The 52,128-nt window shown below is 37.3% G+C and overlaps 1 protein-coding gene across 1 annotated transcript; it reads right to left on the bottom strand.

The window, feature by feature from the left end:
- Positions 1–16,971: 16,971 nt before the first annotated feature.
- GLIPR1L2 (GLIPR1 like 2) lies at positions 16,972–48,303 on the bottom strand. The gene is made up of 6 exons (XM_043561475.1): positions 48,034–48,303; positions 45,639–45,884; positions 43,189–43,292; positions 26,149–26,234; positions 18,231–18,257; positions 16,972–18,147 (listed from the first exon to the last, which is right to left on the bottom strand). Exons 1-6 carry the CDS (start codon positions 48,265–48,267, stop codon positions 17,759–17,761), a joined length of 1,086 nt encoding a protein of 361 aa, XP_043417410.1. The 5' UTR covers positions 48,268–48,303; the 3' UTR covers positions 16,972–17,758.
- Positions 48,304–52,128: the final 3,825 nt, after the last annotated feature.

Genomic DNA, 52,128 nt, shown 5'->3' with positions numbered 1-52,128 from the left:
CTTAGTTCAAGGTGACATAAATACCTCATTTTGCCTGACTGCCTTTGGAATTTCCATGTCTATGTGGATTCGCTTCACATACATTATTAAATTTGATTTTCTCCTGTTAGTCTGTCTCAGAGAATCTCTTAGATTCCTTTTTAAAATTTCAATTTGTTTTGAGAGAGAGAGATAGAGAGTGAACAGGGGAGGGGCAGAGAGAGAGGGAGAGAGAGAGAATCCCAAGACACAGGGCTTGAACCCATGAACCATGAGATCATGACCTGAGCTGAAACCAAGAGTCAGATGCTTAACCAACTGAACCACCCAGGTACCCCTGATTCTTAGTAAGCTAGAAAGACCTTGAAGGGGACAGAATTCTTGCTCCCCAACACTCTCAACTGACAGGACTGTTGATAAAACTGGGCTCTGCTGGTCTGGCAAGGATAGGGGGTAGGGGTAAGGTTGAGGTCTAAGTCAAGAGGACAGCTTAGAGGAGTCTAAGTCTCATCAAGAAGAATGTCTTGTTAATGTATGTAACTTAAGTACTTCCTGTTCTCTATCCTTTTGTACTTTAGATGTCAGTTTATCACTTCCTAACTTCAGCTTTAGCCACACAAACCTCAAGGAACAGTTTTTTTCCAAAGGAAGTCACAGTGGAACTTCTAAATTTTGCCTTTGGTGTAACGAGAGAGACAACATCCAAACCAAATTTACAAGCACTGGAATCAATTCTGCTCAAACTTAAACAGAGTAGTCATTTTAAAAATATGAACTCAAAGGTGTTACCATGAGAATTAGTAACATGCATTTCTAAACTCTTAAGCATTGCTAAACTTGTCTTTCTATACATATTTCTAAAAACTTTCCTTAGCACGGGCATATTTCCGAGAAAAACATTACTGAAGATTCATATTCTCTGCATTTCTTAGTTCAGTAAGAGTCCAAATATGACCTGAGTTTCAGCATAAAAATCTGCCTGGGTCTACCTTTTCTGCTTCTCTATGGAGTGATGCTGTTCTGATTTGAATAAAGCAAAAAGGAAGTTGTCACTGTGCATACCATCAAGTGGCCTCAGGGCCTCTCTCCAGGGACTCCATCAGAGAGTGCTTCACAGGCTACAGCAGTTATATTACCAGCCTCTCTGGAAACCAACAAAGATCTTTGCACAAACTGCAAATTGTGTGCAGGAAGACCAGCTCTCAGGAGGAGAGGCTGAGAGAGCTGGTATGAAGTTACCATAGCAACATGCCTGCACATTCTGCCCTTTGGCTTTTATCTTGTCCAAGCCTGAGAAGCCTGATAGTCATATCCTGGACCATTTCACTTACACAAAGAAGATGGCTATCTTCCGCTAGGTCACTATGGTCCCTTCACAAGACAGAGATCCATGGTCGTGTACTTTTCATGGCGTGGCATATCATGGTCTACCATGTTCTGAGTTAATGTTTACCTCATTGTGATCCTGGAAAGTATGTCTCGTACAGCTAAATTTTTGATGAGGAAATTGAGCCTCAGTGTTAAGTAACTTGCTCAAGCTCACAGTGAGTAAATGAAAGAAGTGAATTAAACTAAGGGTTATCTCTCTTCTTTGTACCAATGACTCATACACCTTGTGCATTAGGTGGCCCGCACCACGACAATTCTCCTATGCTTTTAATCATCTCTCCCTAGTGTTTCGAGGCTACAGGCAAAGTTTGAGAACCACTATTTTTCACCACATAGATTCTCTTTGTCCTAATGACATCTTATCTCTGGCAAAGTACTTAGGCTGAAGGCACTCATTCACTCTCATTTCCTGTATCTTAGGACGGTGGAGCCAAAATTCTCCTAGTTTTCTACTGCTGCTTCTGGACCATCGCTACATGAGCTTTCCTCAGTAAGATTTTCTAAGTACATGACATTCATTTGCATTGAATTCCATTCTTACCCTCATCATCCTCAGATGCCCCCTACAATCCTTGAAGATGTGGACTGTGTGTGGTCCATAGTGGTAGTCTCTGTTTGGATGTCTAACACCCTGCCCACAAACTTCTTTAGCCAACTCTACTTCATTGATTTTAACACATCACTCACATAGATGTATCAGCTAGAGCTACTCTGCTTCCAAACTCCAACTGAAATACCCTACCTCCAAATTCCTACAATCTTCTGCCTCCCACCTCTCAAGCGCTGGCACAGTCCCTGCTACTAAATCTGCTCTCTGTGCTTTTGGTGACTCTGAAGCTTCTCATCTTATTCTCTCACCCATCACCTCCCCCCCCCCCCCTAACCTGTTTGTTCCTTTTTTCTATCTAACCTAGATACCAATGATCAGGAATCATAAGCATGTTCACACCAGTATCTCCCATAGCCTCGCTTTAGGATCTCCCTGTGAGCTTGGTCAGCCAATCCTTGACCAAAAATGTGTGTTGGTTTGATTTCTACTAAGTAGAACTACAGAAAGTAGAAAACCCATGCTGCTGGGCATCATCAATGTTTTTTTTGTTCCTCAGCATTTTATTTTTAAAAAAAAATTTTTTTTTCAACGTTTATTTATTTTTGGGACAGAGAGAGACAGAGCATGAACAGGGGAGGGGCAGAGAGAGAGGGAGACAAGAATCGGAAACAGGCTCCAGGCTCTGAGCCATCAGCCCAGAGCCCGACGCGGGGCTCGAACTCACGGACCGCGAGATTGTGACCTGGCTGAAGTCAGACGCTTAACCGACTGCGCCACCCAGGCGCCCCTCCTCAGCATTTTAAATCAGTTACTTTTATTTTTTTTTTTTTCAGTGTTTTATCCAAAACTTTCACAATCCTCAAGCCACCTACCCACCCTGGAGAGCTGCTCTCCTGTACTTTGGCTTCATTAAGCTTCTCAGCAGGCACCACATGCCAAGTTCCTCTCTGACTCAGTGTTTCTGTTCCTTTTGACTCAACTGTCATTTTCTTACTCCTTTCTTTGTCAAACTGCTACTCATCCCTTAAAGCTCAACTCAAATGTTGCCTTTTCTCTGCTGCATTTTCTGACCTTCCTTTCCTCTGTGCTCTCTTATTCCCTTTACACACGTCTTCCTTTTCTGCTAAATTATGAGGCGAATTGGCTGCATTATATCACCTCTTACTGTCTCTCCCTCTGCCTTAGTCCTCTCAGGCTGTTATAACAAAATACAGACTGAGTGCTTTAAACAACAAAACTTTACTGGTGGGACAAGCCACCATCTGTGTGCAGGCTGATTCGGTTCCTGGTGAGGGCCTCTTTCCGGCTTGCCGCAGAGGAATGCCTTCTCACTCTGTCATCACATAGTGCAGAGAATGAGAGCAAGAGAGAGATTTCTGGTTTCTTCCTGTTCTTATAAAGACACTAGTCCTATCATGAGGCTCCACCTTCATGACCTCATCTAAACTTAATTACTTCCTCAAGGCCCCTCCTCTTAATACCATCACTTTGGGAGTTAGGACTTCAATGTGTGAATCTGGAGAGGGTGCAAACATTTCGTCAGAATGCCCTCTGATTCAGAATCCTCACTTCAAATCACATTAAGTAAACAGAAGCCTGGTGGGATATTGGACAGGATGTGCTCTAGAGCTGAGGCACTTGCAAGATCTCAGTCTTTAAATTTGTGCTGTCTAGTGTCATAGCCATTAGTCACGTGGGGCTTAGTGAGCCCTTGAGATGTAGCTAGGTTAAACTGAATTGTGTTCTAAGTATAAAATACATACTGTAGTTTAAAGACTTTATGTAAAACAGAGGATGTAAAATTTCTCTTTAACATTCTTTTTTTATTAAAAAATTTTTTTAATGTTTACTTATTTTTGAGAGAGACAGTGACAGAATGCAAGTGGGTTGGCAGCAGAGAGAGAGGGAGACACAGAATCCGAAGCAGGCTCCAGACTCTGAGCTGTCAGCATAGAGCCCGACGCGGGGCTCGAACTCACGAGCTGTGAGATCATGCCCTGATCTGAAGTCGGACGCTCAACCAACTGAGCCACCCAGGTGCCCCTCTCTTTAATATTCTTAATACTGATTGAATGTTGAAATAATATTTTGGATAATTTGGATTAATAAAGTCTGTTAGTAAAATTAATTTTGCCTGATTCTTTTTATTTTTTTTAATATACCTACAAAAATATTTAAAATAACATGTGTGGCTTGCATTATATTTCTATCAATAATGTTTTAAATACTCCATGATATACAGTATGAATATAGTGACTAACACACTAACACTCCATCCTAGTGGAGTCTAGGAATATTTTCAACCAGGAACTCTGTGTATAAACCTGTACTTACAGGAATCGTCCATTTTTTATAATTCTGAAACCTACATACTAAATTCAAGTTTCTTATCAATATGAGAATAAGATTAAAAGGATATTGGTGACAATGGTACCTTGCTCCATTATTAGAAGATACTATAGATTCTATCCTAAAATATTCTTGTAAAACAATTAAAATATACATCCTCATTGTGAAAATATTCACATTCAAATCAGCACAATTACAAGGTGGCAAAGGACAGCTAAAGCAGTCATGAAACATACACAAAAACTTGTTTATAAATTTACACACAATTATTTCCAATTCAAATATTCCTATTCCATTATCACTAACACCTAATCCTTGCAGGAAGAGTCAACACCTTTATAAGTGTCTTGTTAATTGTGCAATGCTGTCAACATGCTACAATACGATGCAATTGCAATATGAAATTGCAATTCTTGCAAAAGATTTAGGACTTCAGGAATTTATTCAAAAGATATTGACAAATAAAATGTTGTCTAGGATTAAATTAGTTAACATTTGAAGGAGAACAAATGAAAAAATAATGACTATTCGTCTGTAAAAAGAGAACAATTTAAATGTCAAAAGATTGTAAGAATTCTTGAGAAAATTGATGAAGAACTCTGAAGACCTCTGATATATCAGTATGTGTGTGATTAACTTGTTCTGTGAGTGTTCTGCAAGACAAGGAAACATTTCTAATAAATTTTAACTTGATAAACGAGCGAGGTCTTGCAATACGAGTAGTACGCGACGCTGAATGTCACATGATCACAACTGAGTCATTGGTTCTTGAAATTCACTTTGACATACGAGTGCTTTCGATTACAAGCATGTTTCCAGAATGAATTATGCTCACAAACCAAGGTTTTACTGTACTTTATTTTTTAAAATGATCCTCTCTACTTTGAAAGTCTAATGTGAAGTGAAATATGCTGTTCTTTTGTACCATATAACTTTCCTGAAAAATTATGCTGATCAATTAACACTCATTTTATTCTTTTTTTTCTAAGAATTAGAAGTTCTCAGTTAAATGCTGATCAATTAACACTCATTTTATTCTTTTTTTTCTAAGAATTAGCAGTTCTCAGTTAAATATTTGTTAAATATGAAAAAAACAAGCTCAATTTCCAAATTTTCACTACTTTCATTTTTCAAAATAAAACTCCATTTAAATAACTTTTGCCACATTTTATTTAGAATTTTTGGTTCTCATTTAAAGTATATTTACTTTAGGGATGCCTGGGTGACTCATTTAGTTAAGCAACTGAGACATGGCTCAAGTCATGATCTCATGGTTCAAGGGATCGAGCCCTGCATCGGGTTCTGTGCTGACAGCATGGAGCCTACATGGGATTCTCTCTCTCTTTCTCTCTCTCTCTCTCTGCCCACCCCCCTGCTCTCTATCTCTCTCAAAATAAATAAACATTAAAAAATAAGTATATTTCCTTTAAACAGTCCTTTTCTGAAACCAGTTTATCTTTTTAAAAAAATATTTATTAAAAAATTTTTTTTAACATTTATTTATTTTTCTGAGGCAGAGACAGACAAAGCATGAACAGGGGAGGGGCTGAGAGGGGGAGACACAGAATCCGAAGCAGGCTCCAGGCTCTGAGCTGTCAACACAGAGCCCGATGTGGGGCTTGAACTCACAGACTGTGAGATCATGACCTGAGCCGAAGTTGGGTGCTTAACAGACTGAGCCATGTAGGTGCCCCACGAAACCAATTTATCTTAATTGTGATGGCTAAACTTTAAAAATTATTATAAATACAAAAAGGATAAATATATTTTCTAAATCTATACACATACAAAAATAAATGTTAAAAGATTAATGCTGGTGTTTATGAAGTACTTACACTGTGTTGTATAATGCTGCTAGATTTAATCATGCATAAGTTAAACTTGTCACATACCTGAGCACTAGAAACTCTTAGGTATCTAAACATAACCCAAGTGTTTCAGGTAGGAATACAAGATATAAATGCTTGAAGAGATAATGTAACCAATATAATCATAGCATTGACTTAATTAATGTTTACACTATTCAAGTAGCTATAGACTTTTAGCCTAGGTCATTTCTCAATTCTGAGAAGAAAATGATTTTGAACTTGTTCAACCCAAAGGAAATGGTGGGCTCAACAGCGGTTTTGGTGTTTCCTTTGAATGTTCTAGTTCTTAACTTTTTTTGCTGTTGTTTTCTTTTTGCAGTTTCTTTGCTAAAGCATCTTTAGCATGTTCTGTCAGCTCTGGTTCCAGGGGCAACTATATTTTTATTTCAGGTTTTATCGGACTATTTGATTTCTTAAATATAAAAACAATTTAAGAAACAAAAATGTTTTTAAAAGCTTTAATTCATAACCATTGTTGAGTAAAATATTGACCTTTGTATCTGACCCATGAGTACTGTATTTTCTTTCAATATCCTTGAAACTGGTTGACAAGCTTGTCAGTTTGCAGGCAACACACAATTTCAGAACTTTCTTGTTTTTTTGTTTTGTTTTGTTTTTAATGGGAGGCTACTGAGATTTGTTCTTTATTCTCATGTTGGTTTTGAAGTGGACTCACTTAATAATTTGCTCGTTCCAACCAAATTGTTGAATCTATTGACAAAAAGTTATTCATTGTTTGCATTTATTGTCCTTCTGATTTCTCCCCTATTTATGTCTGATATTGGCAATTTTTGTTTCCTCTCTCTGCTGCATTTTGAATTTCACTGTTTTGAGGTTGTTTTTGAAGAGAAGGATAGTTGCACAACAACTCATCCACAGTAACTTAACTACAACGGGGTATACTTTAAGAGATTTTCTTTTAACTTTATTTATTTTGAGAGAGTGAGAGAGAGAGAAGCAGGGAGAGGCAGAGAGAAAGAGGGAAAAAGAGAGAATCCCAAGCAGGCCCCCACTGTTAGTCACATGGGGCTTGAACTCATGAGCTGCCAGACTATGACCTGAGCCCAAATCAAGAGTCAGCCACTTAACCGACTGAGCCACTCAGGTGGCTGGGATATAATTTTTCTAAAATAATAATAAGAAGTCTGCAGGTCGGAAGTGTAGGACTGGTGCAGTAGCAACATGATGTGACTATTTCCAGCTCTTTCTATTTTCCTGTTCCGTCATCCTTAGCATGTGGATTTTCCACTCGTGCTTCTTATTTCAAGGTCACAGGACTGCTGCTGCATCTATGGCTTCACTTCCACACTCCAAGTACAAAGAAGAAGGAGGAGGGGCAGGTGGTATCTGTTTCAGACTGCGGACACAATGGAGATAGCTAGTTTCTGCTTTGTGTAGGAGCCAGAAAAGTAAGTTACCTCTGGAGAAGTTATTCAGAGAGCTGCATCCTTCCTCTTTATCCCATCTTGCCAACTCCCTTTCTTAGAAACCATTCACCTGGTGATCTACCTTTATAACCCTGCAACATGAATTGAAACACATCTTTTAATCTGGGATATTACTCAATACTACATCACAATGCACCCTCTCCCCCCACCTGCTTTGTCTAGTAATTGTGTTGTGGAACCCAAGTTCTGCCTGTTGCTCAGTACCCAAGAGCCCGTTTTGGTTGGAAAGGACTATGAGCTTTATTCAGGAGGCCGGCCACCTGGGAAGAAGGCAGACTCTGGTCCAAAAGCCAGCTCCACGGTTTCTGCCTAGCCAAGAGGGCTTTAAAGGGACTGGGCGTAGTTAATTAGGGAGGGGGTGCAGTGGCCTGTAACATTTCCTGATTCCGTGTAGATTTAGTGGTGCCTCTTTACAGCTTTCAGTGTCTGGCGGTTGAGCAAGAGGTCTAATTCCTGTCCTGTGACGTGCAAGGGCTTTCTATTCTCCTTCTAGAAGATATAATAGGAGGGTTAGTAAATCAATCAGATAAAATTAAGAACACCTGTTTAAAGGTCACCATGCTAGTTATAAGATCAAGGCAGCTTCAATTACTTAAAGTGTCCATTTAAATTTCTGTTTATTCCTCTGCTTTGTGGTGGATATGAATTGTTGAGAGGCTCAGTTCATATTAAATTTCTTGCTCCTTTGTGTTTTGTACGGTCTGTACTATAAAATGCTATTCCCTGATGGGCTGATATCTAAGTTTGGGTTTACATTTGTGGGTAATCTTGTCTTTTAGCCTTTCTTGTTTTTGACAAGGCCTCAGTCACAAAGTCAAAACCCCTAAAATTGTCAATAGCAGAGAAAAACTCGTTGTAACTTATTATTCCCATGGGTGATGAGCCATGTAACTTGGGGGTCTGTTTAAGGACTAAAATGTAAACATGTCTTCAGTAAATTATAAGCTGGACAGGAAACAAGAGCAAGTCCTGGAAATGTGTCTATTGAAACTTGGTTTACAACTTCATGTACACTCATCCCAGGGACCTAAACCTGTCAAAGCTTGCACAAATAAATATATCTTGTTTTTTCAGTCACTAGCATTTTTCTCCTTTGAATGTGACTAATGGGTTTTTCAACCACATGTGAGGAATCTATATTTTAAGAAAAAAAGCTCATGGCTTTTCTTTAAGTCCAGCATCCAAATGATGGTATTTTAAAGTCTGAATCCATGTGTCTCACTTGGCCAAAACAAATGGTTAGACGACTGGTCATTGACTGAGTCATTATCTATCATATCTATCAATCAATCAATCTCAGTAAGGGTTTGTATTAGCCACACTGTATATAACTGTCCATTTAGCTGATTACTCACCTCTTTTTCTTTTACTAGAAATTTTCTGTTAGCTGGCATTCTTTCAGAAACATATCTCCTCCCTCAGTCAAGCATTGCCATCCACAAATCAAGTTCCATCTTTCTTTTTCTTTCTGAACATAAAAACTCATCTGGTGGGGAAAAAGTTTCAGTGTTAGAAGTAAATCATCTTTTGGGGACAGTCTTGGACCCAGGGAGGTGGCTTCCCCTACTTACAGACAGGTTTCCGAATGTGTCATTTCCATTTAATTGGGTCACTTTGATGAGCTGCCTGTTTTTTATTCAAATGCTTTTCTGACAATGCCCAGGTTCTTACTGGAATCTTTGATCTTAAAGTGATTGGAGATCGTTACGAGTAGGCAAAGTCTCAACCAAGGCATTCAACCCTGGAGAATGTCTATGGCTGTATTTCGAAGGGAAAGTGGTGAATAGGTGGATCCAAGATCATTAGGTCTAAAAGCGCAATGTTCTTCCCTGTAGCCCTCCCCAGCCTTCTTCCAGAAGTACAATTTCCTACGGTGTCCCTCAGGGTCTGAGTTGTTAAACTCTCCTATGCCTTTCAGCTTTGACTATTATAAGGTTCCCATGTAAAGAACCCTCCATCACTTGCTCCATGGTGGCAGCAGCAGGTTCTCCTACTGACTCATACCCTCCTCACCAACAATGAGCTCTGGGATTCCTAACAGACTTTGTTACTGATTTGTTCCATCATGAGATCAAGCTCCATGTTGGGTTCTGCTCTGAGCTTGGAGCCTGCTTGGAATTCTTTCTCCCTCTCTCTCTGCCCCTCCCCCTCCCCCCCTCAAATAAATAAACATACATTAAAAAAAAAAGCAAATTCCAATAATATGAGTTTTCTGTAAATCATTCATTTATGGGAAAGCAGTCTCTTACTCCTTAAATTTTGTGTTCCTGAGGGGACATGCATGGGATTTTCCATTTCATATCCTCTGATTTAATTTCAGATTAAAATTCTGACACACTGCCCAACACATACTTCTCCTAACACAAAAGATTTACATAGGGGATTTTCATACCATAGCTCCCTGCCTTTGTGGGCTCAGATTTTCTGAGTTACATTGCAGTCTGAGCCTCTTTCTGACTGAATTTCAGAGGTGTCAGATATGCATTATAGTCTGAAGTCTTTCCCTATCTACTCCTGCTCTCCTGGCCCTTTGTGTGTGTTTCTGTATTCTAATAAAACTTTATTTATAGACACTGCAATTTGAATTTTATGTAATTTTCATGTATCATATTTTTTATTTTCTTAAAAACCGTGTTTTAGAACAATTTTAGATTTACAGAAAAAAATATGAAGATCATACAAAGTTCCCAAAGACCTCACACCCGCTTTCCCCTATTATTAACATCTTAAGTATGTTTGACACAATTAATGAATGCATATCAATACATTTTCATTAACTAAGGTACATACTTTATTCAGATTTTCTTAGTTTTCACCTAATGCCCTATGTTCCAGGATCCTGTTCAGAATACCATATTACATTTAACAGTCATTCGTCTAAACTTAGACTCCTCTTGGTTCTGATGGTTTCTCAGGTTTTCCTTATTTTTGATGAAATAAAGAAAGTTTTGAAAGTTTTTTAGGCGAACTGGTCAGTATTTTATAGAATATCCCTTAATTTGATTTGTCTGATATTTTTCTCATGATTTGACTGGGATTCTATGTTTTTGAGACGATCACAAAGATAAAATGCCATTTTCATCATATCATATCAAAGATACATAATATTAACATGACTTACCCTGTTGATGTCGACCTTGTGTCTGAGGGAGGGTTTATCAGGTTTCTCCACTATAAAGTTACTCTTTTTTTCCCTCCTTCCCATACTATATTCTTTGATACTTCAAGTTTTACAGGAATCAACTAATAAACCTCTTATACTTCAGTTTTGTCTTTTTTTTAAGTTTTTTGTTTTTATTTTTTTTTTATTTTTGAGTTTAGAGAGAGAGAGAGAGAGCATGCGTAGGTGCCCATGTGAGCAGAGGAGGGGCAGAGAGAGAAGGAGAGAGAGAATCCCAAGCAGGCTCTGTGCTGTCAGCTCCATGTGGGACTTGATCCCACCAACCATGAGATCATAACCTGAGCTGAAATAAAGGGTTGGAAGCTTAAGCAACTGAGCCACCCGTGTGCCCATAATTCTGTCTTGACATTGGCTTCAGGAGGATCTGAAATGGCACAGTTGGTTTCAGTAGTGATCCAATGAAGCAAGTGGTAAGAAATCATGATCCCTTGCTTAGGTACTGGAACTGAGCCAGTTTTTACATGGGGAAACCACTGAAGAGGTGGCTGAGTTCCTAGGAGGCCACTAGTATGCACTTTAAAGATTTTCCTAGTACTTTCCAAAAGGGACCCAGGGACATTTACTTGAATGAGTATATATTTGCAAAGGGGGAATATCCACATATTTGGGAAACTGCTGGACACATGATCTGAGCTGACACTGAACCAAAGCATTATCATGTGATTGAATCCAAGTGGAACCACAGGGCAAGAGTAAGCTACATGAGCAGATAACCTAGACCTCAATTTCACCCATCAGTTATACCAACATCCCTGTCTCAGTTCACACCTGTGACTATATTGAGAGGGGTCTTGTACCTAAAAATAAAGGTAATTTTTAAAAGTAAAATCTTAATTTATCGATCAGCTGGTCCAAGATATGGGTGCAAGCTGAAAATGGACAATGGCTGCATTACAGCCATACACAGGGAGTGGCTTTGAAAGTCAGCAGTGAGAGAAAATCTTCAGGGTAGTACATCTGACCATCCACTTTGTATGGAAACACAAGTGGCTTGAGATGAGAATCAATATGGACACATGGACAGCAGCAAATATCTAGCCAGAGGTTAGGAGTTTAGAAGGAAAAGGATGGAAAGGGGAGAAATAAGAAGGTCTGGGGCAGAGGCATGTGAATGGAAACAAGGGAGTGGGAATGGCGTGCAGAAATTTTTAACAGATTATTGCCCACCAGAGGCATTGAATGACCAAGTAGATGAAATAATTTATCAGTTGAGATTATCTAGACTTTGTCCTCTCCCCATGCAGAGTTAGCATGATGGGCAGACAAATGGAACGCATGGATGCCACATGTTGGTCCATTTGCATGGACTTTCATTTATCGGTGTTGCTCCAAGTACCTCTGTATGTAGATTCTACCAACAACGGAGGTGAATTCTGAGTCCCTAACATGGCACTATTGTTTGAGGAGACCAACTGCCACTTGGTGGCAAGTTGACTACATTGGACTCCTTCCATCCTGGAAAAGCCAGTGGCTCATTCTCATTGAAATAGACACTTATTATGACATCTTTCCTGGGTATGAGTGTGACTTTACTGCCCTCGAGAGTCTTAGCTAACATCATCATGTGTGGGTTTCCTGAGTGCCACAGGAATAGAACACCATATAAGCATAGAGCATCCCATCAGAGGTCTCGCTCCAATGATGAAGTCTATCCAATCTGTTTACATTTTTTTAAATGTTTATTTTTGAGAGAGAGAGAGAGAGAGAGAGAGAGAGCTGGGGAGGGGAGGAGAGAGAGGGAGACACAGAATCTGAAGTAGGCTTCAGGCTCCGAGTTGTCAGCACAGAGCCCGACATGGGGCTCAAACTCATGAACCTGTGAGATCATGACCTGAGCTAAAGTTGGACGCTTAACTGACTTAGCCACCCAGGCACCCCTATCCAATCTGTTTAATAACAGGAATATCATTAGTGTTCCTCAGATTTTAAATATTTTTAGAGATGTTGTCTAATACTGCCCATAATCTATTTCCCTCAGTCAGGTGGTACTTTGAATTTCAGTGGGCATGTGCTTTTGGCAATTCCTTCTGCTAGGGAAGGGAAAGAAAAGGCACTGTCCAATGTCCTCCACTCTACCCCAACCTACCAATGCTGGCCAACCTGATTTCTCAGCAACATTATGTTGAATTATGTAGAAAAAGTTCATGGCTATCCTAAATAATTGCATGTCCTACCCCTTCTACAGTCGCCAAGCCCTTTGACTCCAGTTTCTTTCCCATTCCCATTCTGTATGTTGTTCCTTGTGAACATTCTTTACTCATTCTTGCTCTTCCCTAGGCTCCCTTTGTGTAGTGTCTATTACCACCCTCCCTGTAACTCATTGCTATGGGAAGTTGAGGAACCAACAATCTTTACCTTTATCTGGTTTTAAGGAATGACACACTTGATCCTGGACCAATTAAATGAAGGACTCAAGATAGCATTGGATCACTAATGTTATGTCAATGTTTATTGGTGGAGTGTAGTGAGTCTTTCACACTTTTTCAACCCTTAACTAAACCAACCCTTAACTAAACCAAGGGTAAGTATATACTACACATAATGTAGTATAGACATTTGCTGGCTATTGCCAAGGACATTTCAACAGTCTAAGTTTTACAATGTGTAATAGAATACATGATACTTTAAGGAATGAACTGAATGCTCATTCACCACTCAAGACTATTTGGGCCAGAACATCCTGGTCAAAGTACATTCCTGAAACTCAGTGCCATGGAAATTGAATAAGAGTAATTTTCCCTGACACCCCTGGGATTCACGCTAATGATCCCTTATGTAGGGAGTCAACCTGTAACTTGTGTAATAAAGATAAAAGTAAATGTTCTAAGAACATAGGGTGTGTGGTTTTTGGAGAGCTGGAGATGATATCGAGAACCAAGACTTAGGAAATAAAACTTAAAAAGACACTCTATTCCTTTGACCATATAATGCTATGAAGGACCTCTATGAAGGAGTTGAGTTTTAGTGCCATTATTGTTCATGCTGTTTCAGAATAATGAACATTTTAATGAAAATAACTTTTTTTTATATGAAATTTATTGACAAATTGGTTTCCATACAACACCCAGTGCTCATCCCAAAAGGTGCCCTCCTCAATACCCATCCCCCACCCTCTCCTCCCTCCCACCCCCCATCAACCCTCAGTTTGTTCTCAGTTTTTAACAGTCTCTTATGCTTTGGCTCTCTCGCACTCTAACCTCTTTTTTTTTTTTTTCCTTCCCCTCCCCCATGGGTTCCTGTTAAGTTTCTCAGGATCCACATAAGAGTGAAATCATATGGTACCTGTCTTTCTCTGTATGGCTTATTTCACTTAGCATCACACTCTCCAGTTCCATCCACGTTGCTACAAAAGGCCATATTTCATTTTTTCTCATTGCCTCGTAGTACTCCATTGTGTATATAAACCACAATTTCTTTATCCATTCATCAGTTGATGGACATTTAGGCTCTTTCCATAATTTGGCTATTGTTGAGAGTGCTGCTATGAACATTGGGGTACAAGTGGCCCTATGCATCAGTGCTCCTGTATCCCTTGGATAAATTCCTAGCAGTGCTATTGCTGGGTCATAGGGTAGGTCTATTTTTAATTTTCTGAGGAACCTCCACACTGCTTTCCAGAGCGGCTGCACCAATTTGCATTCCCACCAACAGTGCAAGAGGCTTCCTGTTTCTCCACATCCTCTCCAGCATCTATAGTCTCCTGATTTGTTCATTTTGGCCACTCTGACTGGCGTGAGGTGATACCTGAGTGTGGTTTTGATTTGTATTTCCCTGATAAGGAGCGACGCTGAACATCTTTTCATGTGCCTGTTGGCCATCCGGATGTCTTCTTTAGAGAAGTGTCTATTCATGTTTTCTGCCCATTTCTTCACTGGGTTATTTGTTTTTCGGGTGTGGAGTTTGGTGAGCTCTTTATAGATTTTGGATACTAGCCCTTTGTCTGATATGTCATTTGCGAATATCTTTTCCCATTCCGTTGGTTGCCTTTTAGTTTTGTTGGTTGTTTCCTTTGCTGTGCAGAAGCTTTTTATCTTCATAAGGTCCCAGTAATTCACTTTTGCTTTTAATTCCCTTGCCTTTGGGGATGTGTCGAGTAAGAGATTGCTACGGCTGAGGTCAGAGAGGTCTTTTCCTGCTTTCTCCTCTAAGGTTTTGATGGTTTCCTGTCTCACATTCAGGTCCTTTATCCATTTTGAGTTTATTTTTGTGAATGGTGTGAGAAAGTGGTCTAGTTTCAACCTTCTGCATGTTGCTGTCCAGTTCTCCCAGCACCATTTGTTAAAGAGGCTGTCTTTTTTTCCATTGGATGTTCTTTCCTGCTTTGTCAAAGATGAGTTGGCCATACGTTTGTGGGTCTAGTTCTGGAGTTTCTATTCTATTCCATTGGTCTATGTGTCTGTTTTTGTGCCAGAAAATAACTTTATAGTAAGAATATCCTACCCATGGAATCAGTTACAGAATCCAACTCAAAATAACCTAGGAAAACTTACTGGCTGAAAATAGGATATATTCTGGAAAAAAACCAATACATGTGAAAGGTGGGGATAAAACCAGGTATCAGGGACAACAGTCTTTCATTGCTTCTGTTTGTATCCATTCTTTCTTTCCATACAGTCTGCTAAACAGCCTCAGAGATTTACATATTAAAACTTGATGGCGCTCCTAAGCATCTGACTTTGGCTTAGGTCATGATCTCATGGCTTGTGGGTTTGAACCCTGCATCAGGTTCTATTTGACAGTTCAAATAGAACTGCTTCGGATTCTGTCTCCATCTCTCTCTGCCCCTCCCCTGCTCACACTCTGTCTCTCTCAAAAATAAATAAACATTTAAAAAAATAAAATAAATAAAAAAATTAAAACTTGAGCCACTAAGGACACTAAGAAGAACCTGTATTGAATGTCTGTCTGGATCCCCAAACCAAAAGCAATGATTGTGCCCACCTGTGGTCAGTGGATCATCCCCAGACTAGGGAGACAGAATCATGATAACAAAATAACTATTCCCATGGTAACTTGTGGATACAAAAAGGTGATGGAAGAATGGTAGCAAAGAAACTGGGGTAACAGTTTTTTTAGAAAAATGAGAATTTAAGGAAATACAATAATGTATATATGCATTAATCTATATATGCATACAATAATGTATATATGGCAAAATTGCCTCCTGTTAAGAACCTCTGGCATATAGCAATCATATTCCATGAAACTACCTGGAGAATATGTTGAAGATTAAAGTTAGATGAGTAGAAGTCAGATATCAGATACATAAGTTAGTCATAGTGGGAATTGAACATAGTATTATGAAGAATTTATACTTATAAATGCATCAGAATGTCCAGAAATTAATTTGTTCTCAGTCCTAGGTTGTTTACAAATCCAAAGTCAGTCTTCTCATTGTAAAAATGGAAGCAATACCAACTCCACAGAGTGGTTTTGATTATTAAATAAGTATGTGAAAGCACTCTGGAAGCTATGAAATGGTATACAAATATCAGAGAATACTCATAAATAACAGTCCTGTAGAGAACCAGCCCTTTTCTGTACCTAAGTTTTTTGTATTTTTTTTTCCAGGAAGCTGACTTCATAGAAATTATATACATGTAGGGTTTTTTGGTGTAATTCTCATCTTGCCCCATTTAAGAATAGGCTTTTAATATAATAAAGTTAATAAACATTGAAATTTATACCGTTTGATTGACGCTATGTTAGGCATTTTTATTCAGATCATTTATTAGTACTACACATGGTAAGTAGTTAATTTATATTATTAACTTATGGGGTGCCTGGGTGGCTCAGTTGGCTAAGTGTCCAACTTCTGCTCAGGTTGTGATTTCATGGTTCATGAGTTTGAGCCCCGCTGCTTGGGATTCTCTCTCTTCCTCTCTCTCTCTCTCAAAATAAAAAAAAAATTAATTTATATTACTAATTTGTGAACTTTTTTTCTTTTAATAAATACACTTTAATGTTTATTTATTTTTGAGAGAGAGACAGAGCACGAGTGAGGGAAGGGCAGAGAGAGAGGGAGACACAGAATCTGAAGCAGGCTCCAGGCTCCATGCTGTCAGCACAGAGCCCGATGCGGGGCTTGAACCCACAGACTGTGAGATCATGACCTGAGTTGAAGTTGGATGCTCAAACGACTGAGACACCCAGGTGCCGCACCAATTTGTGAACTTTTACTGTACATATTGAATAACTACAAGTATATAACTTTTTAAATTTTATTTTATTTTACCACATAAATTTGGAAGCAGCCAGGTTGCTCAATCACAAATAATTAAACTTTTGACAATTATTGGCCTTTGGTGGCAACAAATTATATAGCCTGGAAAGAATTACAACAAGGCTTTGATGAAATAGTAAGCATGAAATAGAAATAAAAATTTGTCTCCTAACAGCATGTACAACTATCACTTAAACTATTTCAAACACATACAGTACAAATATATACAATGATATTCAATGCCTTGATATCACGTGCCTTGATCATATTGATCAATATCACCACCATCATCACCACTACCAAAAATAGCTATAATAGTAATGATGAAAACAACAAAACCAAAAGTTACTGAATGGTTATCTTGAGTTGGAACAATCCTAAGCATATTACATGTATAATCTTAATACTTGAGAAACTTATTAACCTATTTAAGAAATATTTAAAACACAGAGATAGAAACATATTTAGAAAATAGGAATTCCTTCCTTTATAAGGATAACACAGTAAAATCTTAAGACCAATTAGATTAGTCAAGTCTTTTTTAGTATTTCTATCATCACATCTTTATCTGTTCTCAATGTCCCAGAGCTTGTTTTATAATATGTACTATAAATATGTACATGTTTTTCAAACTTAAATTGTTGAATAAGAAAATAAAACCTATTGTAGTAGTGGTTTGTACATATCCTGTTTTGTTAAAGCTTAGTGTTTTATTTCTCCCCCACCTTTTTTTTTTTTTTTTTTTTTTTTTGGTATTATACTTTTGTCCTATCAAGGAGGTAAATCTTCCCCTTCCCCTTCCTCGTCCTCCTCCTCCTCCCCTTCTTCTTCCTCCTCTTCCTCCTCCTCTTCCTTTTCTCTATCTTCCTCTTCCTTCACTTCCTCTTTCTCCTTTCCCTTGTCCTCTTCCTTCTTTTTCATCTTCTCTCCCTTTATCCCCTCTTCCTTTTCCTCTACCTTTTCTGGCTCTATTTCAACTACTTCGGGGGAAAATAGCATCTCTTTCTCCAATAATATATTTGGAAACCGAGACTGTATTATCAAAACAGTTATGACACATACTGAAAAACACAGTGTTCTCAGAAAGAAAATAAATAAGCACAGTGGGTCACACACAATTGGCCGGGGAACTTCCCATCTTGGATACCAAAATCGGTAATCTGTAAATAAAGAAGCAATTGAAAGCTGGATTTCAACATAAAGTAGTTAAACTGTCTAAGAAATAAAGGACAACAATACATACATATGGCTTGGTCACGATCTGCATTACCTAAAAAGAAAAAGAAAGTCCATAAAGACTTACATAATATTCCTTCTTTCCCTAGAAATAAGATATTTTTTCTAAAAATAATGATATCATTCTCCTAGTTGTCAAGCATCATGCTGCCATCTTTGATGTGCCTCCTCCAACCAGTAGCCCATCATAAAATATAATGTATTCTCCATTAGTAAAAGTCAGCCTCGTCTGCTAGAGAGAACATAGAAGTATAGGAATGAGAACATGTGGATTCTATTACTAATTCTGTTTCTAAATCATTGTCCCCTTATACGAATCACTTCACTTCTGTCCTCTAAAAATTTTTCTGGCTTCAACATTCTAGGCTTCTATAATATCTCTTACTTGCATCTCTCTTTTTCCCCCCAGATCATTCCAAATTAATCATCTGAATCTATTCATTTTCCTCATTTAATTCTTATTTTCAGAAGCTTTCAGTTGCTCTTCCTTTCTTAGATAGGAAAGTTAATTCCATAGCCTGGCACTCATTGTTTTTGCTATCTTGCCCAATGCTATCATAATACTTTTCAGGAAATAAATTTCTTTTCCTCTGCTCACTGGGGCAGAGACAATAAGACAATCATTCCTGGATTACATTAGGAAGGAGAGTGAGGATAAATGAGTTCTCACACAGACAGAACCCAATGGCAACCAAGAGGTTTTGTCTTGCAACTGACACTACGCTTACAAGAAAATTTAGAAATCACTCTTCAGACAACTTTAGAAATGAACTGACCTACTGGTTCTTTGAGGTTATTTTAGCCTTTTGTGCTTGGTCTTATTTTACTTCACAGTTTATGTAATGATTTCTATTTTAGAGCTCCTTTAAAAAAATCTTTTACCACACAGTCTATATTTTCTCTACTTCATTCCATATATGTGATCAGTTTGAGCAATGATGTAATTAGCATGTTTCTTATTTATACTTTCCTTCATTTGTCATCACTAATCTTCATTGATTACACTCTTACTTTTGTACTTGATTGAATATTTAAATACTATTGTTTCATTTATCAGCTTTAAATAATATCTTTTGGCCCCTGGCTATAAAAGATGAAGAAATTAAGCACATTTTTCTACCTTCTCTTCTTCTCCCAAATTTTATTAATTATATCATTTGTGTATTGACAAATTTATTATATTTACTTTTTAAAATAATTACAGACTTCAGATTAGTTTTAATCTTTGTCTATCAATTAAGATTCAATGTTTATGGATAGTTATTTCAATGCAGCTTTTCTGTTTCCACTCATCTCTTCTTTCTGGTGAAAGCCATCCTCTAGGGGTTTATTGAGAAAGTTCTCATGAAGAACTATGTACCACAAGTTTCGTCATGTTCCCACAACATTTGTCTGTCTCCTTGTACTTGAATAATAGGTTTGCCTAAATTTATGTACAGCATTAAGGGCAATATAGATATAGTCATTATTCCACTATCTTTTAGCATTGACTGTTCTTGTAGAAAAGTTTGACTCCAGCCAAACTACCCGCCGCCCCCCCCCCCCATGAAGCATTGTTAATTGCCAAAGCAGCATTCTACCACACTGGCGGAAAGTCAACCCTGAAACCAGGCACTAACTACCTTTCTGTGAATCCCTTTCTCTGTGTAGCTTCAGGTTAGAGTTTGCCAATGACAGGAATGCAAGTGAAATTTGGAAGATTTAAGAGAAGTGGAGACCATTATTCTCCTGAGGTGGTTGTTACCCAGATACCTGAACAGATGTGAGATTCACAGTGGCTTCTTGGTAGGATGGGAAAAATGCTTTGCTGCCAAACACTGAGACCGTTTAGTGGGAGCTTTCTCAAAGATTCTCAAATTTTCTGGTAAGCTTTTGAGAACCACCTGTTTTGGTGCTTCAGGCTAAGGAGGTCTTCAGTGTCTGCTTCCCTGACCTTTTAACTACAGTTTCTCTGCCTTTTCGTGGCAACTTCTGTGATCTGTGCTCTTCTAGTTTCCACCATTCATGAAAGCTCTCTATTCTATGTTAATGCTATACTGTCTGAATATTTAAAGTGGTTGTTTTCCTGATTCAACCCAGACTATTAAACTCTAATGAACTATTTTATATTTTGGTTTGGATACTTAAAGGAGTCTTTCTTTTCCTCTAATTCACTAGGCAGTGTCTAAATGGAGACTATTTGGCATTATTTTTTCCTGGCACATAGTATGCATTTTCTTTCTTTCTTTTTATCTATACAAGGTTGTTTTTATTTTATTTACTTATTTTAAATTGAGGTATAATTGACCTATAACATTATGTTAGTTTCAGGTATACAACATAATGATTTAATATTTGTATTTATTGTGAAATGATCACCACAATAAATCTAGTGAACACCTGCCATCGTATGTAGGTACAAATGTTTTTTTCTTGTGATGAGAAATTTTAAGTTCTATTCTCTTAGCAACTTTCAAATATGCAATACCTTATTATTAAGTGTAGTCACTATGCTCTACATTACATTCTCATGACTTATTTATTTTATAAGTAGAAGTGGAAGTTTGTACCTTTGACCTCTTTACCCATTTTGCCCACCACTAACTTCCACCTCTGGCAACCAGCCAATCTGTTCTTTATATCTGTAAGCTTGGTTTTTTGTGTTTGCTTGGGTTTTTGTTTGTTTGTTTGTTTTATATGTAAGTAAGATCATAATGGTATCTTTCTTTTTCTGACATTTCACTTAGCATAAGGGTCATCCATCTTGTCACCAATGGCAAAGATTTTCATTCTTTTATATGGCTGAATAGTATTTCAGTGTGTGTGTGTGCGTGTGTGTATCACATGTTCTTTATCCATTCATCCATCAATGGACACAAGATATGAGTTTCATATCTTGGCTATTGTAAATGCTGCTGAAATGAACATGTGGATGCATATATATATTTTATGAGTTAGTGTTTACATTTTCTTCAAATAAATACCCAGAAGTAGAATTACTGCTTTAAATCCAGAATTACTAGATCATGTGGTCTGTTATCAAGTTTTTGAGGAACCTCCCCTTGTTTTCCATAATAGCTGCATCAGTTTACATTCGATAGTAGGCATTTCAATGTTTAGATTCAAGAACTTCTATTTCTGAAATTTTTATTATTTCTTTAAATATTTGTATCTATCTATAGCTTTATTTTCTGTTCTATTATTTTTGTTCTGTTCTTCGGGGCCTCCAATTATTCACATGTTGAATCTGATTTATCAGTGCCTATTTATAATTTTCTCTTTACAAATTTTTTAACATTTATTTATTTTTGATAGACAGAGAGAGACAGAGCACAAGTGGGGGAGGAGCAGAGAGAGAGAGGGAGACACAGCATCCAAAGCAGGCTCCAGGCTCTGAGCTGTCAGCACAGAGCCTGATGCGGGGCTTGAACCCACAAACTGTGAGATCATGACCTGAGCCAAAGTCAATGCTTAACCGACTGAGCCACCCAGGTGCCCCTATAATTTTCTCTTTAACTTTTAAAGACCTCCATATCCCTGACTGTGTTTTTCAGCATTTTTTATTCCACGTGCTGTTTTCAATTTGACTTTCAGTTCTTCATTAGTATATTTGAGATGTACTAAAAATACTTTTGTTTACCTGAAACCCAAATTTAACTTGGCATCCTGTATTTAATCTGGCAACCTTCAGGCTGATCCTCCACTTGGACCCCCTCCTACCCTACTCAGACACTGAAACCCAGACTTAACAATCTCCCATACTGTCAATTCAATAAGCACACTTTAATAAAAGGTTACACTGGGGTATCTTCTTCTTCTTGTCCCTCTTCCACTGTTTCCCCCATTCTCTTCCAGTATTTCTCATTTTTTCCCCCTAGGATCCTATTCTTGGCATACTGTTCTTTTTCTATGGGTGAGTTCTTCCGTTTTTATATTTTTAGTGTTGTCTATATGCTAATGATTCTGAAATAGAGCCCTGTTCTGTACCCTAAACTTACTAGTCTTATCTACTCAGATGTTAAACAGGTATTTAAAGCTAATGATGATCAAAACCCATTATCTATTTTCCATAGCTTCCTCTCTTCATATAATTCATATCTCAATTCCACCAAACCTGATAGTTATATTTGACTCTCTTTTTTTTTCTCATCACTATTTCAAATTAGTCTCCAAGACTGGCTAGTTTTGCCCCATAAATATTAATCAAATTTGTCTCATTATCTCTACTTCTCTCATAAATCCTCAAATAGGAACCTCATCTCACCCCTGGACTGTAACAAAAAACTTCAAATTGATTTGCTTTCCTTAGATTTTGCATTAAAAATATTTTTTAATTTAAAAGAATCCCTCACTTAGAAAAAAGTTGCAATACAGTACAAATAACTTATTTTGAACCATCTTAATGCAAGTTGCCAATATGATACCTTATCATCTTGGAATACTTAGTATTTCCTACAAACAAGGATATTCTTCTACATAACAATAACACAACCAACAAAATCAGGAAATTAACATTGTTACATTACTACATTCTAATATTTGGACCTCATTCAATTTTGTACTAGCTGTGCTAATACTGTCCTTTGTAACAAAAGATCATGTTCAAAATTGCATTGCATTTAGTTTTCATGTCTTTATTTTCTTTCGTCTAGGCCAGTGCTCCACTTCTTATTTGACATTCATGATCCTGACATTGTTTGAAGATAGCATGCTAGTTATTTTGCAGACAAATTCTCAACAAATCTGAAGTTTGGATTTATTTGATGCTTCTCTGTGATTGGACTTGGTTGTGCATCTTTGGCAGGAGTACCCCAGTAGTGATGCTGTGTTTTTCTCCTTGCATCCTCTCAGGTGGTGCAGGTTTGTTTGTTTGTTTGTTTGTTTGTTTTTGTTTTTAATTTTTCCCATTGCTGATGATGTTCACATTGGTCACTTTACTAGGGTGGTGTCTGCTAAACTTCTCTGTTGTAAAATTATTTTCCCATTAGTAATTAAGTACTTTTATGGGGAGTTACTTTGGAACTATTAATACATTGTTCCTCGTCGAACTTCTAATTTATTCGTTTATTAATTTATATTAGTATGAATCATAGTTTCCTGTTGTATCCCATGAGTTCTAATCAATTACTATTATTACTTCAGTACTCTAATCATCCCAGATTTGACCACAGAGAGCCCTTTAAAGTGGATTCTGTGTCCTTGTGTGTCTGTTTTCCTATATGTCCCTGTCACTCTTTGAGCACTTATTTCTTTGTTTACGAGTATAAAAAGATGGTCTGGGTTTTTCTTATATTTTCCCTGCCCCAGCCTTGGAACTTTTCTCCAGTGAGCCCTGGTTTTTTTTTAGTGAAGGCCTGAATTTGGAAACCAAGATCTGGGTGCTAGCTGTGCTCATTCCTTTGGGGGTGGGAAGCCGTTGCTCCAAAGCCATCCCAGAGCTAGGGAATATATGCATGTAGGTACATACATATACAAATATTTACAACTATGATTATTTATATTTATTGAAATCCTTAAGTTCAAATACCTCTAGTTCCAAGTCATCACAAGACTCATGCTTGTTTTCTTCCTTTACATATTTATACTCCATCCTCTGACAGTGAGAAAACTGGTGCCCATTATCCTTAACCTATTTGTATATTTGATCAATCCCCTCAGTATATCTCCAGTCCTCGTTATTCCTTCTCCCCTCTCTTGTACATGGGTGCCCTCCTCACCCTGCTTGCACTCTTACACCCTACACCAGGCTGGTAGAGTTGCCACATTTAGCAAATATAAATATAGGATGTTGCCATTTGCAATGTCATGAATGGAGTTCCAGAGTATTATGCTAAGTGAAATAAGTCAGTCAGAGAAAGAAAAATACCGTATGACTTCTCTCATATGTGGAATTTAAGAAACAAAACAAATGAGCAAAGGGGAAAAAAGAGAGAGGCAAAGCAAGAGACAGACACTTAATTATAGAAAACAAAGTGATGGCTACCAGAAGGGAGGTGGATGAGGGGATGGGTGAAATAGGTGATGGGGATTAAGGAGGGCACTTTGGTGAGCACTGGGAGTTGTATGGAAGCGTGGAATCACTATATTGTACACCTGAAACTAATATTACACTGTTAACTAACTGAAATTAAAATTTTTTGTTGTTGTTGTTTATTTATTTCTGAGAGACAGAGTGAGATAAAGCACGAGCAGAGGAGGGGCAGAGAGAGAGGGAGACACAGAATCTGATGCAGGTTCCAGGCTCTGACTGTCAGCACAGAGCCTGATGTGGGGCTTGAACTCACTGAGCCGAAGTTGGATGCTTGACCAACTGAGCCACCCAGGTGCCCCTAACTGAAATTTAAATAAAAATTTTTAAAAATATGTAGGATGCCTAGTTGAATTCAAATTGCAGAAAATAACAAAGAAATTTTTGGGTAAGTATATCCCATGCAGTATTTGGAAGATACATATACTAAAAATATTTTTTTTTGTTTACACTGAATTTCAAATTTAACTGGGCATCCTGTATTTAATTTGGCAACTTATAGGCTGATCCTCCACTTGGATCCCCTCCTAACTGGCTCAGACTGCGAAACCCAGCTTTGGGCTTTTCCAGTGTGTAGATTCCCTCCTTACTCTACTAGAGTTCTGACCCCTCCCATGCAGGCCACCTCACCTACATTAAAGCTTTCCTCACCTAGTTTGGACTCTGACACCTCATGTAAAATTGTCCCTAAACATGGCTTCCCCCTTACCTGTGTAGGTTTTAATACCTCTTTGTCAGGGCACTCCTATGTGTGAACCCTTCCCTCATTCTGCTTGGGCTCCAACAACCAGTGCCAAACCACCCCTCTGTGGATGCAGTCTTTACCTGCTCAGTCTCTGATACTCTATGCCAGGCTTCTTACTCCCACCCCATGATGATGCTGTCTTCCACATACTTGGGCTCAGATACCACATACTGAGCTGTCTGGGTATGGGAACGCTTCATCTTGTTGTCTCTGAAAACTCAAGCCTGACCTCATGCATGGATGGCTCACTTTCTCCAAAGGGGCTCTAACTTTCTATTCAAGGCCATATCCCTATGCAGACACTGTCCTAACCCTGCGTAGGCTGTTTTCTCATATCCACTGCACTGTGTGTGAATCCCTTGTCATTCTGCTTAGGCTCTAATATGTCACATCTTGTGACCCTCTATGTAGATGCCTCCCTTGTTCTGACCTACCTAATGGTGTTAGAATTGAATTTTTTAGAAGGAGAAAGAAAAGGGGAAGAGGAAGAGCAAGATTTTGCATCTTGATTCAAGTGAAATAAGGGCAAAAATGTTAGGGTGGATTAATCTCAGCTGTGGCATTATGATGAAATTGTCCATTAGTTTCTTTATCACAAAATCACAATGTGTCCCTTAGTGTCTGAATTTATCCCTTAGTACATTCTTCTAAGCACCATATATTCCAGGGATAGTTATACTTTATATGCTCTCATGTTTGGAAAAATTGAATGAAAAATTTAACCAAACGTATTTCCTACTTTCATCTTTTGAATATTTGGGGGGGGGGGTGGCTAAAATAAAAGGCTATTAAACTACTTTACTTCTTTTCTTTCTATAAATATTTTAGAATATCCTATCCTTTAGAGCAGTCATTTTCAAACAGGCTACTATTTCAGGAATTAGCTGGGAAGTGTTTTCAGGGGGAAATTGTTTGTTCTCATTCTTCCTTTCAGACATTGTGGTATGTCTCCAAGGGCAAAAACAGGGGTAAGAGAGGGCAGAAATAGCTGTGAAGTCTAGAAAAATCTAAAGATGAACCTATTTCAACCCTCTTTTAATAATATAATAACACCCCTCTGGTCAAAAGAACAATATTAATGTGACAATGAAAAACTAGTGTTCAACACTTCATTTTTCTTATCATAGAATGTGTTATGGATTTTTTATGTTTAAGTTATTTTCTTTATCTTACTGCATAGAAAATCTGTGCATCTGTCATATCTGCTACATTGAGAACAAACTATTCCTGGTGTATAAGGCCTTCTCGACAGAGATCCTCTAGAAAAAAGCAGAAAACATTTAGTTAAAAAAAGTCTCAAATCTCATCATTTAAATAGCATGGTTACCAATTTTTAGTTAGGTTATAAAAGTGATTTAACTAAGAAAATGGACTGTAGGGGCGCCTGGGTGGCGCAGTCGGTTAAGCGTCCGACTTCAACCAGGTCACGATCTCGCGGTCCGTGAGTTCGAGCCCCGCGTCGGGCTCTGGGCTGATGGCTCAGAGCCTGGAGCCTGTTTCCCATTCTGTGTCTCCCTCTCTCTCTGCTCCTCCCCCGTTCATGCTCTGTCTCTCTCTGTCCCAAAAATAAATAAAAATGTTAAAAAATAAAAAATAAAAAATAAAAAAAGAAAATGGACTCTAGAAAGTACTGAAACTGGAAATTTCAGTAATCTTCTCCTTTTTTCCCCTAAGAAAATTGTCTCTGAATTCCCTTGTCCTTGAAACAAAGTAGTATAATTTAAATGAGTTAGTTTTAATGTTGCTTTCATTTTAGTTTGTAGCAAAATTTTCCTTTCAAAATGATGTTATAGAATGTTTTATAATTAATTGCTTTCTGCTTGGTACAAATGTATTAAAAGTTCTATAGAAATGATATATTAAATTTCTGATGAGTTTGCAAAATTCTGAAATGCCTATTGTCCCAAAGACCCAGCTGCTTGGCTTACTTAGAGGTCTGCTTTAAAAATACATAAATATAGGGAGCCGTGGTAGCTCAATCGGTTAAGCATCCAACTTCAGCTCAGGTCATGATCTCATGGTTTGTGAGTTGGAGTTCCGCATCAGGTGAGCTCCAGCCCTGCTTTGGGTGAACAGGAGCCCTGCTTCAGGTGAGTCCTACTTCACTCTCTCCTTCTTCCTCTCTCTCTCTGCCCTCGCTCACTTCCTTTCTCTCTTTCTCTCAATTAAAAAAAATGTAAATATATAAACAAGCAAATAAATTAAAGTGAATTAAAAAAATTGGTTTAATCCATTGTAAGGAACAGGGGGAAGAAGTGAGAAATTATTACATCAATTTCCTAGAGCTAGGTAAAAAAAGAGGCTCCAAAGTAGATACGAATTGGGAAGCTTATATGAAGGATTTCGGTTAAGAAAGAAGAAAGATAGGCAGGGAAATGATATTTTTTAGTGACCAGAGGGTCATTAATCCTGGTTATTTAAACAGGATTTTAAATTCTGTATGTAGTTGGAAACTATAAAAACAAACGTTAGGCACATATGCCCCTGGTTTGGTCACTCTGGGCCATCTGGAAGAAGGGTGAAACCTAAGAAACACATATTCAAAAACCGGAATGTCAAATTTCTGAGTCATATCTTATCAGAAGTTTTTGGTGATACCCAATAAGGTATATGATACCCATGAATGGCAAGCTTTCTAGTCCATCAAGAGGTTTATAGTTATTTGCAGATCAGGTATCGCTTCTCTAATGTCACTGTTCCACTATAAAACCATTTCAAGGAAGAGATGCATTTTGTTTGATCCTAGCAGAACACTAGCCTTTCAAAAATTCAAGAATTGATCTACTCACCTTTACTGACACCCTAGCCTACATTTCTTGCCCTAATCTCTTATCACTGAAATAGATGCCTCCAATACAAAAGCAGCACTTTTCCTGTCCTTAGACACAGGGACGGAGGACCCCTGCCCTTAAACCTATACAAAATGCTACTCACTACAAAGAGTGCCTTTAAAATCTGCAGCATAGGCCAATCACCCCATGATCATGTCTGATGACTATAGCCTAGAATAACTTTGGAAAGGCAAATAAATAAATGAAATATATATAAATAAATGTATCAATCAATCAAAATAAATAAATTTACATCATGCTAGAATACAATGGGCCCTCTTTTTTCAAAGATTTGAATTTCATATCACTATTTATATTATATGGCCAGAAATGCCAGACTAATACTCTCCCATGCCAATCTTCCTCTTGTTCTGAGTTTTGAGAAGTCTAGCCTAAATCAAGTCTGAATCTATACAATTCCACAACTGCAATTGGAATTATTGGGCTGGATTAGGAGAAGACAACAGGTAAGTACCTATAACCAGCAATGTCCATTGAAATTTCACAGCTGTCCAAGCAGTACCTGAAGAAGCAGTCAAATTTCTCTATTTTCAGGTATTTGCTTTCTCTAAGTCAAGACTGAACAGCCCTCTGGGACATTTTTCAGACTGATATCTGACCATACCTTCATCTATAGGACCTGTGTCCAGGACTTAGATAAGGACATGTTGCCTGGGTGGCCCAAAGAGTAACTATACCCATGTCCAATCCTAAGTCCATTAGAAGACCATTATTCAAATTTTATTTTATTAATTTCATTTTATCTTTTTAAATCTTTATTTACTTATTTGAGAGAGAGAGAGCACGAACTGGGGAGGAACAGAGAGAGAGGGACACACAGAATCTGAAGCAGGCTACAGGCTCTGAGCTGTCAGCACAGAGCCTGATGCTGGGCTCGAACTCGCAACTGTGAGTTCATGACCTGAGCCAAAGTCAGACGCTTAACCAATTGAGCCACCCAGGCACCCCTCAAATTTTATAATAGATCTATATTGTTTCAAAATCAACGCAATTCTGGTGGTGACTGAAACTTTCAGGTGACTCAGCTTAATTATCTAACTCTTTATTTTTATTTTTTTAAATGTTTATTTATTTTTGAGAGAGAAAGAGAGAAACAAAGACAGAGAGTGAGCAAGGGAGGGACAGAGAGGGAGATACAGAATCCAAAGCAGGCTCCAGGCTCTGAGCTGTCAGCAGAGAGCCCAACATAGGGCTTGAACTCATGGACCCTAAGACCATGACCTGAGCCAAAGTTGGACGCTTAACTGACTGAGCCATCCAGGTGTCCCTTAAGTGTACAGCTCTTGATTTCAGCTCAGGTCATGATCTCACAGTTCATGGGATCGAGCGCTGCATTGGACTCTGCACTAACAGTGTGGAGCCTGTTTAGGATTCTTTCTCTCCCTCTCTCTCTGCCCCTCCCCCACTTGCATGCACAGTCTCTCTCTTTCAAAATACATATAGAAACTTAAAAAAGAAAGAAACTTTTATTGCCTTCACTAGTCCTATATCTGCCACCACTTTGTTTATGAAGGAAGTAATCCAGCTCCATGGATTGACAATTTAGCAATTACAATTTGTAGGCAAATTTTTCTCTTCCAAGTTTTCCATGTACAAAACTCATCTTGCCTAAAGACTGTCCACAGAATGATGGCAGAGTACATCAAACAGGTGTTGACTTTTCCGTCTCACACAGCCAAAATAACTAGACCACCTCCAATAACTCTTTTCACTTTCACTACCTCCACGTATCATTGAGAAATACCACAACACTGGTTTCTGGTTCATACCTGGACATCTATACTTTTCCAAAGAAGACTTAAAGATCTATCCCAATTAGCTATCAGAAAATTGAAATGTAGTAAGCAGCAAGGTAGGTTATCTTTTAGCAATCCTATCTGGCTCTCCTTCTGATACATCTCATATATCTGTCTTTGCTAAAACGCCATGACTATATGGACTTATTTAAGGTCAAGAAAAGCATGAATCTTGTTGGGTATTTTTGCCTCAAATTATCCCTGTATGTGCAAAGCTACCCTACTTTATACTGCTTTCCATAAGACTCAGTTGGTCACATCTCCTCCTTCGCTTCCACATCTTGCCCCCATGGATCTAGGCACCAGAGTTAAATACCAACAAAGCTCTTTTGAGATGGATATTATTTAGCTGCACCATCCTCTAATCCTCCCCAAGATACCATCTTCCTTCTGATCATGCCTCCTTTTTAAAAAATGTTTATTTATTTTTGAGAGAGAGAAAGAGAGGGAAAGAGAGAGAGAGAGAGAGAGAGAGAGAGAGAGAGAGAGAGAGAAAGAGAGAGAGAGAGAGAGAGAGAGAGAGAGAGAGAGAGAGAGAATGAGTGGGGGAGGGGCAGAGAGAGAGGGAGTCACAGAATCTGAAGCAGGGTCCAGACTCTGAGCTGTCAGCACAGAGCCCACGCAGGGCTTGAACTCACGAACCTCAAGATCATGACCTGAGCTGAAGTTTGAAGCTTAACCACCTGAGCCACCCAGGTAACTCTGATCATGCCTCCTTATTAATTTTGGCACCTGGGTCAGTCACTATCTACCTTTTCAGCCAAAATTGTCCTTGTCCTAGAATTTGGGACATAGATGATTACAATATGCTTATAGATAATTCATCCAATAACTTGGTCTGTTACTGAATGTTTTCACCATCTCAAAACTTCCCAATACTCCATAATTGTCACTTTTGTAGCCACACTCTGGATCTTGTTATCCCCTAAAGTTACTCCCACTTCTGAACTCACAAAGTAACACATTCCATTCCCTGACTGTAGCCTCCTATTCTTCCAGTTTGCTCACTCATTTACTCCTGCAACACTTCTCCATGAAGTTCACTGGTACTCCAAGTCTATTTACTCTCCTATTTTCTCCCTATCTATATACTGTTGTCTCTTCTCCATACAGCTCAGGTCTAATTCCGTTGCATATTATTATCTGGCTAAAACTCTAAAACTCTCTTGCATTGTTTTCCTTTATGTCTACCTGACAAAACCCCAGTGTTGGAAAAAATGACAGAATCTTACTGTCCACATGCTCTATGTCTGCTTCAGGGCTGGTGGGTACCGCTGGAGAAAAATCATCACACTAGGTAGAGAATCCTTCTGTTTCTCTAGTCAGCTTCCTCCCTCATTTTCCATAGTAACTATTTAAAACCTTCCCAACCCTCAAAATTCCAGCTTCATTGTCTCCCCCTTTATTCTTAGGACATGATCTGTCTGTCCTACTTCACAGTGACACATAATAACCGTTAGCTTGGAACATGAGAAATTTTCCGTCACTAAATATGACAAATATACCTATTCCCTTCTTCTTTCCTTTCTAATACAACTGAACAACTGCCCATCTTCCTTTCTAATGCTAGTCTCTTTAATACCATTCCATCTTCTCAGGAACTTGTATCTTTATATATACATATACATAACATATACATATACATACACATACATATATGCAATATATATCACATTGATAAACACAAAAGAACCATTTTTGTGGAGCAGAAGAAACTGATGCCAGCTTGGAATGAATTGAGGGCTGTTTTATTGTTGTTATTATTTTGCTTTGTTTTCAAAGTGGGAAAGATGTGAGTCTGTTTAAGTATTGACATGAAAGATCATATTTCTAAAGAATTACATTTATTATGTTTATCAATGAACTTCTTTTTAATTTGATATTTTAAAGTCCTTACTTTAATTGATCTCTTAGAATTAGAAATTTTGGACTAGTACTACTACCTTCTAAAAACATTCTTTCCCCCATGCCTCCTGTGATACCATACTCTTCTGTTTTTTCTCCTGTCTGTGTGCCACTCTTAGGTTCCCCCTCCCACTTTCTCTCTCTTTAACTGCCTTTAAATGGTGGTATGACATTCTGGAGGTCCTCTTCTCTTCTCACTCTATCCTCTCTCTCGGCAATCGCATTTATGCCCATGATTTCAATTACTGTATGTACTTTGGCACTCCGAATATTTGTCTATGCCACGCCTCATGAGCTTCTGACCCATATAACCACCTGCTTACTGAACATCTCAAAGTAGGTAATTCACAGCCAACTCAAATTCATTATATTCAAGATGGAATCCATCATCTTCCCTCCTTAAAAGTTCACTGTTCACCATTGCAGTTAATGGCAATATCAGTCATGCCTGAATCATAATTCTGAGAATCTTCCTTGACAATTTCCTCTCGTTACTTAATACAATGACCTACAAACCCTTTCTAAAAATGTCTCAAATACTTCTCCCATCTCAGTCGATATATCCTTTGTTGATGTTAAAGTTAATAAATAAGTAAAAGTAATACATGTATAATACTTGTAAGTATATGGTGGAAAGGAGGAAGAAGAAAAGGGCAACCTTAAGGGAGAAAATGTCTCCATGCTTCACTTTCCATATGTCTCCCCAAAGGTAACTTCTGTTTAACAGCTTCTTATGATTCCTATCAGAAATAAGGTTTTTTTTCCACAAAAATTCTCAGTACTTATATATTGTGATAGACTGCTGTCAATCTAAATATCTCTTAAAATACTAAAATAACAGTATGTTAGCTTGGCACATTAATGGCTAGCCTCGTTACATTTCCCAACTTCCCTTGCAGGTCAGATGTGGTCATGTGATCAATTTTATATTCAATGGAATGGAAATAGCAGTGATGCACATCACTTCCCATCTGTGCTTTAAGACATGGTCATGCCACCAACATATTTCTTTTCCCTTACTCTGAGCTCGAGCTAGTCCTCATCTGTGACTTGGATTCGATTTGCAGACAAAGACTCTGCCCTCAGGGAATGGTGAAGAAACAAGATGGGAGCAACCCGCGTCTCTGAAGGACTAGTAGAGCACAGCTACTCACCTAACTGAAATTTCCCACTTCTCTCTGACTAAATCACTCTAGTTTCTGATCATGCTAGCTACTGTAACAAAAAGACTCAATCTTATTATTGTTCTGCATCTTACTTTTTCATCTAACAAGCGAGATTGGTACATAAAGATATCAGTAGTTTCAGAGGCTACACAATAATGTAGAGTAAATTAATTGCTCAGTCTGCTATTACTGGAGTCATTAGTTGTTTTATCGCAGTTTTATGCTATTAAAACAGGCTAGAATGGGTATCCTTGTATATATATCTTGGCCAATTTTCATGAAGATATTAATAACATAAAATTCTAATATGGGGATTACAAGATCAAAAGGTAAGCATATTTTAAATTTTGTAATTTTGCCAAATCCAGAAAGATTGTACCAATTTATTGTCCCCTCACATGTTCAGAGTATCAGTTAAGCTTTTCTATCTTCTCAGACGGATGAGTGAAAAGTCATCACACATTTTTGCTTTTACTTGAATTACTTCAATATAAGTGAGATTGAGTATCTTTTTGTATGATTAATAACCATTTTTTCCAGTAAATGACCTGTTCATATCTTCTGCACGTTGTTCTTCTGGGTTGTATCTCTTTTTTTTTTTGGTATGAATTCTTTGTAAATTAAGAAGATTAACTCTGCCATATATTACACAACTATATTTTCCCAGTATATTATTTTTTCTTTGGCTAGATCTATGGTATTTCTCTAGCCATAAATGAGTTTTAAATTTGTGTATAATCAAATGTATGAATATTTTCTGGATTTTTATGCTCTGTTTGGTAAGGCCCCAGGCTGTTGATCAGTAACTCTCGGTTTTGGCTGGGCCCAAACTGCAGCTGTGTCTTCTCAGCACTGCGCAGCTTGTGCGATGTCTGTGCAGGCCATCAGTTTCCAAGCAACTGTTCCTACCTAATCTTCCCAGAATCTTGCCTTGAGATGTGTAGCTTAGGAATTGAAGGACCCAAAAGCAATTTTTATAGACCTTTGGGGTCCTTCTTTGCAGCCCCCTACTCTTTGGGATCCTAGTCCTAAATATGAGGCATCTTAACATCAATAAACACTGATATTTCCTTTGCCCAGAAAACAATACATCCTTTCCTTGGCTTCTGTTTCTCTGGCTGTGGTTTGGAGAATTCTCTCAGAGAGAAAGCCAACGCAAATAGAAGCTTCACACTAAGTTCTTGTCTATTTGCAAAGATCATAGCCCTGCACTGGTTATTTTGTAATGCCTGAAGGCAATTATCTTATATGTTTTGTCTGGTCTTTAGAGTTATTTTAATCAGGAGACTAATTCTTACACTAGCTTACATAATGTCCAAAGGCAAAGTGGACCAAATATTTAAAAGTTAAAAAGATAAAGAATTTCTAGAAGAAAATGTGGAATAATAATACTTTGGGAAGTCGTGTCTAAGTATGACTCACACCTCAAAACCCATGAAAAAAAAGTATTGATACATTTTTTTCCAATAACAAAATAATTCTTTTTGGAAAAAATAAATTGCATTAAAAATAAAGTAAAAAATGAAATATCAAACTGGGAAAATATTTGGAAGTGACATTATATGAAAGAGCGAATTTTCTTGCTATTTAAACACTCTTACAATTGAAAACAAAAGTCCAAGAACTTAAGAAAAAAATAGTGAATGTATAGGAACAGCCAGGTCCCAGAAAATGATATCCAAATTTTCTGAAACTTACAAAAAGGATACCTAAACTCATGTAAAATAGGAGGTGAAAATTAAAACATACTGAATTTATAGCAGTAAATAACAAAATGTTTGAAAATGTATTATGTTAGCAAGGGAACAGAAAAATAGTCACACTCATATGTTGATATAAAAATTGTTTTAGAAACACAGTGTGACTATGATGAATAGATAATAATATCTATCCAAATTAAAAGTACATATCCTTATTGACCTAGTAATCCCATGACTATGAAATCATATTAGTATGATACTAACTCATGTGAGAACTACATGTCTACTTGCATAATTATTGCTTGAAATAAAGCTAATAGAGTAAATATCCACAAAAGGGAGAGCATTGTTTAAATAAACTTTTGCACAACCATTAAATAAAAACAAACACAAACAAACAAACAAAAACACTGTAAAAATATTTTTTTAAAAACCCTGGAAACTCCTTGTGTACTCAAATGAAAAGACTTCAAGGACATATCACTAAGTTAAAAAAAAATTAAAGAATGCCACAGAAAGTGTAGTGTGCTTCAGTTTGAGTTACAGAAACACACACATGAAGATAGATGTACTTTTGTATATGCACAGAATATATCTTTTAGGATAAAATATTGGGGAGAGTAAATGGAAGAGAGAAATGGGAACATTACTTTCTCCTTGGTAGCTTTGAATTTTCTATCATGATTATGTATCAAGTATTGAACATATTTTATTAAAATGACCTAAAATTACAGTCCACAGAAAGCAATGATAAAGAGGCTATATCACAAAATACAAAGGTTAAGCAAAAATTCTAATCAGAGAAAAATATATAACTGTAAATATCTTCAATATTAACAGGATTAAAGATATAGGAATGTGTATACCTTAACAAAAATAGCAACATATAACAGCCTCTACTCCTAAAAAACACTCAGAAGATTGAATATCTCAAAATAAAATAGAAAACAACAGAATCATAAAGTATGAATAAATATGAAATCTTTTCTTGCAAAAGATCAATGAAATAGATTAACCCTCATGAGCTCCATTGAGCAAGAAAGGAAGAAAAATGTTCACTATTAAGATTTCTCTACATTTACTTTTCTTATAATTCTCTCCTCCTGCTTTTTTCCATATAGAACTTGCTCTTTAATTCCTCCCCTTTCCTTCATATATTCTACCACTTTCTTTTAATTGGTGGCTTTCTTTAGCTTATAAAAATTCAACCAAAGTTATAAAAAAACAGCTTTCATCCAACTTCACACACTGACCCTATTTTTCTTCCCTTTACTGCCAAACATCTATATAAGAATAGTGTTCTAAATTGGCATTATTTTTCAAACTGCAAGTCATAAACCATTACTAGTTCATAAAATCAAATTTAGTGCTTCACAGACAATATTTTAAAATATGAAATAATTGTACTTAACTGTGAATAAAATATTATGTTATAACTTTTTAATCATATATAGTAAAGATAGATATTGTTCTATAGACCTCTTCTTTCAGTGATGTACTGTATTTCATAATTCTAATATACACATATTTTCATATTTTAGCATCTCTGCAATTGAGATCCATGTTAACATTTATGGTGTCTCAAAATTACATCCAGGCCCTGAATATGATATGGTTGTCACTGAACATTTGTGAACTTATCTTAGCTCTTCATATACTCATCACTTCAAATGGTTATATGCATTGTTTGCACTTAATGTACTTAACCTGCTATTCAAAATGTCTAAAATGATTACAGTATGTATATCATTGAATCATAAATTATGATGTGTGTAGAAAAGCACAGAAAAAGAACCACCTCATACATAATACATAATAAAAAGAGACTGATGAGAAAGTAACTCTAAATGCTTTTTTTCTTAAATGCCAGGACAGTTCTAGTTTCTTTCTTACCTCACTAGATTCTCTTTAAACTCCTTTGACAACTCCTTTGCCTGAAGTTGAAATACTGTAATGATGTAAGGTTTAGTCTTCAAGTCTCTTCCGTTCTATTTTCCATACTTACTTTCTCACAAGGTGATCTCATGTAAAACCGACTCATTTCTGCCCCAACTCAAAACGGATCTAATGCAAAAACCGAAAATTCTGCAGTTCTTACTACTTAGAAACCCATTCATCTGACTAACTCCTTCTCATGATTCATTTACATTTCCCACATTCATTTGTCTACCTACTGTGTCTGAAACAGAACACTTGATCTTCCCTCAAGGTCTACTCATTGGAGAGGCTTCCCTATCTGATTTAATGGCATCATCATTCATCCAGCTGCTCAGACTAAAGGCATAGATAGCATCCTTGATTATTCTATTCTGTTCACCCTTAAAGTTAAATCAATCAGCAGGTATTATTAGCTCCAAATTCAAACTATATACTCATCTGAACTTTCCTCACCATTTCCATGTGATGGTAGGCAGAATTCATGGCACGGAAGTATAGGTGCTGGCAGTGGTAAAAGAGAGCTTTCCTCTGGGGCACTGGTTCATGTACTTCATCCTGTGGCTCTGCCACCCTCTAGAACAACTGAATCTTCTACCAGAGCAGATGACAGAAGTTCAAGAGTGGGAAGGATCATGTAGGAAAATTTTAAAGGCTAAGTCTGAAAGTGGCCAGAGCTCAGTCATGTGGTCCCACCAAATTTCTAGGGAGGCTGGGAAAACTACATTCTAGCTGTTTATGAAATAAAGAAAATGGCATGACCTGCCTGACTTTATTTCCTTACCTATTAAATAAGGAAAATTTTCTGCACTGAATACTTTTGGACACTACCATTTACCTCTTGTAGCATTAGATTCAAGTCAATTTCCTCAAGCTCAGATCTCTAACCTTCCCTATTGACCTCTTTCCCCCTCTAATATACATCATCTATGCACCAAAGCTGACTGCTTCTAAATCTGTATTCAGGCTAATTGTTTCTATGATTTCATACCTATTTTTACAACTCCTTTCTATTTAAAATATAAATATGTGCATGTATTTGGCTAATGTTGCTCCCTCCCCCTTTCACATACTTCCTTCCCAACAGAGAATAAGTGTTTTTAGGATAAACACTATGTAAGAAATATGGAATTCTCTTGCCTAAGTCAGTGTTTGGTGCATCTACTACAAATGTATGTTTAATTAAATAAGAGATGCTGCAGTCACCTACAGATGCAACATGTCCAAAAATAAACAAATCCTTTTTCTCCACACTACATCTTTTCCTAGACTAGTTAATAAAATTACCTATCACTTAAGCTTAAATTATCAGTGTCATCTTTGTACCCCCTCTAATATCTGAGTTCAAGGCTAATCTAATTAATATTTTAAAGTTTTTACTTTGTTTTATTTTATTTAGAAATATATATGAGTCTTATCTTTGAAACTGAAGAATAATTACTAGAAAATGGTATGTGTAAATATTGTTTCAGCTCACTTTTTCTAATACCTTATGAGTTTTTTTTTTAAGTTTATTTATTTATTCTGAGAGAGAGACAGTACAAGTTGGGAGGGGCAGAGAGAGAGACACACAGAATCCAAAGCAGGCTCCAGGCTCTGAGCTGTCAGCATAGAGCCCCATGTGGAGCTTGAACTCATGAGCCATGAAATCATGACCTGAGCTGAAGTTGGATGCTCAACCTACTGAACAACCAAGGTGCCCCAAGAGTCAGAGGCTTAACTGGCTGAGCCACCCAAGCATCCCTGTGTGAGTATTTTTATAGATTAGGAACATTTTATTTTATTTTATTTTTTGGTGATTATATACATTCCAATTATTCTTCTCTGTTCTTTAGGAGCACCAATATATAGATTTATCTGCCCTATATATTTCCTTTCTTTTTTAATATGTATTTTGACTTTTATTCTTCATCTTTGTGTTCTGAGAGAACATTTCAAGGTTGTCATTGATTTATATTTTCTCTATGGCCAAATCTGTTTTATTCTTCCATTCTGTATTAGTTTCTTGTGACTACGTTAACAGATTAGTATAAACTGGGTGTTTAAAACAACAGAAATGTATTCTCATAGTTCTGGAGGCCTGAAGTCCAAAACCAAGGTGTTGGCAGGACTGCGCTCCCTCCAAAGGTTCATGGGGAGATTTCCTTGACTCTTCCAGCTTCTGATGGCTCCAGAAGTTCCTTGGTTTATGGATATGTCACTCGAACCTCTTCTTCATGATCCCTTTGCTTCTTCTCCTTCCGTGTATCTAATGCTGAATCTGGCTTTCCTTCTCTCTTACGTGAATATATGTGATCGCATTTAGGGCCACTTGAATATTCTAGGATAAGCTCCTCCTTTCAAGATTCTTATCTTGATCACATCTTTTGCCAGATAAGATAATACTCACCCGGGGCACCTGGGTGGCGCAGTTGGTTAAGCGTCCGACTTCAGCCAGGTCACGATCTCGCTCTCCGGGAGTTCGAGCCCCGCGTCAGGCTCTGGGCTGATGGCTCAGAGCCTGGAGCCTATTTCCGATTCTGTGTCTCCCTCTCTCTCTGCCCCTCCCCCGTTCATGCTCTGTCTCTCTCTGTCCCAAAAATAAATAAACATTGAAAAAAAAAATTAAAAAAAAAAGATAATACTCACTCTGGCCATGTAAGTTAATAGTGACAATTCTGTGAATTAGGACCTGGATCTACCTTTTGGGGATCCACCATTCAGCCCACTATATGTTTCAATTTTTAGTTTGGCTCTCTTATATTCATTTTTACTTAGTATTTCCTAATACTATGATGGATTGATTTTTCTACCAACTATTCTTAAGAAAGATAGCTATGACTGCCTATTTTGAGTACATATCAAATAAAACTTGAACTGAGTTTACTAATATATGTTCTAACCTAGATCCTTCACAGGGCAAACTTGCCAATATTTGTATCAAAAGAAAAATGGTTGGTAGAAATTTCAAGACAAAGAAGCCTACCAGACAGTGAGTGGAAAGAAGAGTAATCCTACCATGTAGCTTCATCTTACCACTGGAGTTATGGAATACCCCTGCATTCACCACTGTTATTAAGGTCCCCAAATACCTTCATCTTGTCAAATGAAACTGTCATCTTTCCTTCCTCATGCTTTTCATTTTTTCAGAGGCATCTCATACAGTTAACCACTTTGGTCATATTGACTCTTGTTCTTCACTTGGCTTCCAAGGATGCTTACCAGCACTGTTTTGGTTTCCCACTTATCTTGTTAGCCTCTCTTCATTCTACTTCACTATCTCCTTTGCCTAAAGTTGAAATACTGCAGTGCTCTAGGAGTTCATCCTTAAATTAAGTTTCCATACTCACTCTCTCATAAGGTGATCTCATTCAAGACTGTAACTTATTTCTACCTCAGGGCCTTTATACCAGTAGTTGCCTCTACTTGAATTCTATCCCGGTCCTTCACAGAACTTTTTACTTCTCATGATTCATTTCATTTCCCACATTTGTATTTCTACCTAATATGTCCAAACATAAAACACATTTCCTGTTCTTGCCTATCTGAGTGAATGGCATCATTATTCATCCACCTGTTCAAACTAAAGACACAGGTATCATTTTAGGTTATTGTATCCCATTTATCCCTAAAGTCAAATCCATCAACTGGTATTATTAGCTCCACCTTCATAATATATCCAGAAACTGACCTTTCCTCTCAATTTCCATGCTATGGTAGGTAAAATTCTAAGAGGGACCACGAGACCCCTTACCCTTGGTGTACAAGCCTTACATAATTCCCAGGACAGTGAATATGATAAACTTTACTTCCATTATTAATAATTTATGTTATATGGCACAATTGACCTTAAAATAGGAAAATTATCTAGGTATGCATGACTCAATCATTTGGGCACTTTAAAAGCAGAGAGTGTTCTTTGGCTGGTCACAGAAGAAAAGTCAGAGATTTGAACAATGGGAAGGTTTTGCTGACTTGAAGATGGTGGGAGCTTTGTGTTAAGAAATGTGGGCAGCCTCTAGAAGCTGAGAGCAACCTCTGGCTGAAAGCCAGGAAGTAAATGGGGTCCAAGTCCTACAATCACATTGAACTGAATTCTGCTAACAATTGGAATGTGCTTGAAGTAGATTCTTCCTTAGAGCTTTAGAGATAAGAACTCAGCCAAGTTCTTGATTTTTGAGACGCTGAGCAGAGAATCCAGCCACACTGTGCGTGAACTTACAGACTATAGAACTGTTTGATAAAAAGTGGGTGCTGTTTTACGTCACTACATTTGTACTAATTTATTATGCAACAATAGAAAATCAATGTACTTGGGGCACCTGGGTGGCGCAGTCGGTTAAGCGTCCGACTTCAACCAGGTCACGATCTCGCGGTCCGTGAGTTCGAGCCCCGCGTCGGGCTCTGGGCTGATGGCTCAGAGCCTGGAGCCTGTTTCCAATTCTGTGTCTCCCTCTCTCTCTGCCCCTCCCCCATTCATGCTCTGTCTCTCTCTGTCCCAAAAATAAATAAACGTTAAAAAAAAAAAAAAAAAGAAAATCAATGTACATGCTAAAACCCTAGTACCATAGTCTAGGAGCACCTGACTACCTCAGTCAATAGAGCATGTGCCTAAGCCCCACACTGGGTGTAGAACTTACTTAAAAAGAAAAGAACCAATCATAGTCTATAGCCTGTCATATAGAAACAATCTTTTTTTTAATGTTTATTTATTTTTGAGAGAGAGAGAAAGCACAAGTGGGGGAGGGGCGGAGAGAGAAGGGGACAGAGGACCCGAAGCAGGCTCCGTGCTTGCTTGAACTCACAAACTGTGAGATCATGACCTGAGCTGAAGTTGGACACTTAACAGACTGAACCACCCAGGCACCTGCTTTCCTCTTTGAACTCATATTTCCCTATACTCAATGCTTAACACAACAGCAAGGATAATTTTTTTAAGTGTTCTTTTCAAAACATAGATAAGATAATGTCACTCACGTGCTGAAGACTTTCCAATGGCTTAGCCATTACTTAGAATAAATTCCAAAATCCTTAACATGGCTTATGGTATACTATTTGGGTATAGCTGTCACCTAACTTTCTACCTCAACTCCTACTTCTAAGCAGTTATTCATTTCTCAAACATGCTAAATCTTTCCCAGCTCAGAGATTCTGTGCATACTCTTACTTCTATCTGAAATATTCTTTAGTCATCTTTAGACCAAATGCTACTTTCTCTTGCAACTACCCTATCTGTATTCCATACTGGTTATTCCCTATCTGCTTATCTTGCTTTATGTTTTATGGCATATTTTATTATCTAATTAAATATTACCTATTTATGTGTTTACTTATTTATTGTAAGGCTATTGCAAGGCTAAAAACTAAATATGGTCAACCTTTTTTGGTCTTGTTGGTAGATAGATCAGAGCCTTGTACAGAGTTGCTGAGCGCATAAATGAAGACTAGTGCCCCAAAGGAATCTCTTTCTTCCCTCACGTCAGTACCCAATTCTCTGAATTTTCAATACCAATGAGTAGTTAACTTTCAAAAGTTTCTCCATGTAATAGACATCATCCCAATGCTTTCAGTCTGTAGAAATGAAAGGGAGCCTAAAAGGTTTTGTAACGACCCTACATCCTGAACTTGTTTTGCATGACTGTGTTCAAAGTCAGTAAAACTCCTCTCAGGAAGGGACTTTCTGAATCTAATTTGATTTATATCATACTTCTGTTATTTTCCCTATCCAGAGGAATACAATCAGTAGTCAGTAATCAATGTTTGTTTGTTTTTGTTTTGTTTTGTTTTTCTTTTTGGTTTAGTCCCAGAGCATTTTATTTGGCAGAAATTCTTTCTCAATCCTAGCTTATAGCTAATTTTACTGTTTTCTTGACCTATTGATTAGGATATTTTCTCAGTTAGATATTTTAATAATACTACTTATAGTATCATCTTGACCTGTAAGAAAATTTCAGAATTTCCAACAAAGCTCTCCAGAGATGAAGGTTATTTTTGAAGGTAGTTATTTCCTGTCTTAGGAAGGTATTCAAGTGTGGGATAAATAACCACATGGTAAGTCAGTGGAAAGAATTCAAGTTTCATATGGATAGATTTACTAGGAGACTTTTAAAGTACTCTTGCATCTTTGAGATATTATGATTTTTTTTAATTTTTTTTTTCAATGCTTATTTATTTTTGGGACAGAGAGAGACAGAGCATGAAGTGGGGAGGGGCAGAGAGAGAGGGAGACACAGAATTGGAAACAGGCTCCAGGCTCTGAGCCATCAGCCCAGAGCCCGACGCGGGGCTCAAACTCCCAGACCGCGAGATCGTGACCTGGCTGAAGTCGGACGCTTAACCAACTGCGCCACCCAGGCGCCCCGATATTATGATTTTTTATATGAATGAGACTAGCCTCAAATAATAATACAACTTGCAAAGGATGGTCAATTAAAATTGTCTTTCAGTTACAAAACTGATGCACTCCTGAAACAACTCTTACAATATACATTTATTGTATACAGAATCTAGATTATACACAATCTAGATTTATACACATCTAACCTTATTTTCCTTTGACTTTTATTAAAAATATGGGAATAAACTATTTTGGAAAATAATTTAAATCCTATGCTCATTAGGCTAGATATTGTGAAATAATACTAACGTTAAATTTTTTTTAGTAAGTAATACTTGGCTAATTTATACATTAAATCGATATGCCCAAATATTACTTATTTCATTATAAAATTGAAAATATTTCAATATAAATCTTCAATATCTTATATTTAATTATTTTACAGTTTACAAAGACATTTAGAAGAATATATTGAAAGTTAGGAAAACCTAACCTTGAAAAATTACCAGTTTAATATTCTTTTTAAAATTTAAATTAACTTACCCTGGTGCATAGTTGCAAATGAAAACTGCTGCATATGTAATATTTTCAACTCTTGCACACTTAGTAACAGCACAACCAACTTTGTAAGATGTGTTCCAAACAAGCTAAAATAAAGATTTCAAAGAAAACAAAATTTGATTCTAAACATTTACTCTGCCATATTATAAACAATAATATATTCAATTTACAAAGAACCTTTAACCAAGCATTTTAAGGAATATGAACTATTCTTCATTTGGATGCAGGTAGAAATTATTTTTTAATTTAAATCCAAGTTAGTTAACATACAATGTAATAATGATTTCAGGAATAGAATTTAGTGATTCATCACTTACATATAACACCCAGTGCTCATCCCAACAAGTGCCCTCCTTAGTGCCCATCACCCATTTACCCCATCCCCCACCCATTATCCCACTAGCAACCCTCAGTTTGTTCTCTATATTTGAGTCTCTGATGGTTTGCCTCCCTCTCTGTTTTTATCTTATTTTTGCTTCCCTTCCCCTATGTTCATCTGTTTTGTTTCTTAAATTCCACATATGAGGGAAATCATATGATATTTATCTTTCACCGACTGATTTATTTTGCTTATCATAATATACTCTAATTCCATCCCTGTTGTTGCAAATGGCAAAATTTCATTCTTTTTGATCACCAAGTAATATTCCATTGTATATATATGCCATATCTTCTTTATCCATTCATCAGTCAATGGACATTTGGGCTTTTTCCATACTTTGGCTATTGTTGATAGTTGGGATGCAGGTAGAGAATTATCACAGATTTAGGCAAGCATTTCCCAAACTGCACTTGGAGAAACCTTTAATAGGTTCTACCACTGTAAACTTAGGATAAAGAGTTTGATAAACACTGATCCAGAATGGTTTAGAGTCAAAGGAAGGCACACATGCTGAATCAATTTTCAAACTCCTGTTGAATCTGAGAGTTCTAGGTTATGGCAGATAGGAAGAGGGAAAAGGAGGAGAAAATGTTTTGGAAGACTGGAAGTTGTGCATAGAAAGGAAAAAAAAAACAAACATCAAGATTATAGAAGGAAAGGAAAAGCTATACAAGAGTAGAGAGTAATTGAATGCAGTCAGCATTTCTCTATTCTTTTGTTGAGGAAATTCTATTATGAAATAAAATAGTCTGGGCCTGCAATGCAAAACAAATGAATAAAAGAGCAGGTTTCTATAAAAGGACAAAAGGTCTTGAATTGGAATGAAAATATGAGAACGATTAAAGATGTTCCAGAAATTCTCTGTATGACTTTAGTATTTCTAATACTTCCACACAACTTCCACATAACAAGAAAATGTTTGGTCTTGTTAACCTCTGTGGAAGAAACAGTTTCTGGTTTCCTTTCCTTTTTATCCCAAGTCTTAGTGGTTTTAAAAGTGTGATTCTTAAAGAAATAGTGATACATTAAAAGAATAGAGAATACAATGTCTGCACCATTTGAAATGGAGTTAAGTAGGTAAGATAAAAGAAACAAAAATGTCTATGATACCAGAAATAAAGAGTAAAATATAACAGAGGAGTAGATCATGGAGTAGACATGATTAATTTACTGGGATTATTAAAATCATATTAAGGAGTCTGGCTTTGATACGAGTAAGACAATGGAGAACCACTATAACTTTCTAGAAGAAGAAAGAACAGTCAAACATCTTTTAAAACATGATTCATTCGATGGAACATAAAGACATGAGTTCAACATGTCTTAAAGTCATAAGATTTTAAGTTCTGCATAAAACATGACATCAGATCTTATTGATTAAAAAATAATAATCTCTTAAATCAGCTTGGAAGTTCATCTAATAATTTCTTGATTCCTGGTACAAATATTTATTGAAGACCAAAATAATGTTGTCCATGATATGTGGATAAGACAAGGTCTCTGTACTTAGTGTAGTATCATATATAAAAAGATGATTATAAATAATGTGATATGCAAAATAATAAGTGTAGAGGAAATAACAAGTAGTTTAGTATTCTTGGAGCATAAAGTGTAAATGTGGATTGTTAGACAGGAGACAGGAAAATAATGCTATTAATTTGTACTTAACATGCTTTAATCAATCAGTTATACAGCAGTATGTATACTGATCTGTGCAAAATAATCAAGTCTTTTACTTATGTTTATAGGCAATAATTTAAAAATAATTTTTATTTCCTGTTTCATCCTTTTCCAGTACGTATTGCTTTTAGAAAAGTACCTTTCATTTTTGGGTATGGAGATGAGATTTACCACATTTAAAGAAATGTTTTAACTGTATGGTTCATGTAATAAATGGAATTATAGACATTTTGAAGATCTAGGAATGATTAGAATTTTGATTCTATTAGAAGTAACTTACCATTTGGGTTAATTTATAAAATTAAACATAATAAAAACTCAGTAGTAAAGCAATTAAGGAGTCTATTGAATTAATATAAAAATTAGATACCTGTTTATAATTAGAACAGTCACTAGAGCAACTGTCATTTTCAATATGGTACCTTTTCTTCTCTTCATACCAACTTCTGATAGCAATACTTGCGGTAAATTCATTTTCAGGGCCAATCCACATATTTTCACCAATACCATTAAATTTAGGATGGGCCATGTTTAGTTCTTCTAAATGAGGATTATGCTCACGCAAACATTTTTTCCCCCATGCTCTAGCAGTCCGTGACAAAGCTACATCCCAAGTCTGAAAAAAAATGCAAAAATCAAAGAAAACAAAATAATAATGAGCATTTTTTGTTGTTGTTGTTCTCTAAATTATTTTCCTAGAGTTCTCATATTAGATTTAAGGAAACAATACTAACTTTGTGCTTATGGGTCTGGTTTGTGGAATTTCTATGGGGGAAAATGCTTTTGAGTTAATCATAAATGAAATAACTATTTCTTGAAGGAAAGGACTACCCATATATTTGTAATTAAAAAATCAGATTTTAAGATGATGCAAATGGTTATAATACTCTTACATGTAGTCTATTCAGAATATATGCTTTTAATCTCATTCCTTTTATACATAGTAATACAATAATTTAAAATATTTATCTAAGAACTATTTATTGAATACTGAGTATATGCAAACTATTGTAATGTGAGAAATAAAATACAAAGTCTAGCATACATTTTCTCTTCTATATTTTATAGATAAGATTTTAACACATAGCGGTACTTGGTAAATATTATAAAAGAGGCAAATGTAAAGTTTTATGGATAGTCCCAGAAATGTAAGAAAATACCACAAGATACTGTTTTATGGCTAGCCCTGGAAATATGCAGAAATGTGTAATTTTATCATTATTTAGAGACTCATTAAATTCAGCGGTTAAGGACAAGAACAAAAACAGCACCCATAGATAAATCAGCAAAATAGTTGTAAAATCAAAATGCTTTGTACACATGTTATAGTATATCTGAAAATAAACATTTCTGAAAACCAATACTAAGATTTCCTTAGAGTTTTCTTAATTTCATAGATTATACATAAATATAGAAAATATAGAAAATAAATCATGCCTTTAGAATACTTCCCACCCCTAACATTCCTCCCCAAAGGTAACAGTTGTTAAAAAAGTTGCTTATGCATACATTTCTCTATGTCTACATACATACACGTACAAACATATTCAAATATAAGATACAAGTGTGGATGTTTCAGGTAGGTATTGTGCGATTTTCTTTCTTTGCACTATTGTAATCATACTATACACAATATAACTGGCCTGCAACTTGGCAGTTTTCTTTTAGATTTTTCCATTTTAGCACAGCTCGATCCACCTGTTTTACAAACTCTACATTCTATTCTGTAGTATGGATAGCATATAATAAATGTTACCATTCCACTATTAATGGCCCTTTAGTTTTCCATTTGCAAACAATGCTCCAAGGACTATCCTCCTCCTGTCTTATTTTGCATACTGTTTACACATCACAAGCTTACTACATACTAGTCACTATTCTAAATGTGTTTTAAGTATCATTTCACTTAATTTTCACAATAATTCCACGAGTGATGTATTATTATTACTGTCTCTAATTCACAAAAGAAGTAAAACAACAAAAAAATTAAGTAGTTGACTTACAGCTACTTATTGCCAGTAAATTGTGGAGCCTGGATTTGAATCCAGTAAGTCTAACTCTCAACTTGAAGTTTGTAAGCATTTCGGTCATTGCTTCCCATGACTGTGTGCAAATAAGTTATAACACATTGCTGGTATTTACTTAATTTGGCGCAGCCCTTTAGAATAGCAATTGCTGTGTATCATATAAATAAAAATATCATATCCTTCATCTATTTATCCCCTTTCTCGAATCTGTCTAAGGAACTAACCCAGAAGGAAGAAAAGACTTATGTCTAGAGAAACAGTCCTTGTGATATCATTTATAATATAAGTTGGAAGCTCCTAATTGCCTGGTCAAAGAATATTTGTCCAATAAATTTTGCAGCCATTTCTAATGACAATCACGAAGACGGGAGGCAAGAGAAACAGTTGATGAGATGTAAAATAGAAATGGGGGGGGGGGGAAGAAGCAAGAATAACATTGTTCAGGGAAGGCAAAATTAGGGCCAGGACTAGCTAGGACGAGGTGACTGAGACATCCCCTTAGGTGAGTGCCTCTACAGATCCCAGCTCCCTGCAAAATCTTGGTAATAACTGTGTGTCACACAGTGGTTTCTATTTCTTGAGTGTAATCACTTCAAGCGTATTTTAAACCCACAGTGACGTGCAGTTCGCCGCTATCCGTAAGCCTCAGTGAAGCAGTGGCCTGGGTTTCCGAGGCCGAGCAGTGGCGTCGTGACAAGGAGGTTGTGGGCGGTTCGGACAACCGCCTTAGAGCCTCACCATGAAGCGCAAGTTAGACCCTCCGGGGGAGACGTTGCCCCGGAGCTCATTGTGGAGGTTCACGTATTCATTGATAAAATGTACTTCCTCTTCGTGAGGCAGAAGTTTCATGTTCACACCGGAATCCGGCAGCAGTACCCAGAGTTCACACAGCCACAGCTTCAAAAGAACCCCTCCTATCCGAGGAAGCGATTGGGCGGACCGCTCGGGCGCTAAGGTCCTAGGGGCGTCCATTGTCCGCCCGCTGCAGACAGGCCAGTGCGCACGCGCCGGCCCGCCCGGGTGACCAGCCAGTCTACGTGGGCGCGCGGGCAGGCGGGTCCGCCTCTCTTGGGAGCCGAGGGAGAAGCGCGGACGGAAGAGGTGCGGGGTGGAGAAGCTCGTCAGAGCTGTCTGCTGAACTAACCGAAGAGGCTTGAGTTAAATGAATGCAGGCTTTTCAGGAAACTGATGTGGCTGAATATTATCCAGAGTTGATTTCTGACACCAGATGATGTGTCATCGTTTATTAATGAGCCATCTGCCTACCGATTGGCAATTGCTGAATAACGAACACGTCGGAGGAACCTTCTAATTATGCAAGGGGAAATGAGCTTTCGTCTGTGATACAGATGAAAATGCAGTTAATTTTTTTCTTCCATTCTTGTCTGTGGAGTTGGAAGTGTAGTGCAGGACGCGCCCTTTATTTTCCTCCTGGACAAAAGTATTTCCTCTTTAAGGTGGACTTCCTCATTGAGATTTTCTCTCCGTGTTTTTTTTTTTTTTCAAAAATTTATTTTGGGAGAGAGAGAGTGCTCGTGGGGTAGGGGCTCTTACAGAGAGGGGAGAGAGAGAGAGAGAGAGAATCCCAAGCCGTCAATGTGCAGTCAGCAGGGAGCCCCATGGGGCTTGAACTCACAAATGGACATCATGACCTGAGCAGAACTGGAGTCAGGCGCTTAACCCACCGAGCCACCCAAGTGCCCCCCTCTCTCTGTGTTTTAATAATCTTTTGTGGGAACCACAGATTATATGGAAAAGTGGAAAGCTCAGCTCTTAGGGCATAGACTAGGAATCATCAAATTCTCATAAGGTTAAAGTACTTTCATTTCTCCTCACTCACACTGTATTGACAGCTTGGAATATCAGTATTCATCATCTCTGGCAAATTGTCTTGTTCACAGTAGTAGGTAAGAACTCATTTCTTGTTTTCATTTCTTTCTTTCAGACAGAATGGTTAGTGTCTTAGCAGATTTTGGCCGTGTCCCTTCACCTCCAAACATTTTGCTCAAGAAAATTTGCTTTGAAGAATGTAAGTTCTAGGCACATAATAAAAGCACGTGTTTGTTTTGGGGTACACATTTGCATGTAACATATTGTGTTCAATAGCACCAAAGGGTGATATTTGAAATCGCCCACATGGGATAGAATTTTGCCACAAAGAAAGCATTTGACTGGTTGGTGAAAAAATACCTAAAAAAAGTGTGCTTTAAAAAATTATGATGTACACAATTGAAAGCAGCAGACCTCACAAGATGGTTTCATTCATGCGATTATGCTTTTACTAAATATTTAGTACCAGGCAGTGTGTTAAATAGTTGAAAAAGACCCAGACTCTGCTTCCAAATAGCCTGCAGTTTAAGAGAACTAGCCAAGTGGTAACTCTTATATCATGTGATAAAAACAAAACCAAAATGCTAATGCAGCATGTATGGGACAACTAACACCCTTTTTGAAGACCATGGAATCCTTTTTAGAGAATGTGACATCAAGAAGGTGAAGCATACGGGTGACAGAGCACATTCTGAACAAAGGCAAAAAGCATGTAAATATACTAGGAGGTCTGGAAAGGCTAATAGTGTTTTCATACGACCAGAGCCTATTTTAGGGGTGAAAGTGGCCAGTAGTAAAAGATGGAATTCCTTTATTGTGTTGGTACTGTTTACGAAAATTGCTGTATTAAAGCACAAGATACATAATGCAATCTTAAATTAGGAAGAAATTTTAGACACTTATACTCATCCCATGTATTGGACATGTGCTTTGACACATCATTAGTAGGTGATCATTATACCTCTGCTTAAATAATTACACTAACGAGGAAGTCACTGTCTTTTAAGTAACCCATTCTATTGAGCTGGACACCACACTCAGTAGTAAGTATTTCTTTAGGACCTCCTATGGTGTCTGAGTCCACGATAGGTATTAGAGCTACAAATGCTGAACAAGCCAAATATGTCATCTATCCATATGAAGTTTTAGTTAAAGGTGATACAGACAAGTCATCAAATAATTATAATGCAGAGTAGTAAATTCTATTTTTAGTTTATTTCAAAAAATCCTTTCTATGTGTCAGGCATTATTTTATTTTATTTTTAATTTTTTTATTGTCATAAAATAGACATTAACATAATCTTTACCATTTTAACCATTTTTAGTGTAAAACTCAGTGGCAGTTACATTCACAGTGTTGTATAATTGTCACTACTGTTTTCAGAAATGTCTCACGCTATTTTAAAAGCTTGGAGAATATCAACTCATTTAAATCATAAAAGCCTTAAGAAACTGACACTATTATTATTTCTGTTTTACAGATGGAAAAACTCAGAAAAAGAGGTCAAGTAATTTGTCTAAAGTTACCCAGCCAGTAAATGGTAGAGCCCAAGTGACTCAAATGGAAGTACAGAGGAAGGGCACAGGAAGGCATCTAGTTTAGTTTGTGTAGAAAGAAGTTGGGTTTGAGGAGGATGTTCTGCAAATATTCAGTCTTTCAGATATGTGAATGAATTGGTCCACATCATGTATTTTATATAAGAAGTATTTTATTTTATTTTTTTAATTTTTTTTTTAACATTTATTTATTTTTGAGACCGAGAGAGACAGAGCATGAATGGGGGAGGGGCAGAGAGAGGGAGACACAGAATCCGAAACAGGCTCCAGGCTCTGAGCCGTCAGCCCAGAGCCCGACGCGGGGCTCGAACTCACAGACCGCGAGATTGTGACCTGAGCTGAAGTCGGACGCTTAACCGACTGAGCCACCCAGGCTCCCAGAAGTATTTTATTTTTTTATTTTTTATTTTTATTTTTTTTATTTAGTCTTCTTTTTTTATTTTTTATTTAGTCTTCTATAAGAAATATTTTTAAATGCATGACATTCTAAATACATTTTTTCAGAAATTATAAGGTGGCATGTAATATTTGAGGATTATTTAATCATTGTTTAACATTCTATGTATTAAAATCACAGATTGTGATTACAGTATATCAGTACTGTAGGGGCCAAGGGCACACTGCCCCAAGATGGGCCACTTGGCATGAAGACTACTTTGAATTAAAAAGCAATCAAAACCCAGTAGATTCAGGAAAAGCTGTTTACCCCCTCCCCCCCACCCAACAACTCCCTAAAGAGAATTTAGATGGAGGACCTTCTCTAGGAAGAGTTATCACTGTAGATGACTACATTATACTGTGAACTAGGTATGGTAGACAGGGCCTGTTTTTTTTGTTTTTTGTTTTTTGTTTTTTAATTTTTTTTTTCAACGTTTATTTATTTTTGGGACAGAGAGAGACAGAGCATGGACGGGGGAGGGGCAGAGAGAGAGGGAGACACAGAATCGGAAACAGACTCCAGGCTCCGAGCCATCAGCCCAGAGCCCAACGCGGGGCTCGAACTCCCGGACCGCGAGATCGTGACCTGGCTGAAGTCGGACGCTTAACCGACTGCACCACCCAGGCGCCCCTTTTATTTTTTTTTTTTAATTTTTTTAAATTTTTATTTATTTTTGAGAGAGAGAGAGAGAGAGAGACAAAGTTTGAGTGGGGGAGGTGCAGGGTGAGAGGGAGACACAGAATCTGAAGCAGGCTCTAGGTTCAGAGCCCGATGCGGGGCTGGAACTCATGGACGGGACCATAAGATCATGACCTGAGCCGAAGTTGGACGCCCAACCAACTGAGCCACCCAGGTGTCCCAAGCAGGGCCTCTTTGATCAAAGTCCTCTATGTCCCATTGTTTCTGAAAGGCCCAGCAAACATTTATCAAGCATTTACTCTTTTCCCTTTTCCTGTGAATTGCATTCCTTCTCTTTGAGATCCCAGATCTCTATTTCTTCTTAGTTC

Source organism: Prionailurus bengalensis, chromosome B4 (assembly GCF_016509475.1).
Source record: "Prionailurus bengalensis isolate Pbe53 chromosome B4, Fcat_Pben_1.1_paternal_pri, whole genome shotgun sequence".
Classification (NCBI taxonomy): Eukaryota; Metazoa; Chordata; class Mammalia; order Carnivora; family Felidae; genus Prionailurus; species Prionailurus bengalensis.
The sequence above is the reverse complement of the archived record's forward strand: the minus strand, read 5'-3'. Positions and strand labels throughout refer to the sequence as shown.

Bases quoted from the DNA above. Each gene is read 5' to 3' on its own strand.
- GLIPR1L2 (XM_043561475.1), bottom strand. From the start codon at position 48,267: ATGGACGCCCCTAGGACCTTAGCGCCCGAGCGGTCCGCCCAATCGCTT. The intron at 45,885-48,033 runs GTGAGGCTCTAA...ATTTTTTTTCAG, and splicing joins GGTCTAACTTGCGCTTCATG to ACTTGGGATGTAGCTTTGTC. The intron at 18,258-26,148 runs GTAAGATAAAGA...TTTTCTTTTTAG, and splicing joins ATGCACAGATTTTCTATGCA to GTAATGCAGATCGTGACCAA.